The following is a 72,089-nucleotide window of genomic DNA, read 5'->3' as shown; positions in this document are numbered from 1 at the left end:
TTGAGGTTGACTCAACAACCAAATCCATCAAAAGAGAGCCATCTTTCCTTCCAGATGTATACATGGCCTATTTTTTTGCCAGGGATAAATCGTATTATTTGTAATTAGGCTAATAATATATTGTCGGTTTGATAACGATTTTGTAAATGATTTTTGTAATTATTAGTACAAATACTTCATTGTTTGAAGTACTAAGGGTTGATTTTTGAATGTAATTTCTTCTGCATATTGTAATTTTCAAAGCATTGGAGCATCAATAATAGAAGGACCTTTCACAGGATTCATGTGGTGTACCAAATGGTGATGCGCTTTCCCTGTTTATTTGTTTAAACATTGTTTTTCTTTCTCTGTTATTCTAAAATCTCAATTATTTAACATAAACTGTGATGAACAGGATTCATGTGGTGTACCAAATGGTGATGCGCTTTCCCTGTTTATTTGTTTAAACATTGTTTTTCTTTCTCTGTTATTCTAAAATCTCAATTATTTAACATAAACTGTGATGAACAGGATTTGTTATTTAGAGCACCCTATTATTGCTGTTAATAATTTTCATGTTGTTTTCCACTGAAGTCAAATTAAGGAATTCTTAGTTGCTCCTTAATTTCTACTGAGCCTTACATCTCTGCTACTTCATAATCCATTTAATTTCTGAAAAGATTCAAATAGTGCAACCTAGCTTGCCCTATGAAATTCCTCTAAAATTTTGATGCCAAATCCAGTTTAATCTATACTCCATAGCCCAATGGAATTATAACACTAAAATCAACCAAACCATTCAAACAAAACAAACAATACAGTCATAACTAACCTAAAATTTACACTAAAACAAAGCTAAATTTTATAGAGAGATCCCTCTTGAAGCTGGCAGGGCTAGATCCCAGCTTCCAAAGTGGTTTTGATGTCGTCCTATGTGTTTACTCCCTCAACCCCAAAAATACAGAACGACAATAGGTGCTCCAACAGAAGATTAATAAGAAGAAGTTGATGGGTAGATGGAGAACATACCACAACAGATACTAAGTTGCTCAAGCATATTGATTTTCTAGATGGTTGAAGTTCGATAAGAGAAAATTGAATCAGAGAGTGAGTTGTTGTTAAAATTGGAAACTAGGGCCAAAGTCCATGTGGGTAATCTCACTTATGGCAGCTAATATTTTTCCTAGATTCCTCTCGTCGAGAGGTGTAGGATTGATCTAACGATCATCCCATTCCGACAAGTATTTATGGAGATATGAATTTATTTGTAATTACTTGACAAATTGTCAAGGTCGGCCAACAGCTAAATGTGTGGCACACATATTCAACATCTCATATAAATACAAGATAGGTGGAGGCATTATTTCACCATCTCATCTCACTCATTCTTCTCTCTCTCTCCTTAGCATTGGGTTAACAAGGAGCAACCAACGTGGGAGAAGAAGGACGCAGCAAGGAGGCAAGGAAGACGCAATTTTGGAGGACGCAGAAGCAGCAGGTCATCTCTTTGACCAACGTTGACCAGTGTGGGCAATTCAGGGCTGCGGTTTTGGTGTGGTTGCCTCTCCTAGGAAAGCCACAAATTATGGCACAAAATCCGAGGCATTTTGACCTAGGTTTGACCAAGGTTGACTGCCCTAGTTTGGGGCAGCAGGCTTATTAGAGTTGACTGATGTTTGACTGTGTTTTTGGGGTTGTTTGAGGGCTGCTTCTTGTTGTTGTTGGAAGACTAGATGACCTGGAAATTGACCAAATATATTGAAGGTCAATTTCGCCTTGTTTGACCAGATTTGACTTTGTTGGTTAGGGTTTACTACTGCTGTCATAAAATTACAGATTTCTGAATTTGTACTATTTCTCTCTGCTAAACTATTGAAGATTAAAGAAGAATTGATCAAAGGGTTTCCCCGTATTGGGGTTTGTCCCTAGCTAGCCACCACATCTTGTGTCTCTTGTCTTGGCTTGTTTTCTGTCAATCTATTAATGTTCTATCCGCATTTTACTTTATGTTTATGTGATTGCTAAACAATGGCTAATAAGAAGAAATCAAAGTAAACTGCACTAAACATAGAACATACCATAAATTAACAGTTGCAGGTGGGAGAGAGAGGGCATCAACATAGTCAAAGAGTGCATGATGAATTTGGAGGAGGCAGCACAGAGGAGGGACGTAGGTCAGCGCAACAAAAGGGTTGACGCAGGGCCCACGCAGTCACTGCACAGAGAGTGATGCAGAAGGGCCAACGAAAGAGGCAGGAGGTCCTCTTCGGGGTCAGAAAATTGTTGTGAAGTGTGAGAAAGTCACCAGTAAATTTCTCTCAGTGACTCTTCCTCTATTTTGTCTTGTACATAAATTATTGTTGAAGATTAATAAAAGAAACCCTCATTTGTTGCACCGGTTTTCCCACATTGGGATTTCCCGGGCACAATTGTCCAAAAATAATTGTCATTGTGGTTATATGTGTTAGTAGTTTCTTTGTATTTATTTTCCGCAAAAAATTATTTGTGAAGGCTACAGTTTATGTATTTCGATATTTGTCATAGAAAACTGCAAATAATTTGTTTAAGTAATTTAACAAATAGAATAAATATTATTAGTTATTGCAATAGGATTCAGGATCACCGAATTTTCACATGGTATCAAAGCACTAGTAAAAGCATGAAGAACTTAGTTGCAGGCAGAAGAAGGATTTCAAAAGTACTGCATAGGAAGCAGTTCGAATATATTGATAGCGGAGCTTCATCTCACATGACTAGAGTAAGGGAATATTTCTCGAGCTATCAAGAGGAACAAATGGACTTCCATATCACTATGGGCAATAGAATGAAGTGTACTCCAGTAGGGAGAGGCACCATAGATTTTCAGACAGAAGCAGGAACCAGTACTAGGGCCACGAATGTACTGCATGTGCCAGGATTGGGCATGAACCTAATTTCAGTGTCCCAGTTGCAGGACAAGGGATACGATGTATACTTTGTGGGAAAGAAAGTATATGTCAAGCATCTCACATGGAAGAAGGTGAGACAGATTGGAGTTCGAAGCAATAGGCTATATAGATTGCAGATTGATTCTCCAATGGCACTAATAGGCAGTAATACCAACAGTGGAAAGGAGTTTAATGAACTATGGCACATGAGGATGGGACACCTGCGCCATGGAGCACTCAGGATGCTTAGAGAGACTGTAACAGGAGTTCCAGCTCTCAGCACCGAGCATGATGATCTATGCTGAGGATGTGTACATGGAAAGTATGCAAAAGCAGTGTTTCCCAGAAGTGATAACAGATCCAATGGCGTGTTGGGATTGATACACTCATATATTTGTGGTCCTATGTCAACCAGAGCTCTTAGTGGTGGTGAATATTTCGTCACCTTCATTGATGATAATTCTAGAAAAACCTGGATCTACTTCTTAAAGACCAAGGATGAGGTCTTTGATCAGTTTCGAGAGTTCAAGGCTCTAATAGAAAACATGACAGGGAAAAAGATCAAGGTACTACGCTCAGATAATGGTGGAGAATACATGGATAAAAACTTCACAGATTTTTGCGCCAAGGAAGGTAGCAAAAGAGAGTGGATTGCTCCCTAAAATCCGCAGCATAATGTAGTGGAGAGGAAGAACAAGACCATAATCAGGGCAACAAAGGCCATGTTGTATGATCAAGATTTGCCTAGATTCCTATGGGCATAAGCATGCAACACAATAGTGTACATTCAGAACATGACACCTCACAGGACTTTGGGGAAGAAAACGCCAGAGGGAGTCTTCTCTAGGAAGAAACCCGAGGTAAGTCATCTGAAGATATTTGGGAGTGTGACCTATTGTCACATTTCAAATGAGAAGTGTAGTAAGTTGGATCAGACTGCAGAAAAGGGGTATATCGTAGGATATAGCGAGACCTCAAAGGCATATAGAATCTATGTTCCTGGCAGCAGAAAAATTGTAGTGAGGCGAGATGTAAAGTTCATGGAAGACAGAGCTTTCAGAAGATCTCAAGAGATGCCTACAAGAGATCAATCATCAGATTTTCCTTTAGTCTAGCAACAACAAGGACCGCAGGTAGAACAAGCAGGGGGACAATCACAGGATTCGAGTACAATGACTAGCACCATCATTTCCACAGGAGCAGGAGATCCAGTGAGTTCTCAACAGACATAGTTGTAGGTACAGGTAGAGGATTAGATTGAACCACCCACCACCAGTGGTAGGACCAGTAGGGAAGTGTGTTAGACCTTGAAGGACGCAGAAGAGTTTGTCGAAGCTCCTAGAACCGACAAGAGGTGGCATAGGCAACCTAACGGATACCAGGCCTTGGTGGCTTAGGTTGCAGAATCCTCCAGTTTTCAGGAAGTCACACAACATCAGGTGTGGGTGGATGCCATGGTAGAAGAGCACAGTTCTATCATGAAAAATGATGTGTGGGAGTTGGTGCCTAGACCAAAGGATAGATCAGTTGTGGTTTCCAAGTGGATCTACAAGATCAAATACATTGCAAATGGAAGTGTAGAGAAATATAAGGCTAGATCCATGGTAAAGGGGTATGCACAAAAAGAAGGAATAGACTATGACAAGACCTTCGCCCCAATTTCCAGATATACCTCTATCAGATCCGTCATATCTCTAGCAGCGTAGATGGGATCAGAAATTCACTAGATGGACGTCAAGACAACATTCTTGAATGGGGTGATAGAAGAAGAGGTGTACATCAAGCAGCCTAAAGGTTTCGAGACTCATGAGAAGAGCACTCATGTATGCAGATTGAAGAAATCCCTGTATGGGCTCAAGCAGCCACCTTGGGTGTGGTACAGTCGGATTGACAGTTACTTGCAGCGATTGGGATTCATCAAGAGTGATGCAGATCCAACCTCTACTATCTGATGGTTGAGGATGATTCTCTCATTCTGGATTTATATGTAGATGGTATGTTTTTTACGGGATCATTGAGGTTAATAGAGGACTGCAAAAGGAACCTTGCAGCAAAATTCGACATGAAGGATATGGGGTTGATGCACTATTTTTTGGGGTTGGAAGTATGGCAGAAGAATGGGGAAATCCTCCTTAGGCAAGGAAGATATGCTACAGAAATTCTGAAGAGATTCAGAATGTAGGATTGCAGACCCATGGCAACACCCATGATTACCAATTGGAAAAAAATAGATGCCTCAGGGGACAGGGAAGTCGACCCCACCTTGTACAGACAGCTAATTAGGTCACTCATGTATTTGGTTAACACTAGGCCAGACATTTGTTTCGCTATCAATACCCGTAGTCAGTCCATGGTGGAACCGAAAAGGGTACATTGGGCAGTAGCTAGGCACTCAGATATGTGCACGGAACAGTCTGACTAGGGTTGAAATATACTCGAGGAGATTACGTCAGGTTGAGCGATTCACAGACGCAAATTGGGCAAGTAGTTTAGTGGACAGGAAAAGTACTTCCAGGTACTACTTCAACGTTGGATTAGGGATGATCTCTTAGTGCAACAGGAAGCAGAGGTCAGCAACACTGCGCTCAGCAGAAGTAGAATATATGGCAACTAGCACAGCTATGTGAGAAGCCATATGGCTTAGGAAATTGTTGGTGAGTTTATTCAGGAAGAAATGGGAGCGACCAATGTTTACTGTGATAATCAGAGTTGCATAAAACTCTTTGAGAATCCAGTATTTCATGATAGGTCAAAGCACATTGATATCATATGTCATTTCATCAGGGATTGTGTTCAACCTGGGGCAGTCCAGTTGTAGTATGTTCCCACAGGAGATCAGGTAGCAGATATACTCACGAAAGCTCTAGGGAGAGCTAAGTTCATCCAATTCAGGGAACAGATGGGTATGGTGGAGAACCCATTTCAGTAGCAGATGGATGGATTCTCAGTTGCAGCAGCAGCAAATGAGAGGGAGTTGCAGTGCAAAGGCAATAGTTGATAGCAATTCAGCACGGTCAGCAGCAGCAGAGATGCAGCTCATATCAATGTTGCGTAGTAGTGATGGCCAGAGCAACCAAACATCAGCATCGTAACAGGAGGTAAAGCAGAGACAGGGTGTTTCTTCAATACGTTGCAACACTAGAACTCTTCCTCGCCACAACTCCACTGAGGACATATTCCATTACTTCATGTTATGTAAGTGCCAGATCAATCCTTTTCTTCCATACTAGGAAATTTGTTGGGCCAATGAGCTTATTGTTTTCCTTGCAAAAAGAACCCATATGACCTATAGATTCAGACATAGAGTAACAATATGATACTTACTTGTCAACTAAGAGTCTTCTCTTCCTTTGATGATGTCTCCCACTATCTTGATGCTTTCAATATATTCAAAGAGACTACAATGATGTCCTTGAAAAATGTTTTCTAAGATTCCTTCAGCAACAAATTTAAGAGCGATGAATGATACCAAGATCCTTTGATGCTTACTCCAAAAATGTCTTTCAATGAGCCTTTGAATAGATCTCCTTTCAAGAGAGATCAACAACCTTCTTGTAATCTTCCTTGATGAGAGTTTGATGTAGTCTTGATCCTTCTGCAAGTGATTCCCTTAGCAAACCCTTCTTTGTGTCCACAAGATGATCTTCTCAGTTGCCTTCTCTTGTTCACCTTAGCTCTGATACCATGTTGGAAAATGCAATATGGCAACAATTAATTTAGATTTTCCTTAACCTTAATAATTGATTGTGATCTTTATTTATCTTCCTGTGTTTTCTTTATAAGTTCTTCTTCATCAAACAATTATCAAGGGCAACATAGTAAAGACATTGGACACAGAAATTAGGCTCCAAGCCAAGGCAAAACCCCTCCAAGGGGAAAAACCAAAAAAAATATCTTCTCTTCTTATAGAATCTGCTTCAAATGAGACAACAAAGACCCAAACCCTAGACTAAGCCCTCCTCTAAGTACCAAGTCAGCCCTTCAAGAAAAACTTTGTATTACCCAACTTCCAGTTACCCCTTCGATCCCCATCTTTGACACTATAACTTCAACCTGTTGCTTTGATCTGCAACTTCGACTCTGTAGTTGCTGCAGAAACCCTAAGGTAGTTCTTCAAGAGGACTCTATTGAGAAAGATGATGTTTCCCAAGAGCAACGAATTCAAATCAGAATATTCGCTCTTCTAGCGACTTGATCTCCTGCAAATCGGACCTGCAATTTCGGCCTTCCTGGAGACTATAGAAACCCTAGATTTCGCACGTGTGAGAGTGAGATAGAGCCCAAAAACAATCTTTCATTCTCCTTGGATTCTCCTTGCCTTCTAGACCTTCACTCTACCTTTCTTGCTTCTTCCAGCTTCAGATCGAACTTCTTCTTGAGAGATCGAACTCATGTGTGTGAATGTGTTAGATGAGGTCGAATTTGCTGCTATTTATAGCCTTTCCAAGGGTTTGAACTCCCTCCTTTAGGCCGACTTGTACTTTGGAGGTTTCCAGGACCTTCTAGACTCAAAATAAACTCTTTTACAAGATACATCTTGGCCAGAAGGGTCTTATAATCATGATGTCAACTTTCTTGACTCATAACAATACATCCTATGACATAAAAAACCCTAGAAGCATGAAGAACATGACTTTACCTAGAAGGCCATCAATAAGGAGCATGAAACCCATGCTTTAAAATAATATTTTTTTCTTTCTTCTTTTGTTTGTTACATAAGATACATATTGAAATGAGTACAATAACAATTATGAAGACAGAAACTACTTACATTTCCAACATCATCCTAGGTGTATAGATGTGAGGGAACAATCATGGATGCCTGAGTTACCTCGGCCTTCGCTTTTCCACCCCTCTAAATGCCTTTTACTTTTTCTTGATTCTTCTTTGTATTACTGCTCATAGCTCAAGGAATGAGAGCTTTCTTTGTATGTTGTATAATAGTTATTACCCCATTAAGGATGGGGCAGTTCATTGCCGATTAGGGGTTGGGACATGTTAAAGTTGTAACTAGTGTCAGTCTTCATAATGTAATCATTAATGTATTTATTATTATTATTATTTCATTTTTTGTCAAAGCATGTTCTTCATGCTTATATAGTCAAAAGAAGTTATCATGAGTAAAAAAAATGCATTTGAGTCTAGTCCCATTTGGACTTTTGTAAGAAAAGAAATTTGATTTTTATGTTGAGTCAAAGAGTCTACAAAATGTCAAGTCGGCCTTTCTTAGGACAAGTCAGCTTGGATCTCAAAGAGTCAACTATTCGACCTCTTGGACAGCTATATATAAGAGGACAATTCGACCAACTTGGGCATCAATTCAATCACACTACAAGATCAACATCTGCACCATGCAAAGAAGAAAATGGAGCAGAAGTCAAAAGAGAGAGAAAGTCAAGAAGAATATTTGAATTTCTGATGTGGACAGCTCACACATGTGAGGACAACTTTATTTTTCTATGCTACTATAGACTCGAAATTTCAGGGAGTTGAATAATTTGACAATCGTTGACTTTGACTTTGGAGGTGAATTGGAGGGTTAGACTTGACATTTTGGTATCAGTTTTGGTTCTTGGTCTTGGTTGTGGAAATTTCATTTTGATCTGATTCTATAAGACAAGGATTGTTGTGTTTTCCCCCTTGTAGGTTTTTCCCTTGCTTGGAGCCTAATTTTTGTGTTTCTTGTCTCTTTATTTTTTCGGAAGATTGAACGTTTTGTATAATTGCTTGATGAAAAAGACATAACAAATAATAAAGAAAAAATCCTAACATTCAAAAGCAATTATCAAATAGAGAAATCAAGCCTAATTCCACTACACTTGGTTTCTCAATAGGACATGCAAGGGTCCCTTATCTTTTATGAGATAAGGCAACATTGGCCCAAGAACCGGGTGATGGCCATATGAGTGAGGTAGAGCACATGCTTGGCTTTTGCCTACGTGCTAATTTGTAAATCTCGACCATCTTTTGCATTTTGATTTTTCTTTTGTTTTACTTGTGGCCATCATATGCTCTTTTTGTTTCTTTTAGCTGCATCAACCTCCCAATGTACATTTCCAGGCCCTACCCAAGTATGAGGATGTGTGGCTGCCAAATCCTAATGAACCAATGGCCAGTTGAACCAGGAGAAAAGAGGTCGAATAAGGGCTTGTAATGTAAGATGGAAAGTAGTAAGTATGGAATAGGGAGAGGTGGGGCTAGGCTATCTCAATTATGACTTCCGAAGTACTGCCACTCCTATACTCGTTGGGCCATTAGGGGAGATCCCATTAGACTAGGATTGAAAATTAACCCCCCAATTAAGGTGAGGGAACAAGAACACAGTTGAGACCCTTCTTTCTTCCAAGTTACCTCATAATCCATGTCAAAATGCCCAAATACAAACAAGCATAAGCACTTGATTTCAAAATGAATAAAGTACCTTTTGATCAAAAGCCCACCTTCCAACATGTGCTCTTGGCAAATGGGCAAGGAAACATGCAACTAATGCGAGTGGCAGAGATGTGAATGGCATGTCATCATTGGCTACTAGTGGCTCTCAATGGCTAGCGGCTACCCACTGGAAGAGATGAAAGGAGAAAGTCTCACATAGGGGTCACCCACTTTTGGTGGGTAATGGTAACTTTCCATTGCTTTCATTGATTGGAAAAATTCTACGAGGCATATCATCCTCTCATCAAGATGGGAAATATGGGACCAAGTTGACTTTTTGACTTTTGAGACCACTTGCATTGGAAAGCATGAACTACCTCAAGAAACATGAAAATATGACTTTGTGAGACTAACATGTATGAGAATTGTCTAAGGGATACTGCACCAAATCCAAGACCACATACAAACTCAATAGACACATAACTATGCAATAAGGCATAGGTGCACCTTGACGTGAGCTAGATTGGCCCATACACAGGTGATCACCCCTACAAAAGCAAGTTCCCTAAGAACCATGAGTTGTCAAGTAAGCCCATACAAGGCCCTCCAATTCTATCCAGGACGTATGAAGTCGGAGATGAACCCAAAGGGATTGGCCATAGTTCGACCTGTTGTCGCCTAAGATGCACACATAGATTAATGTGGGAAAAGTCCTCAATCCCACCAGGTGTGTTCTTTAAGGCACAATGCTTAGAGAAGGAGTTGTCACCTGTTCCCAACACTCTCCGTTTAGACTCTCTCCTAGCTATGTCAAGGGGGTGGTCCCTAAAGATAATACTAAAGGAAAACTTGTTAAGGATAACAAGGCCTAGCAGACTAAATGCAAGGAAATTACCATTAAATATAACTTGAATATAAAGATTAATTTGCAAGTATGAATATTAATGAGCATGTAAGTAGATCCAATGAAATCAACAAGATATCTAACAAGATGAATATGGGAGACCAGTGCCTTTAGAAATAAGTTGCAAGAAACAATATGCCCAATAACAAATTATGATACTTGCAATAAAAAAATGATCCTTCAGGTTACAAGAATAGCAATACTGCAAGACAAGCGTTAGTGATCTAAAACCACAATTGATTATAAACAATTTGGATATATGAGCAACCAAATTTAAAATAGAGTTTGCAAGAGAAAAAAGCTTGTACTTAAAGATAAATGCTCCAATATGTTATAATCAATAAGAGACAATGAGCATGAAACTAAAATACGCAAGTACAAGGATATTGAATGAAAAATTGCAAGTAAATGATTAACTCTTAATCCAAATTATACAATAATCAATTGAAACAAAGATGCAAATAAGTGTATGTGAAGTGTGTGTGGCAAAGTGTTCTTGGTATGTTTTATTATATGCCTAGGCTACGGTTTGACTTCCCCTCAATTCCTCCAACTTGATAAGGACTAGCGGGTAGTTGCATGAAGCGCTGGTGATAAGGCTAAGGCGTCATTAACGATATCCCCTAGGACTTTAGTACAACTCATGTGCCTTCGTTCCTACAAGGGACTCGGCCACAAGAGAACTGTGAGGTCACACATTTTAACCTTTGATCCAAACTCAAATATGTGTGAACTGAATGATAGTTAGGTAAGGTTGTCGATGTCTATCAACCAAGCTTATGCTTGGAGGTAAATTTTAGAAAATGCAATGCTAGATCTAAAATGCAAGCTAGTTAAATGTTTCAAATGAGATTTAAGAGAAATGCTTCAAGTGAGATGCAACAATTAGCTTCGAATGTGAAGTATCTTAGGATTATCAATTAACAAATATCATTTTACTTTAAATTGATCAACTTAATGACTTAAGAAGTGCGTTTAGAGTGCTTAAAGTGACCAATGAGGCAAATGACAGTTACTCAAATGAAACACTTAACAATGATATAAAGAAAATAACTCATCACAATAAAATGCTAATGAACAAGTTAGACCAAGAATGCAAATTAGATCAAATAGCTCATGAAACCACAAGAATAATTAGATCAAGCAGATGACAAGTGATTTTAAAGTTATTTGCAAGAAATTAAATCAAGATCTAACAATTGGGTTCAATGATGTTAAAATTGGCAACTAGGGCCAAATTCCACCTTGGGACAACTCATTTGATGGAGATGATGATTGCATTAGATTCCTCTTTTCGAGAGGACCAAGATTGATATAAAGATCATCTCATTCGGACAAGCAGAAGTATGATTTTGAATTTATGCCCACTCATGTACAAATTGTTCAGGTCGGCCTCATCATCATGTAGGCTCATGGAGCCCAATAGACATGACCCTTCACCCTCATCGACTTGTATAAATACAAGTGTCCCTCCTCCTCATTTGGCACATTCATCACTCACTCATTCTCTCTCCTTCTCTCATTGGTTCGTACAACATTGGGCAGCTTCTCTCTCTCACACGTGTGGCAAGAAGGACGAGTTTTTTTGGGCTGAATTGCAGAACCGAAATTTCAGAATTTCAGACAGTTTGACCAGCGTTGACCAAGGGCTTGTTGACCAGTTTTGACTGCGATTTTTGGAGGAACATTTCTGTTTGACCAGGCCGCATTGACTGGCATAAAAATCGATATTTTTTGGGTTGTTTGATCTACATTGACCATAGTTTGACCACAACATTTGTGACTATTTTGGGTTGACTTTGACCATTGTTGGAGGCCGAGTTTGACTACCTTTGATCGAGCTTCAAAGGAGGAGATTGACTATTGTTTTGACCAACGTTGACTTTCTGGTTAGGGCTAAACTTTGACTGCAGTTGACTACAAAAATTTACAGGGTTGTTTTGACTTTGAATTAGGCAAGTCAATTTGACTTTTGCACTCTCTCTCTCTCCTAAACTTTTGATATAATAATAAGAAGAATTGATCAAATGGTTTTCTGCAAATTGGGGTTTTTCCCCGGCATCCGCCAAATCTAGTGTCCTCTTGTCTTGGTTTGTCTTCTGCATTTTGTTTCATGTTCTATCTGCTTTTACTATCAATGTGATTGTTGTTATTGCTATTGAAATTGGAAATTGTTATTGGGCTACTAAGGAACATAGAAGTAAATTGTGCTAAGCATAGAACATACCATTGTTAACTAAAATTAACAAATGAACTATCAATAACAAAATGAGTAATTTAAGAGATTAGATCTAAAATGCAATAAGTAGGAAAATGAAACTAATCTAATGAATGCAAAATGAACAAGTTAGATCTAAAGACTAATACAACAAGAAAAATGAAAACGAAGTTAAATAGTTAGTCACCACCACAAGAAGTCCTCCTTCCAAATGAGGAGGTGGGATACCAAGGGGAAAACCCCAAGCTCCCTCAAGAAAAAGTTCTTTTATTAATATTACAAAGAGAGACCCTCTTAGACAAGAGTGAGGGCTCTAAAACTTTAAGGAGGGTTTACAAAAAATATAGATCTTTAAAAGAGAAAAACCCCTCCTCAAGTTGCAGGAATTGAAAGAGGAATTTTACAAGGCTTATAGAAATGATTTACAATGAATTTTCCTCGAACAATTAACCAATCCCTCCAAGGCTTTCACTCAAACCCTAGTTATCTTCAAGATGAAAAGGAGTTGTACAAATAGAGAGAGGAAAAGACCCTCTTTGCTCACAGCCAAGAAAGAAAGGCCTCCAAAAAATTTTGATTTCAAGTTTACAAGCTTTTCAATGTATGATTTCTTAAAAAATATGCTTGAAACCCTAGTCATCTAGCCTCTTAGAGGCAGATATGCGCAAGGGAAAAGAAGGCAAAAATATGGCTTAAATCACGAACAAGTGTATAGCCTTCAACTTTAGAAAATTCAACGTGTATATCCTTGATATTCCAAGCATGTTCTTACAAGAAAATTATGATAAATTTCCATGCTAAAATCTTCCCTTCCAAATATATCTGCGCAAGCCAAGAAGGATAGAGACAAGTATATGCAAGGAGATAAAATTATATGTATTGAGGGTTAAAAAATATATATACAATATATTTACAAAATTTACAAGTGCTAATCCAAAGGGTATGAGGACACCTCCGCCCTTTAGTAAGAAAGAAAAGCTCTTAAAATGCCAAATTTATTCAGTTAAAGCGCATTAAAATGAGAGAGAGAGATTTAGAGACAAATAATTTGCTCAAGCAAATGGCAAGGAAACTCCCATTGATATAATTCGATTGATAAAGCCTTCTGTCCTTGAGAGTTGATTAGTTCAACCAAAAACATCCGCAGACATTCAAGATTTGATTCAGAAAAATATCTCTACACACTTGAAATAATTTTGTAAGATTACAAGGAGATAGATAGTACCATGAAAAAGAGGACTAGGGGTTCAACTGAAAACCCACTAGCGCCTCAAATTCCAAAGTGTTTCTCTAAACTCAAATACTAATGTAAGATACCTTACAAATAATATATCCACAACTAGCAAGTGAAATAACAAAATTTTTTATTAGCACTAATAGAGTATTAAGAGCAAGAAAATCAAAAATATTTTACCATAGAAGCCGAAAGAAAAACATCACAATGCATTAGCCCCCAAAGTCTTAGATCAATTAGAAAATGGCTTGATCCATGTCAAACGAATTTGAACCCTAGATGAGCCTGTGCAGATCCTAGAAGGTAGCTATTTTGCTTGAAGAATTGGACGGATGGTATTGAAATCAATTGTTGGAGTAGTACCACCAAAAGATATTTTCCAATTTTTCTCCTCAAAAAATTCTTATTTAAATTAACAAACTTGGACCATCTTCCTCAAGAAAATCATTCTTCTGGACCACTAGCCGTTATGAAGGACCAACGAATTTTCCTTGGGACTTTCCATGCTTGATTTGTGAAGATTCCTCAACTTTTTGACTTAACTTCTATCTTGAAAAGTCCACTCCACTTTTTTGATATGTTTCCACTTTGAGAGAATTTTATTTTTTGTCTCATTTTATTTTATGGGTAATTTCTGGCTAATTAATTGCAATTTTTTGCCCAAAAATGGAAAAAAATTAAAAATAGAAAATAAGGGGTTAAGACACATTTTTTTACCCTCAAAGTGTGCCTAGATAGAAAGTTGAGGTGTTGAGGTCTAATATTGAGTACTCATACCTCCTACAACTTCTATAGACAACACTTATTACATTTTACATCAAGTAATTATTAAAATTCCTAACCAGTGGGAAATTTTTAATAAATAAAATCTGACCCTTAGACAACCAATTTCTACGAAAATTTAGAGATGATCTAGTATGGCAATTTACATTGACTCTAGACACTAGGACTCACCTAAGACTCTACCAGCAGGCCTCACTCTAGCTTTGGGGGATATTTGAGAGAAACACTTAACTAATTATTTAGTGTTAAGAAACACAAATAATTAGCTAAGGAAAAAAAACTCCCTAGAGTGAAAACTCTCTAGTAAAATCCTAAGCTACCTAGGTGTGTTACATGGCTCATTTTCATCATACTAGAATTATTTTAGAATATCCCTGCAGGGCTGCAGAATTTGGATTACAAAATGTTGGCCAGAAGCTGCATTATGATGATGATGATGTCTGAAATTCTAGAGTTTCTGATTGTTGGATTGCTTTGAATTGTACTTTGATCATGAAGTAGTTGACCAATCCTCAAATGTACATTTGAGTGGTCAACACGACCAAACACAAAATCTAGAACACCTAATACAGAGCCTCAAATGGTTGTTACAAGGCTTTTGACATATGACCTTAGGCTTACAATGGTGGTAAAATGCTACCAAAATGTACACATACCCCTACTGACATGAGGGGTAACAAGGCCCACAAACTGAAACTGGTTTGCAGAAGTTTATGGGCACTTGGCATGCCTACAATCATAATGAACTATAGGCTTGATTTAGATGAAATAATGTTTAGTTTGTTGAGCCATTTTAGGAACAGCTGTAGAATTCATGTTTTTTTCTGGCTTTTCGAAATATAGTCAGTTGTGGTGAAAAATCTTTTCTGGAGACATATGAAGATAACTGGAGGAGAGAATTTTAGAAGCAGAGTTCAGTGAACTATACTCTGTTTTGCTTAAGCCTTTTTCTTATAAATGACTACTCAGATTTCTCTCAACAACAGATGCTTTGACCGTATATTTTAGGATTTCAGTGCAATAAGTTTCTACTTGAATAATAGAGTGTATTTTCAGGTTTTGGGTAGGCTCCGGCACCTGTCAATTCAATTCCCCTCCTATGTCAATTCTTACATGGTATTGATTATCTTGTTGGAAGATTTAAATAGCTGAGTTTATAAGATAACATTGCCTAACCGTGGCTGTGGCAAAGCAGCCCTGGAACTAATCATTTTTGCAGATATACAGAACCACTAAAGGAGGGAAAGCCGTCAAACAGAAAATAAAAGCAGACCAACTATGCATTGAATGTCAACAAGTCCAGTCTCTTGAGTCATGTAAATTTAGAGATAATACAATATTCTAAAACAAGGGAATGAATTCTTTTGAGAAAGGATATATTTGTCAAAAAACTTGAGGGAAGGCAGGATAGTTCTGCGTATGTGAAGTGTGGTGGGCTAGCTTGAGTAGTTGTGTGCTTTGAGCTCAATGCAGGTCTCAAGGCTAACTTTACAGGCTTGACTGCCTTTGTTGTGTGCCTCATTCAATGTTCGTACCGAGTCGGACACTGTAATAAGTGTTGTCAGGTTTATACTGAGTACCATATGTGAAATACAAGGAAGTGCCCTGGAGTTTTTGCATGAGGTTTTCCTTGGAAAAGAAAAAGTTCTGAGTACATGAAATTGCCAACTGTTAACCAAACTTACAGGTACAACCCAAAGCAATCAAATTGATTCATGCAACACAAAGCATTCGAAGAAGAGAACCAAAAATGGTGTACAATGAAAATTCTCATCACTGTGTAAGAAATAGAACATACAGGACTTCCTCTGAAGCTGCAGGGGTGCTGGCCAAGAGACTGGCTCATGCTGAAGCCATCAAGAACACAAGGATTTCATATAAAGAGTTTAAAACTTCTTTCAAAATAGTGTGCCAACATTTTTGTTTGAAGCCCTAAATAGGGGAAATGTAAAGGAAAGAAAGAGTTATCTGATGCTGTATGAGAGACCACAAATGGTCCAAAGGTATTTTTAATTAGACATTTCCGATCTGTAGGTTGGAAGATACAGGTCAAAGGTCCCAACAAAATATCTCATGCCATCAAGCATAATAAAAGATTGACTGTTAATTTATTGCAAATGTCAGGCCAGGGTAACTCCACATTGAACAGAAGAAAACTGAGATGATATTTCATTGAGAGAACTATTGTTTATATACAAGAAGGAGACGGAACAGTTCATCTTCTTGATGACTGTTCACGTTCCAGTTCACCCATCCGTTGAGGATTAGGTGTCAACATTCCCCCCCTTAATCTGAAGGGATGTTGGTGAGTCCAAGCATCGTTCTGAATCTTTCAAGCTTTTCTCTTCCAAGCGCTTTGGTGAAGATGTCTGCAATTTGCTCGTTTGTGGAACAATGACGGAGATGGATTGTTTTGGCCTCAACATGATGTCGGATCAGATGATATTTAGTATTGATGTGCTTAGTACAATCATGGAACTTTGGGTTCTTGGCCAACTTTATTGCAGAGGTGTTATCAATCATGAGTGGAGTTGATTGTGTTTGTTTTACCTGCAAGTCTTCAAGAATTTTCCTGAGCCACACAATTTCTTTCGTTGCTTCAGCTGCTGCCACATATTCTGCTTCTGTTGTGGAATCTGCTGGAACTGATTGTTTGCGTGATCTCCAGGAGACAGCTCCTGATCCAAGACTCATAGCATATCCTGAAGTAGATACCCCAGTTTCTTTGTCTCCATCGAAGTCTGAATCAGAGTATCCAATCAGGCTGAAGTCGTCCACCTGTGTATACTTAATTCCAAGGTCTTGAGTTCCCTTCAAGTACCTTAGAACTCTTTTTGCAGCAGACCAATGTCCCTCACAAGGTTTTTGCATAAACCTGGAGAGGATTCCAACAGCAAATGAAATGTCTGGTCTGGTAGTAGTGAGGTAGATGAGACTTCCTACAAGCTGTCTATACTTTGTTGCATCCTCAAATTCCTTTCCTTCAATAGATGTGAGCTTTAAGTTTTGTTCCATTGGAGTAGAAAGAGGATTGCACTCTGTCATGCCAAATCTGTTTAACAAATCTCCAATGTATTTCTTTTGAGAAAGAAATATGGATTTTGGATGTTGGGTTACTTCAATGCCAAGATAGTAATGAACATAGCCCAAATCAGTCATTTCAAAAAAATTTCCTAATTCTTTCTTTATGGATGCAATATAGCTTTCATTGTTCCCTGTCATTAAAAGATCATCTACATATACCACAAGATATACAACTGTTTTGCCAACTTTCTTGACAAATAAAGTTGAATCATCAAGATCAAAATGATTGAAGTTGAGTTTCAGAAGATGCTCTGTTAGTTTTTCATACCAGGCTCGTGGTGCTTGTTTGAGGCCATACAAGGACTTCACAAGTTTGCATACTTTATGTTCATGTCCTTTCACAGCAAATCCTTCAGGCTGGGACATAAAAACATTCTCTTTTAGATCTCCATTCAAGAATGCAGTTTTTACATCCATTTGATGGACTTTCCAACTGTTCTGAGCAGCTAGTGCAAAGAGTGTCCGGATGGTGGCCCATTTTGTTGTAGGGGCAAAAGTTTCCTCATAATTGACCCCTTCCTTCTGTGCAAAACCTTTTGCCACAAGCCTAGCTTTGTGCTTGTCAAGTGAGCCATCAGCTTTGTACTTGTTCTTGTAGATCCACTTGCAGCCAATGGGTTTGGTTCCAAATGGAGGATCAACCAGCTTCCAAGTGCCATTCTTTATGAGGGCATCATACTCCTTCTGCATCGCTTCTTTCCATTCATCATGAGAAGCAGCTTCTTTGAAGGAAGTTGGTTCAAAATCTGTAGACAAGTTCAATTCACAATCATAAGTAACATCCATATCAACGGGTGAATTAGAGTTATCTACATCACATCCATCTTGTCGGTTTGTATTTCTGGTTCCTGTTTTTCCAATTTCATCAGGATGAACACTTTCAAGTGTCTTTGTCAACCACTTTGGGGGACCTTTCTGAGATGGTCCAGGCTGCTCTGTTGATTGAGTTGGGACTGAATCAAGATTGAGTCTCCCAATCAATGTTGCACGAAGCGGGAGCGAAGCGGAAGCGCAGAGCGCGGAAGCATCATTTTCCAAAAATCTAGGAAGCGAAGCGTCCGCGGAAGCGTCTGCTATATATATATATTTTTTTATATTTTTTTGCATTTATACTCAAAACAAACATCCCAAATACCAAATTAATTGTAGAAGACATGAAAACATGCATATTTTTGCATAAATCAAGATAGATATGGCATCCATGATTCCATTGTAGTTACTAGTATGTACAACAATCATCTATATTCTAGCTATTACAAACATACATCATGAAAACTGACCAACGTAAATGCAGTAAGCATCAGAATCCCCTGGCCCTGCCTTTTGCTCTTTGGCACTTCTTGATTTCCTTGCACGCCCTTTGCGCAACATGATTATTCACTCACCATAATATCTTACAACAGTGACATGTTTTTTTGGACGCATTTTCTCAAGATCCGATAGTAATAATCAGCATATTGAGGACAGTTAAGTTCTATCTGTTTAAATGCCACCAGACAGATTGGTGATGAGCAACATTACATCATATTTAATATCATGTGGATCGCAATAGACGGTACTTACTGAACATCTTCCTCGCAAGTTGCAAGTATATATTCAATTGATTTAATAAACTGATATCTTATTCTATACGTAGGTAACGACGAAATTAGCACACTGCTGTATTTTTCAATTTAAAACAACCGGTAACCTGTTATGCCGCTCTTTCTTATGGCCTCCTCTCCTATCATCACTCGTCATTGTTACGAATGAAAGCAGAGTGACTTTCGACACAAGTGTTGGGATTTTAATTATTTTTTTCTGTGAATGATCTCATCGCTGAGACGGGGCTCAACCTCTCTCGTTCGTTTCTGGATAACGTGTTAGGTAAGCATTTTAAATAATCATAGTGTAACTTGCCTCGAGGGACTCTACGCGGCGTTCAACCGTTTATTTCTGACAATGAAATGCCTAGCAAATATTAGATGAAGCTGTAGGTAATGATTTTGCTTCTCAAAAACCAGGAATCGCTCAAAAAATGCGGAATCGCGCTTCGGGAAAAACGGAATCGCGCTTCCTTTGGCGCTTCCGGAACGCTTCCGTACGGGACGCGATTCCGGCCTAGGATCCCCGGGGGGGGGGGGGGCGCTTCCTGCAACACTGCTCCCAATTCTATCAATTACATCACTTAAAGGATCATCCGGTGTTGGAGTTTCATGCAAGGGAGATTGTTCTTCAGAAGAAGATTCCACATGTTGATCTAGTATAGGGATCCCCCCTTCAAGATGTGGAATCTGATTATCAAACTCTTGAAATGATTTCGGTTTTGTGAATCTATCCAAGCGATCAAGTTGCCGCTCAACAACACTGTCAGATTTGGATGATTCAAGAAAAATGACATCTCTAGATAAAACAAACTTTTTATTTATTTCATCATAGAGGCGGTATGCTTTAGATGTGTTTGAATACCCCAGGAAGATACACTTACGACTTCTAGCACCAAGTTTGTTTCTATGTACCTTTGGTATTAAAGCATAACAGGTGGAACCAAAGATCCTGAGATGTTTTACCGAAGGAACATGTCCATACCACAATTCATAAGGAGTCTTGTTTCTTATAGCACTAGATGGACATCTATTCTTTATATATGCAGCACATAGAACAGCATCAGCCCAAAACATTGTCTTTACATTTTTGAAGAAAAGCATGGATCGTACCATATTCAAGATTGTTCTATTCATTCTTTCTGCTACACCATTCTGTTGGGGATTATAAGGTACAGTTGTTTGATGTTTAATCCCATGTTGGCGAAGATAGTGTTCAAATTCATTTGATGTATATTCTTTTCCATTATTAGTGCGAATAGACCCAATATGAGATTGTGCATCATTTTCAATCCACTTATGAAAATTCTTGAATGTTTGAAAAGCATCAGATTTGTTCTTCAATAAATAAACCCAACAAATTCTGGTGTAATCATCAATAAATGTCATGATATATTTATTTCCATTTGCAGAAGGAACAAGCATTGGACCACATAAATCTGAATGAATGAGTTCAAGCTTCCTATGTGCTCTTGAATGTGAATCATGAAAAGACTGTTTGCTATGCTTTCCTAGAATGCAAGCATCACATTGCTTATGTTTTCTAGGAATTGTAGGCAAACCAGCAACACCATTTTTCTTCAACAAGCGGAGACTATCATAGTTTAAATGTCCAAATCTAGCATGCCATAATAAACTTGACGGAAGTGTACCTTCTTCATGATGAGAAATATATGAGAAATGTTGTGCATGAGCAGAAGTTCCTTGCAATTTAAGAAGTCTTTCTTCTTCTATACCCCTCATAACAAGTGAGTGGTCAGATGCCTTTCTTACCTCAAGCTTGCCATCAAACATGTGAATGGAGTGACCTTGCTGGCGGATGTGGACCAGGGACAGCAAGTTTCTCTTGAGCTGTGGGAGATATAGAACATGATCCAGAAGAAAGTCTGGAAGACCAGGCAGTTTAAGCCTGATTGTGCCAAGCCCTGATGGCTTGATTTTTGACTGATCTGCAAAGTATACTGCTCCATCAACATTATCAGTGAAATCTTCAAAAAAATCTTTCCCATGAGTCATATGACAGGTCGCTCCTGAATCAAGCAACCAGTCATTTTTCGAAGAAGCAAGTGAAGCATTAAACAAATCTTCATTTACTCCAATGTTACATTGTGCCTCAATATAGTGAGCGGATTCAGGTGCTTTACCTTTGTCTGTGTCATCAGTTTTACCTTTCTGCTGATTTCTTCTCTGCTCAATTTTGTCCCATGGTAGCTTGCATGTAGAAGCATCATGTGATCCATTTCGTTTGCAGCGAATGCAATGCAGATCTGCCTTTTCTGCTTGAGAATGTCTGCCCCCCCTGCCTCTGAAGTATCTTCCTCTTCCTCTTCGTCCACCTCTTCCTCTTGTAGAATCTTGAGCAGGATGCTTTTCTTTATGAGCAAGGCAAACAGTCTCTTCAGAAGATTCAGGGACTGTTTTCTTTCCAAAGGCTTTCTCTCTTTCAGCAAACTTTTTCACAAGAGACTCAAAGGTTATGTCTTTAAGATTTCCATTTGCTTGTAAAGACTCAAGATAATTGGAGTAGGTAGGATAGAGTGCTTTGAGAAAGGCAATAAGAGAGATATCCAACTCAACCTTAGTAGATTTAATATCATGCATTATAGACTTTATTTCAGATGCAAGAGCAAGGGGATCATTATTTTTTAGTTCAAGAGTGAAGAGTTTAATCATGAGCTGAACAACTTCAAGTGCAGAATGTGAATCATAGAGTTCTTTCAGCTTTTGTAAAGCTTCAAAGGCAGTGGAATAGGATGAAATATGACGACTTACTTCTTCATTTACAGATGCTGCGATCAATGCATAGGCTTTGCTGTTCTTGTTTTCCCAAATGACAAGTTCTTTATCTGATGTAGGCTGCACAGGGTCTTTGTCTTCTTCTCCGACACACACTCCTTTCCACAACTCATTGTAGATGAGGGTGTGTTTTACCATCCGGGACCATTCGGGATAGTTCTCCTTGCCAGTGAGAACTATTCCTACCATAGAGACGATTGAATGCATTCTGTAAAAAATTACTTCTGCTGATAAAAAATCCTTACGTTACAGCCTTCAAATCCCTCTAATATTTGCTAAAAACATCAGCATTTCATTGTACATATCACTGCAATACTACTGTTTTGAAAAAAAAAAATGTGCAAGGCATCACTTCAATGTATTAATATATCACTTCAATATATCAATATATCATGCAATACTACAGATGCTTTGATATATAAAACACTCTGAAAACACCGCAATACTTGAATGAGCTTTGATACCATGAATTCAACAAACGTTTATACTTTGACTCAACTGCTCAACCAAAACTGCTATCATACCATCACATAAAACTGCGTAATACCATAACGAGGCTGTGGAAAATTTAAAGGCCCGTGCTGCCAAATCAACAACTCATAATAAAACAAAGCTTACATACACTGATGACAATACGGTTTACAGCAACGACATATCTCGGGACAAAAAACGGGATCATTAATATACATTGTTTCAAACGCTTCCAGCATTGAAGAAATCTATCACTGAGCCAGAAGATAATGTCATCAGGAGAAATGCAAACTGACTGACAGTTATTGTAAGCAAAGAAGCGAGTATGAAAATGCGAAAACGGTGACTGGTAACCAAAAGCTGGTGCCTGATTCTCAAAGAAGGTTGCGTGTTGATTCACGTCGGGTTCACCAGAACCGCTATGAGTTAAACCCCATTTATCTTGTAACAGAAACAATGTATATACGCAGACCTTATCTCAAAATTGGTCACTGTTGGTGATTACGGACAGTCGGAAAATTTTGAAACCCAAAGCAACAGAAACAATGTATATACGCAGACCTTATCTCAAAATTGGTCACTGTTGGTGATTACGGACAGTCGGAAAATTTTGAAACCCAAAGCAACAGAAACAATGTATATACGCAGACCTTATCTCAAAATTGCTCACGGTTGGTGATTCCAGATAGCTCGTTTGACTGCAGAATGGCAAAAGTCGGAAAATTTTGAAACCCAAAATAAAATGGCAGGAAATACATGAATGTCGATAATGGAAGATTGTTGATGAGATTTGGAAGAGAGAGACTCGGCGAACGGCCAAAAGACGAGAGTCAATGTCAGGTATAACCGATACATTCATGGAGGGGCAGCGTTGGCAGTGTCAGGTATTCATGCGCAGAGAGGGGCAGCGTTGGCAGTGTCAGGTATTCATGCGCAGAGAGGGGCAGCGTTGGCAGTGTCAGGTATTCATGCGCAGAGAGGCAGCGAAAAAAAGGGTATAACCGATACATTCATGTGCAGAGAATCAACGTGGTTGAGATGCAGGACAGAGGCAGCGCTCAGGTATTCATGGGCAGAGAATAAATGAGAGGAGTTACAAGGAATCTGGGACCTGTGCTCTGATACCATGTCAGGCCAGGGTAACTCCACATTGAACAGAAGAAAACTGAGATGATATTTCATTAAGAGAACTATTGTTTATATACAAGAAGGAGACGGAACAGTTCATCTTCTTGATGACTGTTCACGTTCCAGTTCACCCATCCGTTGAGGATTAGGTGTCAACAGCAAAAGAGGGGGAATGTTGAAAATTCTAGAACAATGTGCTGATTTCTGATCACTGATAATTACTTGTGATGATTATATATACAATCTTTCTAATAATTACAACTTCTTCATTGCACAACTATACTTCAAAAGATCAATCATACAAGAATAAAAAAGCAGAGATTACAGTGCACAATATCAACGCAATGATAACCCTGGGAAAACCCACTTGGGGTAAAAACCCAACAAATCTTTCCTTAGAGAACCAACTCAACAAGAGATATCAAAGTCAAAGCTATGGACAAACTAACCAGAAAATGCACCCACCAAGTGTCCAAGTCAGCTCTTCCTAATCTGATGACAACCTTAAGAAACCAAAGAATTTCGGCTCCCTCTCCCACAAGAGCTGCAACACTTTTCACAGAGATTCAACCTCAGAAGCTCAGCTCTTTTTCAGAGTTTTGGCCCCTTCCCACAGAGATACTTCGACTTCCTTGCACAGAATTGTTTCGGCCACTTTGCACATAAATTTACTTCAGACTTTCAGTCCTATGCCACAGATACAAATCACAGAGGTTTCAGCCCCTTTAGCACAGAGATGGATTATAGATAAGCTCGGTCCTTCAAGGGATGTGCCATAGAAGAATTTGGTTCCTTATGATCTTCGTTCTGCTCCTTTTATACCTTCGTATGATCAGAAGAGTCTATGTTTTTATGCTTAGATCGAATGTACTTCGAGAGGAGGATGAGTGATTTCTATATATAGGGATTACTCGGATCAAATGGATGTTAACATTAGCTAAGCCGACTTGTAAGAGAGAGAGAGCCGACTTGAACACTTGTGGTGCCAAAACAAATATTCATTTTTTTCTTTCTGATAATACAAAAATTTGATTTTCTCATGAGCATGAAGAACATGCTTTATAAGAAAAAGTATATCAATATGAAGACCGACCATAACTACAAATTCAACGCTCCATCTTAGCTAGGGAGGTATTCATAATGACTATCAAGATGATCTCAAGTTTAGAAATTCTCTAAGGAAAGATCAAGATTAAGATACACATCATCATCAGTAACATAATCATTAGCATCAACATAACCATGTTTTACCATCAAACAACTCTAGACATAGTCTAGGTGAAACACCATAGGCCTCATCAAAGATAAGCAAGCTCTCTTTAGATAGAGATCAGAGCATAATGCTGGACGGCTACTACTTGTAGGACTATTCTCCCTAATCCAAGTCAAAATGACATAGCGACAACATCCCTAATCATGTCACTATACAATGACACAAAGAGAATGATTGTCCTTTGCCATACCATTTTCCTATACAAGTCAAAGTGACACAGGGACTACAACCCTAATAAAGTCACTATACAATGACATAGGAAGAATGCCAGTCCATTGGACCATTTTTCCTAATCAGGACTCTGTACTTGACACAGGGATAACCTCCCTAATCAGGTCAAAGTACAAGACACTGGAAGAATGTCTGTCCATGATGCTATCTAATCTTTCAAACCATTCTCCCTAATTCCGGTCAATGTACTTGACACAGGGATAACATCCCTAATTCCAGTCAAAGTATATGACAAACGAAGGAACCATATCCATGAGGCAATCATCACTCCCTCTCAATCAAAGAAGCATTTTTCACAAGCCCAAGCTTGTCCAAGAAGTACACAAACTTCTCTCTAGAAAGAGGCTTCCTCAGTATAACGGTTATTTGCTCATCAATGGAGATGTACCAGAGCTTCACAACTCCCTTCAGCACCATCTCTTGAATGAAGTGATATGTTCTTCGACCTATCATCATGGTCACCACCAGCACTTAATAAAAAATGATCTAGCAAGTAGCCTCAGAAATCATACAACTTCTCAACTTGCCAATCAAGCTGCAATATACTTGGCTTCTGCCATATGGAGTGCAATAGATGAATGCTTCATGCTTATCCCAAAAAATTATAACGGAGCCCAAACTAAAGCAACAAATTATTTGTCTTCAGCACTCTCTGCCCAAAATAAGTCTACAGTTGTACAACTTATTCAACTATATCATGCTAAACACATGTTGAGCAACACATCTTGGCTCAACCATAAACTGTTTTGTTCCCTTCACTAGATCACAAATGCTTTCCAGATACCCATACTGGGTGCTCCCTCTCATACTGAGATATGTCCTTCAATGGTAGTTCAGGTTGCTCCCTCTGTCATTGTGTCTTTTAGCATACCAGTTATCAATGAGCTATTCTACTCACAAGTTTGAGATAGCTCTTATGTACACTTCTTCCTCTTTAATTATTGAGGAAAGTAGTCTCTACATCAACCTGGTGCAATCTTCAAAATAACGATAATAGAAGTGTACTTCACAGAAGGGACAAATGCCTTATCACGATCCTCTCCCTCTTACTGGAACAACCTTCCATTACTAGACCTTGTAGACACCATGATCAAAGCATACTTCAAGCTCGTTGATCTAATTGCTCCCTCTGAGTTCAGATCTCATCTAGTACTATATCTCCCAACATAAGTCAAGATTCTGGGAAATTCCTCTTATTTTGCTTCGTTATTCCACTTCTTCCAACCGTTGTCAAAGCCTTCGCAACTTCTACTATGTACCTGCAATCCTCACAGGGGGCCATGGAAGAGAAATTACAATCAAGCAAAGAACAAAAAACTAACTAATAGTAAAAATGACAATAATATTAATAATCAAACAAGAAAGATATAAAATACTTATCTTTTGAGAGGAGAGTTAGCTCCCTCTTGATCTTTAGACTTCTTACATCCATCTGCAACTTTGTCCATGCCATCATTCAGATGCCATTCCTTCCTTTCAAGAGTTGGGGTTTCATCTTTCAGCGAAAATATTGAACTCGATCAAAATTCTAGAGTTTTATCTGCAAATCCTAGAACTTTCTTATCAAGAATTCTAAACTTCTAGGCATTATTAAATAGTTTTAAGAAGGGTTCTAAATAAATTCTAATTTAATGTGAGAGACCCCTTCAACTCCCTTTTGCTCCTAGACTACTTGCAGTAATCCTAGTAATATAAGTCTTTAACATTAGATGCTAAAGCTTTTGAAGAATCATTTTTGGATTTCTTCTCACAAGGATGCTCATTATCATCATTGCCCTTCTTCTTCTTATCGTTCGATGCTTCAGGACAATTATTTATATAATGTCCAAATTTGTGACATCCATAACATTGCATTTTATACGAGTCTTTCTTTCCTTGGAGATTGGATCTTTACCTGCATTCTTATTTTGAAAAACAAACTTCTTCCTTCCATTATTCCTTCTAGATTTTGCAACAAAGGCTTGAGATTCTTCTTCATCATGTTTTTGGATCTTCCCTTTAACAATAAGCCTAGATTCCTCTTGGGTGCAAGAGGTCCATAATTCTTCAAAGCTTGGAGTATCCTTTCTGCTATAATTCCAGTGAAAAAGGGAATTCAATAACATGATAATTACTTGTGAGCATCATTACAGATCTTCTTCTTTAGTTAGTTAATCTTCTTCATCAAGCAATTATCATTACATACAATACATCAAGGATCATAGTGCACAAGAGACAAGAGGTGCAAGAAGTTAGGCTCCAAGCCACGGAAAAACCTCGCCAAGTGGAAAACCTATAAACCCTTTCCTTATAGAGCCATAGAAAATCCAAGTCAATACAACCAATATTCCAAGTGCCAAGTCAGCCCTTTATTAGATAACATTTGCCTTCATAAGTTTGTCCATAGATCTGTCCATAGGAGGCCCAAAAATCATCATAGAGTAGTGCCACAGAGGGTCTGAAAATCATCACAGAGCTGCATAATAGAAGATCTGAAAATCACAGAGCTCTTGCCACAGGAAACATGAATCATCAACAGAAGAATGTCTCTTTAATAGCTCATTCTACTCCATAAATATAATATATATGCCTCTAAAATGCTTCGCAAAGATCTGAATTCTCTTCCTCAGACCTTGACCGAATTTTGTCTGTCACAGAGATCACAGAGATGGTCTAAATTTCATTTTCCACAGAGATGATAGAGATGGTTTGAATTTTGTTTTCCATAGAGATGGTATGAATTTCATCTGCCACAGAGATGATAGAGATGATCTGAATTTCGTCTACCACAAAGATAATAGTTCAACTCAGACGATTCAGGAGCTACTTGCCAAAGATGGAGGAGCACGGACATCAATTTATAGTTGTTCTTATATGCGAAAAAGGTACCTCTTCAAGGGTGAGCCAACTTGGCAACTTGGAGAAAAAAAATATCATTTATAAAAATCAAATTTTCTTTTTCTCTCAATGTCCAAATGGGACAAATTAAAAAATCATTTTCTTTTATCAAAAAAATGTCATTTTGAAGACCAGACCTAGTTACATTTTCTAACATTAACTAGGGAGGTATTCACAATGACTTATCTAGATATTCTCATCTATAAGAAAGGACCTAGATTGATAATTGTTACTTTTCCACAGCCACGGTGTCAACCCAACAGACATGTTTCTACAGGAATTTAGGTGCCATCTAGGTTACTGCCAAGACATCAATCTAAAAAACATGTTGATGTAAGGATCTAGGTACCATCTAGGCTATTTCCAAGGCATGAAACCAACACATACTATTTCAGGGATCTAGATACCATCTAGGCTACTGCTAACATATCAACCCAACATCTTTCAGGGATCTAGGTACCATATAAGCTACTGCCAAGGTACCAACCGAACATCTTTCAGGGATTCAGGTACCATCTAGGCTACTACCAAGGTACCAACCCTATGTACAATCATACAGGTTATTTGGCCTAAGGTACAACTACTAGTCACCATGATCCAATCGACGCCTCAACCCCATGGTACACAGAGTAGTACAGGTTTGCCATCACCAAGGTCAAACCTCCAGAAACATCCATGTTCCAACTACACAAGGTTGGCCAAACCCTAGAGGACATTCAACTCCTTACACCACAAGGTCAAAACCCTCAAGGATCCTTACATCACAAGATTTCCATTATCTTGGACAAACCCTAACATCGCATGCCTTACTCTAGGCCAAAAGGTTCACTCAACAAGTATTCGAGCCTAACAAATACACCCACTCTTATAGAGTGACTGGGCCTAAAGGACCATTCTTCCTTGATACGAAAAGAATGATTGTCCTTTACCGGACCAATTTCCTAGGGTAGAATAAGTGTCCCATACTGGACCACTCTCCCTAAGGTAGAATGTTTGTCCATGATGTTATTGAACCATATTCCCTAATCTGGTCAAACATGACACATAGGGAAGATGTCTATCCTCTTACTAAGAAAGCCTATCTTAACAAGTCCAAGCTTGTCCCTAAAGTGCAAGTACTTCATCTAGGACAAAGGCTTATCAAAGGCCTATCACAGCTTTGGCTATCAAATTTAAAAATAATACTTAAATACATACCTCAAAACTTGAGAATCAAATTGCTCCCTCTGAGTTCAAAGCTTCTTTTAAATTCAAGGTTCTTTCTGGACCCAGAGCTCCCTCTGAATCCACAAACCTTTCTAGATCCAACTCTCCCTCTGAATCCAAGACTTGACACAAACTTTTGTTTTAATATTATATCTTTTCCTAATCCAGACAGTCTTTAACATGTACCTGCAATCCTCTCCGAGGAGATCACAAAAGAATAGTTACAACCAAGCAATGAGAATAAAGCAAGAGACTAGATTTACTAAATAAATAAATAATAGTAAAAAAAAAGAGAGATAGAGTACTTATCTTTTATAAACAACTCCCTCTTGCTCTTATACTTCTCAATGCCATTGACCTAGACCTCATTAAGATTTTTCTTTGTTTCAACAACTCATCCTAGGGTTTTTTCCATAACCCTATGCATTCTCTTATCAAGTCTTTCTAGGTTTGAGAACCCTAGAAATCAAAACCCTCATTGCAAATGGAAGATTTCAATCTAGGGTTTTTGTCCCAAAAAAACAACTCAAGTCATAAGTCATGATCCATATTAGGATTTTGCTCACAAACCCTAAAGACTCTCGAACCCTAAATCTTTTCTAAATGTAGTTGATGGATTAGAGATCTCTGACATTGGAATCTTCTATTTTATCTTTCTTGAGTGATTTGTATACAGAACTTGTACTTTAGTTGTTGCTCGAATAGGCTCACATTTCACTTTATCTCAAAGACTGTGGGCTTTTATCTTTACAGAACTTGAAATCCTTTCATAGACTTGAATCTAATCTTGTCATTCTTTCATATGGATGACAATCTTTGTTCTAGATTTGCAGAGATAACATACTTTGGATTTGATCTTTAGATGACAATCGAGGACATGAGTAACTTGAATGCCAATCATAGGTAATCACAATTTGAACCACAAATAGAGATCTTGGATTACAACGGGATCAATATTCTTCTCACATGCAAGTGTCTGTGAAACTTTTTAATCTATTGCAGCAACTGAAATTATTCTTCTACCTGATTAAAATTAAGTGCAGTTTATTTACTACGACAAATAACAAATGAAATCACAACTGCAAATTTCACAATAAAAACGTTGCGGAAAATAAAATGTTGGAAACTAAGAAAATGATAGCACACACAATAAAATTGATACAGCTATCTTTAGACAATTGTCCTCGGAAAAACCCAATGTGGGAAAACTGGTGCAACAAATCAGGATTCTATTATTATGCAGCAGTGAAATAATTTGAGTACAATCTATGGATGCCCAGCTGGCAATCCAATCAACAAATATCTGGCAAAAATATTAGAGAGAAAAAATTTCTCTCTCCACAAGCAATCCCGACATTGGCTCCTCCAGAAAAATGGGTTGTCCAAACCCTTAAGCAGGCCTTTTGCGTTGCCTCTGCACAAACCTATTGAAGGATCTAAAGCAGTTAAAGTTAATGTGATTCTTCTTAGCATGATAACTATTTGTGAGGTATTTTAACTTTTGCTTATTAGCACAATCTTCTTCTTAATATCATTAGTATGTGTATTTCTTACTTCATCAAACAGTTACCAAAAATACAAGAGACAAGAACACGAGATGTTGGCTTTTTGCCAGGGCCAAAACCTCTCCCTCTTGGAGAGGAAAACCTGCACAAAATTCTTCTTATAGAGATTCCAATTGATGAACACCAAGACCATGACCCTTGACCTATTATGCCACTTCAAGACCAAGACATAATCCTCTTCTTTGTCACTACTGAGATCATCAACATTACTGCATCATTGAGGCCATCACTACTACACTATCGAGATCTTCATTGCTGCAACATCATTGTTGCACCTTTATGGAGGACTTTACCATAATAACGAGATCATCGTTGTTGCACCATAGTTGCTCCTTCACTTATATCTTTGTTGCACTCTTATTGAGATCATCTTTATGTCAACGAGGTCTCTATACTGTATGAGAGCTACACCGAGATATTGATCATGACCTTGTCTTCATTGAGACCATGAGTATCACCTTATTGAAATCATGACTGTGTCTAGTGTGCCGAGAATGCATCACTGTCGGATCACCGAGCTTCTTATTATCATTATGCCGAGATTGTTGAGACATGACCCTTCTCCATTGAAACACTGAAACTTTATCTCCATCCGAGATTCATGTATTGTATTTTGTCCGAGATTTCAGAGATGAAGATGTTATTGCTCCTCATCCGAAGTTCCTCTGCTCCTTATCCGAAGTTGCAGGATGTCCGAGGTCTGTACTCATCCGGGATTACAGAGATATCCGAGATCCTGAACTATTCTTCTGTGTTGACCCTAGCTGGGTATATATAGTGGTTCTGTCTCCATAAATAAGCCAACTTGTATTGCTGAATAGATGTGTCTCCATAGGTGAGCCGACATGACATTTATATATACTTTGAGGCTGACATGATTGTCTTTTACATCATTTTTCTTGCTGCCTTCTTCAAGAGGATTGTGCTTGTCTTGGAGGGCAGATCTAGACACTAGGTTGACTCATTTACATTACATATATGCTCAAGGAGAGCTCCTTAACATTTTCTTTGACTCTTTGACTTTCCTATAGCGCTTCAACATGTGTTGGACCTATGTAATGAGCAAGAAACTCATTTTGTAATTTACAAAAATAATATTTCTTTTCGTTTACAAGTACAAAGATCAAAATTATGTTTATGAAGACCGGACCTAGTTACACTTTCTTCAACAAAACCCTCACACATCCTCTGATCAATTTGTCTTGCCTGTCTCTACTGTTGGAAGTGACTCTCCGACCCTCTGGAAAATTTTCCCGACCTCTCGAAGAATTGACCTCCCTCTCAACTAAATTGAATTGCTCACTAAAGCTACTACAAAGTCCTTGTGCAGCTTCACTGTGGAATACTTCAGTCTCTTGTTGTTGCCTCTTCGGAACTAGAATCTCCTCTGGAATCACTATCTTTGCCCCTTACTAACTCTGCTTCCCCTCTAGCTCGAACTCCTCTTCACTGCTCAGCAGTTGCTGCTAAATAGCTCAATCTGCCAAGGAAATCGATCTCTTCAGTGTGTCTATCTCCAACCCCATCAACCTCCTCTTATAATCTCTCATTGGCTCACCAATCGCCATGATTAAATCCTCATCAATAGTTAAGATCATCTTTGAGTCAATCCATGTGAGTTTCTAGAGAAATCTCACCTTTCTCAACTAATTCCTATTATTTAATCACTTTTCCTAAGTTAAGAAATATTTAATTACTGATTAATTAACTTAATTGAGCCATCTCTAGGTGTTTTGTCCTTAAAAAAAATCGGGTTCTAGAGTTCTAGAGTTTTTGTGTTTCTTAGCCTTGCTGACCAAAGCCGAGACTAGAACGCCTATCTGATGCTACAAAACTAACACTCCCTCTTAGTGAGGAAGGTTTTCTACTATCTCATAACATCCTCCCATGCACAATGCTGGTGTCTGACTACTGTGACAACCTACCACTTTCCACCAACTACTGCGCAACTCGGACTCATATGCTAATCTGAGTTGAACCAACCTGCATTTGCGTTGTTGCTAACACTGCATTGCACCACCTGTACAGCAGTCAACTCTGCATTGTGTTGCAATTGATCTCGTGTTGCTGCCGCTGCAACTCTTGCAACTGAGAACCCTAAATCAACTATGTCCCTGTACTGGCTCTACATCTGTCTCCCGAGTCTCTGACTACTACTAACCTCTGCACTGTCCATTGAGTCACTATCTGCACTGGAGTTGCTTTGTGCCCCTCATCATTTGACTGTAACTAGTATTGCATTTGTCCCTCAAGATTTGTCTGTGTCGTCTGACACTGATCCACCCACAACTGAAATGTTGTGGGCCCCTGTAGTAAGGGTAATGATCCGTGAGGAAACACCTATCTGATGCTATCCTTCTTAGACCCTGCCCAAAACTCGCAACTCTGGTGACTAAAGATCAATGTCACCCCACTTCTCTCCTAGAGGTATAGCTGCATATAGAGTGAATTCATCCTTCAACCTAGAAGACAAATTGTCAATCTCTGTTGAAGTTGTTGCCTGCTCCTACTTCTCCTTGTCCTTCTTCCTCTTTGGACATTGGGTACTGTAGTGATCAAACTCACCACACCTGAAGCATTTGATCTTCGACAGATCCTTCTTTTTCTTCTCTGCTCCCTATTAGTCTTGTCCTTGACTGGGACCTTTCTTTGCCTTCCCCTTTGATGCAAGGGCTACATTCTCCTCCTTCACACTCTTCGATCCTCTGCTGTTGCCACTGAGATTACTCTTGACTAGAGCAAGTCTCATCTCCTCCTATGTGAAATCTGCCCACAATCGATCCCAACTTGGTAGTTGATCTCGTCCAGTGATACCTTGGACGAAAGTAGCCCATTCCTCAATGAAACCGTTGATAGCTACACGCACCAGCTCACTCTCTTGAGGTGTCTCTCTGACTACAGCAAGCTCATTCCGGACATCCTGAATCCTTGTGAGGTAGGGAGTAACTCCTCCTCCCTTCTGCATCCTAGTGGTTCTTAGTTTCTCCTTCAGGAACATCTTTTGATTCTCGAAAGGATTCTAGTAGAGTGATGCAAGAGCATCCCACATTTATTTGGTCGTATTCTTGGCCGCAATGTGTGAGACTACATGATCTTGAACTCCATCAAGGATAAACCGCTTCGCCTTTTCCATATCCTTATTGTAATTCTCTAGTTGTTGCAGGTTTGTAGGTACGTCTACAACTCTCTCTGCATACGTCTTCAAACCATGCTTATCTAGCAGGAAACACATTTTGGCTTTCCATATACAATAATTCGAGGCTCCATCTAGACTATCCTAATCTCAAAGTCCTGTTGAGGCCATTTCCTGCAAAACTCACAACTAGGAAAATAAACAGGACTCTCCTTTTCCTACTTGGCTACTTGCTCTGCTACTCGCACTCCCTCCTAGAATACGCAGTTTGGCTAGTTGCTACTACCACCTACAACTGGAAATCATAGATTTCCCCCAAAAAACTGAATCTAGAAACCCTCTGAGAAAAATCCCTTTGTGAGTGCCTTCTCTTCCACCCAGCGCTAATCCTGCTACTACAAAACTGCTGCTAATCAACTGTGCCCAAATCTGCTCAACAAACCCTCTGATCTGCTCACCAGAATTGCTTACTGGCAACACCACTACCTAATGGAACTGCGACTGAAAAAATCGATCTTTCCTGCACTCTGCAACTAGGAAAATCAAACCCTTGTCCAACAATTCGAACTGCCTGGCTGGCCCTTTCCGCAAACCCATAAATTTTGCTCAAGGACTCCCTCTGAAGCTGCAAAATTTCTCCTCATCACTGAGCCACTGATTTGTCTTCAACAGCGCTCTGATACCATGTGAAATTTTTAATCTATTGCAGCAACTGGAAATTATTCTTCTAACTGATTAAAATTAAGTGCATTTTATTTGCTACCGCAAATAACGAATAAAATCACAATTGCAATTTTCACCATAAAAATTGAGCGGAGAATAAAATGTTGGAAACTAAAAAAATGCTAGCACACACACAATAAAATTGACAGTTATTTTTTGACAATTGTCCTCGGAAAAACCCAATGCGGGAAAACTAGTGCAACAGATGAGGGTTTTATTATTATGCAGTAATGATATTCTGAGTACAATCTATGGATGCCCAGCTGGCAATCCAATCAGCAAAAATATTAGAGAGAAAAATTCTCTCTCTACCCAAGCAATCCCGACACTGGCTCCTCTAGAAAAATTGGTCATCCAAACCCTTCCGCAAGCCTTCTGCACTGTCTCTGCGCAGACCCTCAGACATGTGGCTCGATTCAGCCTTTGATCAAATCATCTTTTCTGTCTCTACTGCTAGAAGTGACTCTTTGGCCCTCTAGAAAATTTTCCAAACCTCTGGAAGCAGAATCGACCTCCCTCTCACTTAAATCGATCTGCTCACTGAAGCTACTGAGCTTCACTGTGGAATACTTTTGTCACTTGTTGCTGCCTCTCTAGAATTGGAATCTCCTCTAGAATCACTGCCTTTGCTTCCCCTCTGGCTCGAACTCCTCTTCACTGCTCAACTATTGTTGTTGGATAGCTCAATTTGCCAAGGAAATCGATCTCTTCTGTGTGTCTATCTCAAACCCCATCAACCTCTTATAATCTCTCATTGGCTCACCAACAACCATGATTAAATCCTCAGCAACGGTTGAGATCATCTGCGAGTCGATCCATGTGGGTTTTAAGAGAAATCTCATCTTTCTCAGTTAATTTATGTTAAGTAATCACTTTTCCTAAGTTAGACTTAGGAAATATTTAATTATTGATTAATTAACTTAATTGAGCCATCTCTAGGTGTTTTCTCCTGAAACTTTTTCTGGGCTCTGAAGTTCTTGTGTTTCTTAGCCTCTTTGACCAAAGTTGAGACTAGAACACTTGTCCGATGCTACAAAAATAATAGTGTCGTTGCTTGGGATGAGTTTTGTAGCTTGCCTTGGATAGTTCCGAATTAGTAGTCCATTTCAGAACTTGTGATGTTGCCCTTAATGATGACTTTATTTGTGCTTTCGTACTTTCATACAGATGTCATATATCATCAAGGTTACTATCGTGCATTGTCATGGAAATGAGTCATACATATCAATTGTTGTCAATGAGGCAAGCCATATATCATGGTCTGCCATATAACTCACATTACTTAGACTTGTGTTGCCTCAGCATATCAACGTCAAATCTTGTCATACCCTAGGATTGTTAACTTATAGTTTCTTGCATTGCTTTGTAACATACTTCAGAAGGAACTTGAATCACTATCAGACTGTGGAGGAGATACCACACATCATTGGTGTAACTTGTATTATGCATATCACTTGTTATGTCAAAAAAAAAAAAGAGGAACCCATACCACCATAGAGAATTAGCATTGTAGTCATAGAGTAAGTGACTCGGATCACTATTCCAGAAGGAGAGGCATCTCGCACCATGCAACAAAGCTCACACTTCAGATTTTACTGTTATACTAGGAGAAGATTACTTGTTAAGTCTTGTCATGATTTGGATCACAGTAAACATAGAGGAGTGACTCGGATCACCGTTCCAGAAGGAGAGGCATCTCGCACCATGCAACAAATCTCACACCTAGGGTTTTACAGAACTTCGCAATACTGTTATGCTAGGAGAAGATTAATTGTCAAGTCTTGTCATGATTCGGATCACAGTAAACATAGAGGGTTAAATTCGGATTGACTCAGAACTTCCTAAGGAGAGCTCGGAAACTTGCATTATCATCCTTGCATTAGCCTCAGATCCCTTTGCATTACCTCAGGAACTTCGCATAACAGAGATCTTACAGTGGACTTCTCATCTCATAGTTTGAACAGAACTTGTTTTTCAGGAATAAGATCTATTGTTATCCTTCTTCTCTTTGATAAATGAACTGATATAGGAGTATCTTCAGATAACCTAACAAGGGTGATCTTCAAGCTGCTTTTTCCACTACCTTAGCTCTGATACCATGTTGTAATTCCAGTGAAAAAGGGAATTCAATAACATGATAATTACTTGTGAGCATCATTACAGATTTTTTTCTTTAGTTAGTTAATCTTCTTTATCAAGCAATTATCATTAGATACAATACATCAAGGATCATAGTGCACAAGAGACAAGAGACACAAGAAGTTAGGTTCCAGGCCAAGGCAAAACCCCACCAAGGGGAAAACCCATAAATCCCTTTCTTATAGAGACAGAGAAAATCCAAGTCAATACAACCAGTATTCCAAGTGCCAAGTCAGCCCTCTATTAGACAATATTTGCCTTCATAAGTCTATCCATAGATCTGTCCACAGGAGGCCCGAAAATCATGACAGAGTAGTGCCATAGAGGGTCCGAAAATCATCACAGAGCTGCATCACAGAAGATCTGAAAATCACAGAGCTCTTGCCACAGGAAGCACAAATCATCAACAGAAGAATGTCTTTTTAATATCTTGTTCTGCTCCATAAATATATGCCTCTAAAATGCTTCACACAGATCTGAATTCTCCTCCTCAGACCTTGACCGAATTTTGTATGTCACAGAGATCACACAGATGGTCTGAATTTTGTTTTCCACAGAGATGATAGATATGGTCTGAATTTCGTTTTCCATAGAAATGATAGAGATGGTCTGAATTTCATCTGCCACAGAGATGATAGAGATGGTCTGAACTTCGTCTGCCAGAAATGATAGCGATGGTCTGAATTTCGTCTCTTTAATATCTCGTTCTGCTCCATAAATATATGCCTCTAAAATGCTTCACACAGATCTGAATTCTCCTCCTCAGACCTTGACCAAATTTTGTCTGTCACAGAGATCACACAGCTGGTCTGAATTTTGTTTTCCACAGAGGTGATAGAGATGGTCTGAATTTCGTTTTCCATAGAAATGATAGAGATGGTCTGAATTTCATCTGCCACAGAGATGATAGAGATGGTCTGAATTTCATCTGCCACAGAGATGATAGAGATGGTCTGAATTTCGTCTGCCACAGAGATGATAGTTCTGTTGAAATTCTAGTGATGTAATAAATAGAATAGTTTTTCACAACTGATAACTACTTTTATTGATACAAATTATTTCTTCTTTATACTTTAGTCAACAAGTAGCTATACATCAAAAACTTCAACCAAAAATTCTTCAACAAGAACAGTAAATAGAGATCATAGTATACAATGAGCAATAGACAATAAGCAAGAAACAAGAGACACCAAGATTAGGCTCACAGCCAGGGCAAAACCCACTAGGGGAAAACCCAAAAATTCTTTCCTTATGAGAGAAAGATTTTTTCCATCAAAGTACATCAAAATGTTCCAACAAATCCAAGATAATCATCAATGCAATACCCAATCAAGGTCTGCTCATAAATTCCACTTTTGTTCAACACATAAGGCCTGCACAAGGAGGTCGAAATATAGATCTGAAGTCACTGTAATGGGAGGCCGAAGTTTCCATTGTAATCTTCAAGGAACTGCCCACAATATAGCCCCAAAAACTCTAGGTCAATTTCAGAAATTTGTCACAAAGGAAGAGTGAGCTTCTCTACAATATCTCAGCCACAAAAGCATTAACAAGACAGATGTAGAGGTCTTAAATCACTGTATCAACAAGCCCTTGAAGGAGATCAAACCGCAGTCAAAAAGAACCCTTGTAGACTTCCTCACAAGTGTGAATATACTCTGAAATGGAAGGCCAAATTGTGTTATTGCAGACCGAATTTCTTGAGCTTGATTGTAGACCAAATGAATGCCAACGACCTCTTATTAATAGGCATCATGTGAGGGGTTAATTAGCCCTAATGGGCCGACTTGATGACCTTTCCAAGAGCCGATTTGTAGGGCTTGATTGAGCCGACTTGAGGTGACCAATAATTAAATTCCCTTTTGTGTAATCAATGAAAAATGTTGACCGAAGCTATAATATAGTTCAACAAGTTCACCTCAGAAGATTCACAAGCTACTTGCCAAAGATGGAGGAGCATGGACGCCAATTTATAGTTGTTCTTATATGTGAAAAAGGTGCCTCTTCAAGGGTGAGCTGACCTGACTTCCAAAAGGGCCGACTTGGCAACTTGGAGGAAAAAAAATATCATTTATAAAAATCAAATTTTCTTTTTCTCTCGAGTGTCCAAATAGGACAAATTAAAAAATCATTTTCTTTTATCAAATAAATGTCATTTTGAAGACCGAACCTAGTTACATTTTCTAACACTTTCTAGCACAGATGCCAGCTGCAAATGATCCCATAAATATGGTAGGCCATTGATTGCTGTAGTGATTAATTCAAATTCAGAAATGACTTCACCAATGCTTTGTAGCTGAACTCTTATGTGAGCAATTCTCATGAAGTAGGAGGCCACAGGTTCATCTATCGACATTTTTGCACCACAAAGTTGATTTCTCAAAGACATCGTTTGAACTTTGACCAATGTTGTTAATTGAGAACAAATTAACAAGAGTATCATAAACTTCCTTTGATGTAGCTAATTCTGAAACAAATGGAATCAAATGATCCTTCAGAGATTCAAATTAAATTCTTTGAGCCTTGACTTCACCCTTCCTAAACCTCACTTTCCCTGCAGCATCATTGTCATCTGGGAACCATTTTCTCAAAAATCTTGGACATAGAGATAAGAGTTTTCTTCCTTGAGAGAGAGAGGGGGATTCAATAAGATGTGATCTTCAACTTTCCTCCTTCACCAAAGCTCCAATACCATGTTAAAAATTCTAGAACAATGTATTGATTTCTGAACATTGATAATTACTTGCAATGAATATATATACAATCTTTTTAACAATTACAACTTCTTCATCAAGCAATTATACTTCAAAAGATCAATCATACAAGAATAAAAAAGCAGAGATAGCAGTGCACAATATAAACACAATGATTACCCTGGGAAAACCCACTTGGGGTAAAAACCCAACAAATCCTTCCTTAGAGAACCAAGCCAACAAAAGATATCAAAGTCAAAGCTATGGACAAACTAACCAGAAAATGCATCCACCAAGTGTCCAAGTCAGCTCCTCCCAATCTGATGACAACCTTAAGAAACCAGAGAATTTCGGTTCCCTCTTCCACAAGAGATGCAACACTTTTCACAGAGATTCAACCTCAGAAACTTGGCTCTTTTTCACAGAGTTTTGACCTCCTTTCACTGAGATAATCCACAGGGTCTTGGCCCCTTCCCATAGAGATACTTTGACTTCCTTGCATAGAATTGTTTCGGCCACTTTGCGCAGAAATTTACTTAAGACTTTCGGTGCTATGCCACAGATACGAATCACAGAGGTGTCGGCCCTTTTAACACGAAGATGGATTACAAATAAGCTCGGTCCTTCAAGAGATGTGCCACAGAAGAATTTGGTTCCTTATGATCTTCGTTCTGCTCCTTTTCTACCCCCGTATGATCAGAAGAGTCTATGTTTTTATGCTCAGATCGAATGTACTTTGAGAGGAGGATGAGTGACTTCTATATATAGGGATTACATGGGTCAAATGGGTACCAACATTAGCTGAGCAACTTGTAGGAGAGAGAGCTGACTTGAACACTTGTGCCAAAACAAATATTAAAAAAATCTTTTGATAAATACAAAAATTTGATTTTCTCGTGAGCATGAAGAACAAGTATATCAATATGAAGACCAACCATAGCTACAAATTCAACAGGGAATATATATATATACATTTCTTAAATGCTCTCGTATGTCCGACCGTAGCTACAAATTCAACAGGGAATATATATATACATTTCTTAAATGCTCTCGTATGTCCTCTGCACAGGATGGTTCACAGAGCCACACTATAGCGGCTCTTTATGGAAAACACAATGTGTCAAAACACCATAAGTTCATGCACGATGGCTTTGAAATTGGGAACTCTCTTATTTTCTTTGTTAACGCAGCATTCAACATATAGGCATGGCAGAACATATTGCATACTTACTTGGATTCCATAGGCAGTCTTGGAGCTTTGAAGGCAAACTAATGAGCCATAGACATAGTGGACACCAAGACAAGAGCTTTATGGACAAATACTATAGTACCATGGTTGACAATAGTGTGCTCTTGCTGGTAATATGAAAAGGCCTTCAGCAGGGCACTTGCATGGGATCACGTACGGGTTTGGCTAATGCCATAGCATATCCCCCAAGTTTTCACACTCGCATAAGCTTCAACCTTCTGCCTTGTGATTTATGTTTCTCCTACCAGAGAATGTGAAGACGAATCCAGGTACAAGCACCGCACACAAAAAAAGCACAAAGAATATGATACCTTCTGTATATAGAATGGCATAAAACACCGCTTGCATTTGGAATAACTTTAATAAGAGTGGCAGGTGGGGATTTATGGAACCTGACAAAATCCTGCAACCGATGAAACAACAGCAATCTTTTAATTTTTATTCTAAGAAACTAGGAAGTTATAATGAAATAAAAACACTAAAGGAAAAAAGTATGTTACCGCACTGCAGCAAGTCAAGGTCCAGTTCAAGATTGAGAAGCAGATAACGCTGTTTCTTCATGATTCCAGAAGTTAAAAGATGATTTCCTAGGCTACATTAGTTCATCACTCTACAGTTTGCACAGTATGCCATCGATCAGTTCATGAGGCATGTATGTATTCAGTTTCTTGGAAATACTTGCCATTAATATATTCCAAATACTAGTATTTGGAGTAAGACCTTCATTCACCAATCTTTCAAGAATCCCTGTGGCTTCTGCGATGTTTGCTTGCTGACAAAGACCATATATTAATGTAGTATAAATAATTATGTCTGGGATGCAATTTTTGCTCACCATTTCATCAATGAACTCAACTGCCTTGTCTACAGAGCCTTGTTTACAATATGCATCAATAAGAGTGTTATAAGTTACAACATCTGGTTTGACACCTTTTGCTGCCATCTTGTCCAATTGCATGACAGCCTCGTGCACCTGACCAATACTGCAAAGCCCATGAATAATTGTGTTGTAAGTAATTACATTTGAACTGCAACCCTTCTTCGACATTTCATCCGCAATCTTGCAGGCTTCATCTGTTCTGCCTTTCCTGTAGAGACCATCCAAGAGGGTGTTGTAGGTGACAGTACTCGGCACACAATCCTTCTCCAACATGTCATTCAGCAGCTCCAGAGCATTATCTATTTGACCCTCGTCACAGAATCCTTTTATTAATGCATTGTATGTAATTGTATTTGGTGAGCAGCCTTTCCCCTGCATCTGATGCACCAACTCACGAGCCCTGTTTAGCTTACCTCTCCTGCAGAGACCATTAATCATACAAGTATAGGCCACAACATTTGGAGAGCAACCACTGTCGAGCATCTCATTCCATATCATGGTTGCTTCTTGCAAATTCCCTTGTTTGCAGAAACCATCGAGTAGAATGACGTAAGTTTTCTCATTTGGACGGCACTTATGTTCTGCCATCTTATTCCAGAGCTCGCGAGCTCTATTTAATCTCCCATTGTTGCAGAGACCCAATATGAGAGTATTGAAAGCAACCACATTGGGAGGGCAGTTGTGTTGAATCATATGGTTCCAGACCTCAATGGCCTTATCTGCATTGCCTTCGTTGCAGAGACCTTTCATTAGGGCAGTGTATGTCACAACATTTGGTTTGCAGTGGGATATACAGTGTTTGAAGAGGGTGAAGGCCAAGTCAATCATAGCTTGATTGCAAAGCCCATTTATGAGAGTTGTATAAGTAACCACATTAGGCAATAATCCAGAGGCCAAGATGCGAGTAAGAAGCTTAAGAGCAATTTCTGACATACCTTGTTTGCAGAGAGCATTGAAGATAACATTATACGAGATTAGATCAGGGTCCATCTCGTTCAAATACTTCAATGCATGAATTGAATTGGTTTGGTGGGAAATCAGCGTTGTGTACGAGACTGCATCTGGTGGGCATCCTCGCTTCGACATTTGTTGAAGAAGCTTGAGGGCAGCATCCATCCTGTTGTTCTTGCAGAGAGCTTTGAGAAGAATGTTGTAGGTATAGACATTGGGCTGAATGCCCTCCTTCGTCATGTTATTGTAGACCGATGAGATCATCTGAAAGCGATTATGGGCAAGAAGAGCATCCAATACATGGTTGTAAACTCTCACAGAGACCTTGCAGTCGAAATCCGGCATTATGTACATGGTTTTCAGGGCTTGCTCAGATATTCCTGCTCTCCCGTATGCCTTTATTATGTCGATGAATAAATCTTCGCTGCAACTCTGGCCTTCTGTTTTCATCCTGTGCAGGAGATGTTCTACTTTATCTACTTGTTTTTCACGAGCGAATTTATGAATAATCAACCCAACACTCTCGCGTTTTAACTTGCTCGGCAAATTGAAATTGCAATTGCCTCGTGTAACAACACCCTTCAGCACACCCATTCTGCTCATTGTTTCTTCTGTCCCTGCTTCTTCCGTCCCTGGAATTTAACTCTAATCCTGCAGTAAACGAAAACACACTACAATACAACAAAAGTTGGCAAGGGGGTCCTGGGTTCTGAAGCTTGTGGAGGCATTAAGCTTGAAATGGAAGTTGGGGGTGGGCGTCCTCTTCGAGCAGGGGGCTCGTGGGTTCTGAAAATGTGATGCATGAGTCTTTGAAGGTTTTTTCAGTCTCGATACTATCATTTTAACGACTTTGAATCCAGTCTTTTAATTATTTTTATGGGTTTATTCCCCTTTTATGAAAACCAAACGAGATTTCAGATGTTTACAATTTAAGTTGATTATGATTATATACTTCATGAGAGAAATTTTACAATTTAAGTAGATTATGTGTTTCATGGTTATATTTTGGTATGTGAAAAAGTATGTACGATATTATAAACATAAGTAGTCATATCTTTATGTAGAAGTGGTTCAGGAACTATTTCATAGAATTTAGTAGTCATATCTTTATGCAGAAGTGGCTCTTTATTTTACAAACAAAGCAATTTTTTCATTCTGACATTAAAATTAGATTTTTTTTCTTCAAAAAAAAATGTTGATAACTAGTACATATGTTATAAAGAAGATCTAATAACTAGACAGACATCTAATGTTAGGTCCCTATAATATTAGTGATTTCCCATTATTATTGTTATTGTAACTCTTATTGTTATTGTTGTGCCACTATTGTCCTCATATTGTTATTATTGTACCCCATAGAAGCCCATTATTATTATTGTTGTATCCTTATATTATTATTGTTATGTCGGCTTTGATTATATTGTGACCCCTTAGACTCCTATATATAGAAATGAGGTTTTGTCATTTGTATCATCCAAGAATTGTTCATTTGTGTAATGTAAAGGAGGTTTCCCCCTCGAAGAGGTTGATTTTGAAGTCGTTGATCTATCTTTTCTTCTATTTTGTGAGCTAGTTACATAACATTTGATATCAAAGCTTTGAATTATAGGGTTTCCCTGCTCCAAACAGGTCATCGTGGCATTTTCGCTATAAATTTTTTTTTACGACATTTCAAAAGCTAAAATTAAAACCCGTTTGAGTCGAAATCGCAATGCACCTCGAATCCGAATTTCAGATCTTTTCTCGCTATAATTTCGGAGATATAATCTAAGGAAGTTAGGGTTTTTTTAGGCTCTCGAATTATATCTCAAACAGATGACCTGGGGAAAATCGTCATAACTTTCTCTCCGAGCATCAAATTGAAATTTCGTAGAAAGTTACAGAAAGAGGAAAACCTGTAATTTTTTGTGTATCGGTTTCAGGTCCTAAGGTCGAAATAGTGACACGTGGCACTTCGTACAATTTCTCTATACTAAACCAATCTATAATCAGGTCATTGTGGGAAATTTAGCGTAACTCTTCCTTGGAGAATCCAATCTTGATCAGACTTGCACGGTTGGAAAAAGGACTTAAAGGGATACAGTAGGACGCAATTTCAGACCTTGGAGATTCGAAATTACAGAGATACAACATATTCAATATCGAGCTCCTAGAAAGTGAAAAAATGTGTGTAGTTTTTTTTTTTAATTTTGCATAAATTTGGTTGAAAAAATAGTTTGAAGGAATTCAAAGGGCATAGTGAAGCATTATTATCATTAATTGATGCCTCGAAGAAAGAAAATGGAAACACCTAGTAAGAAACCTTAAAGCTCTAGCATGACTCATGAAGAAGAGGAAGAAATGCAACATGATATATCAAAATTACGAGATCAAGTGCAACAAAATTCACTCTCACAAAAAGTAACAAAAGCTAAGATGGATAGTTTAAAAAAAGGCATGGAAGCTAAGATGAATGACGTGGAAGCTAAGATGGATGGCATAGAAGAAAAACTTAAAAGAAACATGGAAGATTTGAAAACAGATTTGACAAAGTTGCTACAAGAAATGCTTACTAATGGCGAAAGGGTAGTAAAGGAAACTCATGATGAGAACAAAAGAAATGTTAATCATGATTTCATAGACTCTATCGTTGGATTGAAGACCCACCATGTTCCAAAGATCGATATGAGGAATTTTGATGGCAAGGATTCTGTAACATGGATACTACAGAAGGAGCAATATTTCGATCTCCATAATGTGCAAAACACACAAAAAGTACGCATTGCAACTTTATATTTGGAACCAAATCAATTTGTATGGTATTGATGGCTTTTCTCTCGTAAACAAATTGTCACTTGGGCAATTTTTACAGAAGAAATGATAGCACATTATGAGGATACAGAAAGCAACATCTTTTTTAAGCCAATTAATAAATCTCAAACAAAAGGGTTTAATGATGGAGCACATTGAGGACTTCCAAAAATTGAATATAGTGGTAAAAGATATTCCAGAGGAGCATAGGATTGATGTGTGCATAGGGACTTTAAAGAATAACATCCAACATGAGGTTCACCTTTGGGAACCTGATTTATTAGAGAATGCATTCAGTTTGGCAAGAAAAATAGAAAGCAAAATTATGGCAACAAGGAAGTCTACCACTCACAACTATAAAGATGGACGTGTTGTTGCCCCTAACCTTCCATAACCTACAAAGTTGACACCACAACAATTGGAAGAAAAAAGAGCAAAAGGGCTTTGTTACAGTTGTGATAGAAAATAAACTGAAGGTCATAAGTGTGTTGAGAAGAAATTATTTTACATAGATTGTGAAGAGGAGGAAGAAAATGAAAAAGAAACGTCAAAAGAAGAGGATATACACCAGGAACAAACCCTGGAGAAAGAAGAAATGAATCTGACCATATCTTGTAATGCATTGGCCGGAATTACCACTCCTCAAACTATCAAGATAGAAGGACATATCAAGAAGAAAAATGTAATAGTGTTGATTGATTTGGGAAGTACCCATAATTTTATTCATTGTAAGATAGCCAAGGAATTGAATTGCTTCATATATCTAGCACGAGAGTGCCAAATGATGGTTGCAAGTGGAGGAACCCTAAATTGCTCTGGAAAGTGCCATAATATCAAGCTATCCATGGGAGAATATGTATTAAATAGCCCAATGTTTTCCATTCCAATGGGTGGTGTTGATGTTGTACAAGAAGTCCAATGGCTACAATCCTTGGGTACAATAGCTTTTAATTTCCAAGAACTTTTTACGAAGATATTTTTTTCGGAAGGAAAGGAAATTGAATTAAGGGGTATCGCAAGGAAACTGGGAAAGATAATAAGATCTAACGGAATGACAAAGCTTCTAAAGAAAGAACAACGAGGCGTAATTGCACAATTATGTTCGCTAGAGATTCTCACATCGAAATCGTCTATTTTTCCAGATGCACTATCAAGAAAGAATGAGGATGTGGAAGCATTAATTTGCACCATTTCTACTATCCAACTAGATTGGATAAACGAAGCAAGGGATGAATGGAAGAATAACGAAGAAGTGTGGGCACTCATTCAAAAGTTAAAACAAGATCCCAATACATCTGATACATTTAGTTGGAAAAATGATTCATTATGGTACAAAGATTGCTTATACCTATGTAAGAACTCCCAACTCAAACAAAAGATTCTTATGGAATTGCACACCTCTCCCTTAGGAGGGCACTCAGATTTTTAAAAACTTACCACAGGGTTAACAAGGAATTTTTTTTGGGATGGCCTTAAATTGGACATTCAAAAGTTTGTGGCGGAATGTTTGGTTTGCCAACAAAATAAAATTGAAACAATTAAGACCCCAAGTCTATTACAACCTTTAGCCATTCCAAGCCAGCATTGGGAGGAGGTTTCAATGGATTTTATCATAGGTTTACCCAGGTCCAAAGGCAAGAGTGTCATCATCGTGGTAGTTGACAGCCTTACCAAGTATGCACACTTTTGTGCATTCTCTCATCCATTTAAAGCCGATACAGTTTCTAATGCATTTATGGAAACAATTCAAAAGCTACATGGAAACCCAAAGATTATTGTAAGTGACAGAGATCCCATTTTCACTGGAAATTTTTGGATAGAATTATTTTCTTGTCTTGGGACAGAATTATTTTCATCCTCAATCTGATGGGAAAACTGAGATAGTAAACAAATGTTTGGAAGGATATCTTCGTTGCTTTGTATCTGATAAATAGACACAAAGGGTCAAATGGTTACCTCTGGCTAAATGGTGGTATAACACTTCCTTCCATATTGCAGCGAAAATGACCCCATTTATGGCACTTTATGGATATCATCCACTGTCCATCACATCATATTTAAGAGAAAAAATTTAAGGTTTAAGCAGTGGAAGATCACATCGAGCATCAACAAGAAGTTCTCCAGCTCTTAAAGGATAACCTCACTTTGGCGCAGAATAGAATGAAACAACAGGCAGATCAACATCGCAACGAAAGAAGTTTTGATGTAGGTGACTGGGTATTTCTACGACTACAACCATATAAACAAATGTCCCTCAAGCAAGCTAAGAAGGATAATAAATTATCACCAAAGTGTTATGGTCCGTACAAGGTGTTGCAAAAGATTGGTACTATGGCATACAAATTGGAGCTTCCTCCAGCTTCCCGAGTGCACCCAATTTTCCATGTTTCATGCTTAAAGAAGGTTATAGGTGACAAGCTCCCAGTTCAAACAATATTGCCAGAACTTGACGAGGAAGGAAAAATTATATTGGAACCTGAAGCAGTCACAGAAACAAGAACTCGACAGCTACGAAATCGATTGATTTCAGAGTATCTCATCAAGTGGAAGAACTTACCGCTGAAGATTCCACATGGGAGGATGAGAATTTTATACAAAAACATCCAGAACTACTCAAGCGTTGAGGACAACACTTTTTTGAAGGAGAGGGGCATGTTAGGTCCCTATAATACCATTGATTCCCCTATTACTATTGTCGTTGTAGCCCTTATTGTTATTGTTGTGCCCCTATTGTCCCCATAAAAGCCCACTATTGTTATTGTTGTGCCCTCATATTATTATCGTTATGTCGGTTTTGATTATATTATGACCCCTTAGACTCCTATATATATAAAGGTGGTTTTGTCATTTGTATCATCCAAGAATTGTTCATTTGTGTAATGTAAATAAAGGAGGTTGCCCCCTCGAAGAGGCTGATTTTGAAGTTGTTGATCTATCTTTTTTTCTATTTTGTGAGATGGTTACATAACATCTAATGCTAGACAAAAATTAATATATAGAGTTTGATCACGTGTTTATTCATGTGAACACAAAAAACAATATAATATGCATCGACTAATTTACATCGCCTTGCTTGAAGTCTTTGTTTGGAGAGAGTATATGCAACCTTATTTTATTTCGTGAATTAAAATTAGATTATCATTAATATTATTATCAAAAAAAAATTGTCATTCAATATTATATTGAGAAATGCTAAATTCATTTATATATTTTAAAATGTGATTTTAGTCGTATAAAATTATAATTTCACCAACAATTTTATGGCTAGATTTCAATAACTAGTCACCCAAAAAAATTTCCATAAAAAAGAAAAAGACTTCATCATTTTTTTATCCTCATTCAAAGTATTGGTATTCATAAAAGTGTATTTAATGTTTCTTGACAAAAATATATACCCTTCTCTTAGAATTGGTTTCTCTTTTTATTTTTCTTAAAACTTGTTTCTCTTTATATATTTTTTTGAATTGTTGTATTTAAAACTCCATTGTGATACTTTATCTTATCCATCACATACATGGAAGTATTTATCATTAATGGCTTTTATTTCATTCATATAATTGTATAGTTTGAGTGGATTTAATGGTTAAGAATTTATGCTTCTTTTATGAGGTCAAAAGTTCAAATCTAGGGTTAGATTATGTACTCCTCTATAGTTAGACTTTAACAATAAAATAATTGTATAAATGAAAGTATTTTATCCCACAAACGAGGGGGTCTCATACACCTATTTGGTATGTGGCTTTGTTGTGACCTTAAAATTAGATAATTATTATTATGTTTAGTTGTCCATCATAGCATAATGTCTTCTTTTGTAACTTGTTTTTCCATACATTTGTCTTTTTTCAAAAGTTTTTTTATGTACTCTTGTGTCATAATAGCTTATTTCATCCATAACACCAAAAAAGTAGGTTTCGAAGATGTGATGCATCAAGCTTTGAAGGCTTTTTTAAGTCTATGATGCTATCATTTTAAAGACTTGAATTCAATTTTTTATTATTATCACGGGTTTATTTCCCTTTATAAAAATCAAAAGAGATTTGAAATGTTTCATTTTCATTAATTTTTTACAATTTAAGTAGATTATGTGCTTCCTCATAAGTGTTCACAATTTCAACTCTAAAGAGGATAAAGTATGTACAAGTCTGTAAAATTTAATAGTCCAATCGTTATATAGAAGTAGGTCCCTTGTCTCACAAACAGGGCAAATTGATACACTTGTCATCATGAATTTAAAATTAGATTATCATTGGTATTATTATCAAAAAAATGTTGCCATTCAACACACAATAGGCTAAATTCAGTTATATATTTAAAAATGTGATTTTAGTGATCCCAAATTATAATTTCACCGACAATTTCATGGCTAGATTCCAAAAAAAGGTCCATAAAGTAGAAAAAGACTTCATAACTTTTAATCCTCGATTAAAACATACACCATGTTTCACATATTAATAAAAGTGTGTGTTAATTGTTTCTTAACAAAAAAATATACCCTTCTCTTAGAACTCATTCCTCTTTGTATTTTTCTTAGAACTTCTTTCTCTTTATATTTTCTTTTTCCTTGGAGTGCTATAATTTTAACTCCATTATGATACTTGATTTCATTCATCATATACATAGAAGTGTTTAAGATTAATGGTTTTTATTTCATTAATGTAAATGTATAGCTTGAGTGGGCCTAAGGGTCAAGAACATGTGTTTCCTCCAATAAAATCACAAGTTCAAGTCTAGAGACAATGGTTTTTAACTTACCCACATAAAATTATTTGTATCTACTTGTTTTTGACAAAAAAAATGCCCCTTTTTATTTTAGGTTTCTTCATGTACTCTCTTCCTTGAGGGTCATTTCACATGTTCTTATGTCACATGTCTTACTCACATAAAATTGTTTATCTTTAATGGCTCTTATTTCACCTACTATTCACATAAAAGTGTCTATGTTTAGTGGCTCTTATGTCACCCACTACTAAAAGTGTTTATGTTTAATGGCTTTTATTTCACCTACAAAAATAAGTGTTTGTGTTTAATGATTATTGATAAAGGAATGCCCCTTGTCACCATGTGTTTCTTCACATACTCCCTTCATCGAGGGTCCTTTCACATGCTCACTTCTCATGATAATATATTTTTCTCACCATCCATGTAGTGGTCATCATGTTACTGATTCTTGACAAAAGAAAATACCTTTAATTGCAACTTGTATTATCTTGTGTTTTCCCTCTTTGAGAGTCATTTTATGTATTCGCTTATCAAGGAAGATACTTTTGTCCACAGAAAAGTGCTTGTGTAATGGAACTTAATGGAGTAATATATCTTATGATAGTTTGTTTCTATGCATATCTACATCCCCTTCCTTGAGGGTCATTTGACATATTTTCAAATTGCAATGGATTATTTTACCCACACAAAAGTGTTTGTGTTAATGATTTGTCATTTGGTGTATAGAGGAGAGGTCATTTCCACCCTTCTCTTTAATGATTACTTGCTTCTCATGGTAGGACCAAATTAATTGTCCATGTAAAAGTAATATATTTTTCTATGAATTATTAAGAAAGGTTGCTTCATGAACAAAAATGCCAATGGCAATCAACTTGACTAATCAATACTAGGGAGAACTTTAACATGTAAAAGTTATGATGATATCGTTTTGAAACAACTTAATGGTGTATATTCATCCCTTGGATTGTTTGAGATAGATTAGCACCTGAAAGATAGGTCTTGATGGATTTTCATAGTTGAGATAGCTTTCTCATTGGATACTTGACCTTAGATGGTAGTCAACTTAGTGTCCTTCCTTTAGGTATTGTAGTTATGTTCACAGTTTGGCAAAAACCCTTCATTGGGGCCCCATGAAGGATCCTTTGGCTTGGAGAATTTTCTAAAAAGGATGAGGAGAATTGTGTAACTTAGAGAAGTGTGTCATGACCTACTTGGCATCTGGTAACTTGGATTCATGTTCAAAAGATTAGAGATGGCTTAGAGATAGTTGGAGCTTCAATAGTTTTCTTACAAAAGTAGCTAATCCAATTGAGTACAATGCTTTGGAGGATATGGATTCCATGGAGGTTTGTGATGAAAACATGTGGACTTGCCTTGCATAGTTAAACCACCTTGGAGTCATTATTATGCACAACATCACCTTGGAGCATGACACATGTACTTTAGAGTGTAGTGTCTCATTTGTGCTGGCCTACAAGGGCTTGTTGTAGGTTGTCTGTAAGAGCTAAGGCCCACATTATATTGTTGGCCCCACTTACCACTCATATAAATAGAGGAAGGAAAGAGTCTTTCCATTCATATATATGTTCACTCATTCACTTTTACTAACTCTTGCAATGAGATGTGACCTATAGAAGAGTGTGCATTAGCCTCTCTCTTTCTAGAGTCTTTACATGTGCTTGATCTTTCTCCTTCTTTAGTTGTTAAGGTTTCTTTTCTTCTAGGAATATCTTGGATCATCTTAGAGGTGTAGGGTTAAGGTTTATTCCTTAGGTATTGGAGATTAGAGTTTATGATAAAACCCTTGGGTGGAATTATGAAAAAGAAGAGGATGAGAGGGTGTCTTACCTTGGAGGATGTGTTGGAGTAATTCATGCTTATTAGACCTTCTTAGTTGCTAGGCTTATGTTGATTTTCCTTGGCTAATGTAGGAGAGTTGGGACAATTTGTATTAGCATTGAGAGAAGGGTATGGTATGTACATGTAATTCATCTTAAGCATATTAATGAAGATTCTAGCTATCCAAAACTTGTGCAATTTCCATATTTGATTTTGTTATGCAACTAGATCACAAAACAATAGAAAAAATAGATCAATGCCTTGAAAATTAGCCTCTTTGAGGGGGGAACATCCTTTACATCACATAAATGAACAATTCTTGGATGATACAAATGAAAAAACCTCCTTGGTATGTATAAGAGGCTAAAGGGTCACAATATAATCAGGGCCTACATAACAATAATAATGTAAGGGCTCAAAAATAATAATAGTGGGCTTCTATGGAGCACAACAATAACAATATGGGGGCTACATGGGGCACAACAATAACAATGTGGGGGCTACACTAATATTATAGAGACCTAACATGCCCTTCTCCTTCAAAAAAGTGGTGTTCTCAATGTTGGAGTAGTTTTGGATGTTTCTGTATAAAATTCTCATCCTCCCATGTGGAATCTTCAGCTGGTAAGTTCTTTCACTTAATGAGATACTCTGAAATTGATTAATTCCATAACTATCGGGTTCTTGATTTCGTGACTGCTTCAGGCTCCAATATGTTTTTTCCTTCCTTGTCAAGTTCTAGCAATATTGTTTGAACTGGGAGCTTGTCACCTATAACCTTCTTTAAGCATGAAACATGGAAAAATGGGAGTACTCGGGAAGATGCGGGCAACTCCAATTTGTATGCCATATTACCAATCTTTTGCAACACCTTGTAAGGACCATAGTACTTGAGTGAAAATTTATTATCCTTCTTATCTTGCTTGAGGGGCATTTGTTTGTATGGTTGTAGCCATAAAAATACCCAATCGCCTACATCAAAACTTATTTCACTGTGGTGTTGATATACCTGTTGTTTCATTCGATTTTGTGCCAGAGTCAGGTTATCCTTTAAGAGTTGGAGAACTTGTTTTTTATGCTCGATGTGATATTCCACTGCTTGAACCTTAAAATTTTCTCTTAAAGACGACGTGATGGATGGTGGATGATATCCATAAAATGCCATAAATGGGGTCATTTTTGTTGCGGTATGGAAGGAAGTGTTATACCACCATTCTGCTGAAGGTAATAACTTGACCCCTAGTGTTTGTTTATCAGATACAAAGCAACGAGGATATACTTCCAAACATTTGTTCACTATCTCAGTTTTCCCATCAGATTGAGGATGATAAGACTTGTTATGAGCTAATTGAGTACCAAGACAAGAAAATAATTGTGTCCAGATGTTTCCAATGAAAATGGTATCTTTGTGACTTACAATAATCTTTGGGTTTCCATGTAGCTTTTGAATTGTTTCCATAAATCCAGTAGCAACCGTACTAGGTTTAAAAGGATGAGATAATGCACAAAAGTGTGCATACTTGGCAAGTCTATCAACTGCCACCACGATGACATTCTTTCCTTCAGACTTGGGTAAAACTGTGATAAAATCCATTGAGACTTCCTCCCAATGCTGACTTGGAATGGATAAAGGTTGTAACAGACAAGGGATCTTAATTGTCTCAACTTTATTTTGTTGGCAAACCAAACATTCTCCCACAAAATTCTAACCATGGTTTGTTATCTTCCTTTGGTTTGTTATCTTTTACCCTTAACTTCTAACCATGGTTTGTTGGCAAACCAAACATTTTCCCACAAACTTCTCACTTTCCTTTGGTTTGTTATATTTTACCCTTAATTTGTTAGAACTTTGGGTTGTTTGGAAGTGAAACATTATGTTATTTCTATTGTTGTTTTATACCTTGTTTTACAACAACCTAAAGGCTCAAAATTTATGGGGCTAATATCTAAGAAACCTTCTAGGTTGAAGATGATTTTCTTTCACATTGAAATTTTAAATTCCAAGAAACTCCCACATGGTATCAAAGCTTATTATGGTTGAGATCATTCTTAAGTAAGAGGAATTTTGTATTTTGATTGGATTTTACTAGGGACATGTGCTTGACCTAGTTATTGTCATTGGGTGAGAAACAAAATGTTCCATGGTGGAAGCATTTGTATCCTAGAAAGGGTTTTTTTTCTACTTCAAATGCCACTTATTTTGTGCACTTGGGACTTGTTCAGGATATGTAAGGTGACTCTTGGTCTTGGAGAGTGTGATAGGTTTGATGGAGCTTCTAGGTTTATCCCCATGGAAGGTCAACCTTCAAATACTTATGGAGGATGTTGATCTTTGGGAGAATGTTGAGAAGGATATTCCAAAGCCTATTGACCAACATCTTTGGCAACTCATCAAAAATGAAGAAAATCATTCTCGATTTCATGAAGGATCGGTTCATCTCATGCATTTAAGATAAGATAACAAATAATAAGATGTTTGATTCTTTGGTTGAGTTATTTCAAAATTGTTGTGCTTATTGACAGATGCTTTTGCAAAACCAACTCTTAGATGCTCGCATAAGCAAGACAAAAAACTATGATGAGTCACTTGACCAATATCAATGAACTAAAAGATAAAAATATGATGAGCTACTTGATCGATATCAATGAACTGACTGGGGAAAAAATATCAATGCAATGAAGGAAAAAATTATGATGAGCTACTTGACCAATATCAATGAGATTAAGGACCAATTTGCAACCATTGGAACTAAGGTGGGGGATCAGTAGTTAGTGTTCACTACCCTAAAAGTACCTAGTCCTTCATACATCTTTTCTTTAGAGTGTTTTTGCTTGAGAAAATATACCAAATTTTCTCAATCTTGGGATTGATCTTATGCAAGAAGAAATCAAATTATATGCCTGTTCAAAACAACAAGGGCAAGTAGATGTGATCGGTCTCATGAGGAAAATGAAGAAGAATAACGAGTAAGGATTTAAGAAGGAGGGACCATATTCATGGAATAAAGACTTGAGTAAGGTGGCATGCTTCAAACATCATGAGATGGAACATTGTGCAAGCCAATGCCCACTAAAGAAGAAGGGAAATGGTGTAAAACAAGTTGTGACTAGGACCATTACAAGGGTATAGGAGTTGATCTCTCAATTTGAGATTGCCTTTTCCATGAATTCATGTTGATGTCCTTAGATTGTCTCTATTGTATGTTTGTATGTGGATAATGGAGCTTTGAGACACATGACATATGATAGGTCTATATTTAACAAGATTCATGAGCAAGAGGGAGGCATGACTGTGGAACTTAGTGACGATGCCACTTATCCTATGAGAGGGGTTAGTCCCACTTCATTTCAGGTGCCTTTAGGTGATTGTTGTTGAGTTGGATCAAGTTATAATGGTTCTTAGTTTGAGGAAAAACTTCCCTTCAATTTCTTATGATTGTAGTCTAGCCACTATGGGGACTTTGCTTAGATGGGTGAGAGAAGGTAGCCTTTATAAGTTACTTATTGATCTAGTGGGATGTGTACATTCTAGTGGGAGGCTAAAAAGCCTTCTAGCTTTGAGGAGGCACGCGCATGACAAAATGTCATAGAGTTAAGTTCAACACTGATTATAAATTCTTGAACAACATATTGTGTTGATGAGGACATGAGATATTTTAGTTCTTGGGAATCTCCAATTATTGAGAAGAATGTGGAGGTTATTTCTTTATATTTAGAGGTTCAAGAGAATGTAAGAGCACCCAAATCTTAAATAAAGGCAAGTGGACCTCCTCAGAGATATGCTAGTCATGTTGCACCATTTTCTTCAAATTGTGAGACTTCTAATTGTATAGAGGAGGAGAGTTGTGATGATGAGATTGACTTCATCCATGAGCCTTATAGTTATTTAGTGGAGGAGAGGTGTGATGCCTTGAAGGAGGATGATGTTGAGGAAGATTTTGGAGTTGCAACTAATGGGAGCATTATAGTGTACAAAGCTAGGGATCATGGATTCTCTTGGAATAAGTGAGTTGCCCATGATGGTACTCTTGCTAAGGATGATGGATTCTCTCGGAATAAGTGAGTTTCCCATGATGGTACTCTTGATAGGGTTAATCATAATGTTACTCTTACTTTAGGATTCTCTTAAGATGAGGGAGTTGACCTAGTTCAAATTGGTCTAGTTGCTAGAGGATTTGAGGTACATGAGAGTGACTCTCAAGTTTGTGGCATGATGATGACATTGTATGGATTGTTGCCTATACCACAAGCTTTGTATAACAAAACTGAAGTGTTGACTTGTATGGATCTCCATCTTTGTAACTTTGATAGATATGAGACAATTGTCTTGATCTTGTAGGGTGATGTGATCTTGTTTATATGGCGCCTTAGATAGTTTGTGATGTGGTGTCCATTGATTTTGGCCTATGATGTTGGCTTAGAGGATGATGGAGTTTGACATGCTACTTTTGTTTAGGAGAGTTGTTTCTTCATATTCACAAGTGGTCATTATTAATTGGAGGACCAAGATGTTATGATAACATTAATGATAGGTCCTTTGGAGATGATAATGATTTATTGTGAGATAATTGTAATGGGTACATATTTCCAGGTAGTAGATTTAGTGGAGTTGCAGAGGGAGTTGATAGGTGTTCATGTAAACACTTTCCTCATAAAGAAACAATGTTAATTTCCAGAGTTATTTAGAAGTGTTTACACCATGCTTAGGATGCTTTATGACATTTGGGGTACATGATGTATGTACAACCTTGGGATGGTCCAAGATGGATTAAAACATGAAAGATAACCCTTGACAGATTTCTACAATTGAGATAGCTTGCTAAGTGGATGTTTGACCTTAGATAATTACTAGCTCCATATGGTATTGGAGTTCTCTTCATAGTTTGATGGACACCCTTCATCAGGGCCCCATGAAGGATCCACTTACTTGGAGAATGCTCTACATGGGATGAAGAACATTGTGTAGCTTGGAGGAAGGCATGAAGGCCTAGTTGGCATATGGAAACTTCAATCCTTGTTTAAAGGATTATATATGGTCCGACGATGCATGGGGTTTCAATAATATTCTTACAGAGGTAGTTGATTCAATGGATTACATTGCTTAGGAGGATAAATAGAGTCCATAGAGGCTTGTGATGGATAGATGTGAACTTGCTTTGCATAGCCACATCACCTTGGAGCCATTATTGTGCATGACATCACCTTAGACCATGATACATCTACTTTATAGTGTAGCATCTCACTTGTGTTGACCTTAGTGCTAATAGTAGGTTGCTTGTAAGGGCTATGGCCCTCATTGTATTCTTGGCCTCTCTCACCTCTCATGTAAAAAGAGGAAGGTAAGAATCTTTGTATTCATATATATGTTCATTCACCCACTTGTATTCATTCTTATGATGTGATATGACCTAGAGAAGGGTGCATACTAGTCTCTCTCTCTAGAGTCTTCACATGCTCTCTCTCTCTCTCTCTCTCTCTCTCTCTCTCTCATTGTTAGGTTTTCTTGGTCTTTTTGGAGTATCTTGGATCATAATGGAGGTCTAGGATTATGAATTATCCCTTGGAAATTAGATATCAATGTTTCATTATAAAACCTTAGGATGGAATTGTGAAGAAGAAGAGGAGGAGAGGATGTGTTGGAGTGATTCTTGTTTCTTGTATCTTCTTGGCTGCGAGAGTTTCTTTTAAATTCCATTACCAAGGTTTCAAGAATTAAGAAGATTTGTACTAGCCTTTAGAGAAGGCTACAATATGTACATGTAGTTTATCTTGGACATGTTAACAAAGTTTTCACTTGTCTAAAATTTCTGCAAATTCCATATTTTACTTTTAACTATATATGTGCTCTATGCATTGTTATTTACAACTAAATATGGCTTGTTGAGTTGAAATAAGTAAAAGGATAATTGCTAATTAATTTGACATCTCATTGAATAACATAAAGAGTTGATTTTACTTGTATCATACTACTATTATATTATTATCATTAATATTGTAAAAGAGTATTCTAATATCTATTCATTGGTTTATAAGTTTCCCTAAAAGAGTTAAAATTTATCCCTTTGGTTTGGTATCTTTTCTCCTTAAATTACTAGATGTTTAATGTATTTGAAAGTTGGGCATTATACTATTTTCATTGTTGTTTTGTACCTTGTTTTATAACAAAACTAAGCCTAAAAATTCATATGACTAAGATCCAAGAAACATTTTAAGTCAAAGATAAAATTTCTATTTTATATTGAATTTTAAATTTTGAAAAAAAATCTAAATAAGTGAGAAAATAATTTAATTTTATAAAGATATGATAACAAAGATTATTAAATCGCATAGTCTAACTTATAGGCTAAATGACATTTTCACTAGAATCCGGTGATACAATCTCAAGAAAGATTGTGATTTTTTGTTGTTAAAAATACATTTTTTAATGCATTTGTGGATTCAACACCCTAGAAAATCTTTGGGGCACTCGAATTCTATAGATTAGACAACTTAAGATGAAGTTTTTAAAAATATATCATATTTTGATTAAAATTAACCAAAAAAATGTTTCGGTTAAAAAAAAAAAAAAAAAAAAAAAAAAAGAAAGAAAGAAGAAGAAGAAGAAAAGAAAGGAAAAAAGAAAAATCGTTTTGTCTACGCCTTATTAAATCACGAGAAATCATTTCCTCAACTCACATCATATTCAATTTTTTTTCCAATTTTTATTCAAAACAAAAAATAAAAATTATATATAAAACACTTAAAAATAATCCTTCTTGATTTTTCATTTAATCTAATGATCATAAAAGAAAAAATTAAAACACATAATTTGAAAGAGGGGAAGGTCCGTTTCTACATGACTATGTCCATAAAATGTTTTTTCATATAAGATAATAAACCGAAAAACATCATCCAAAACATATGATCATAATTTTCAAGAGGATAACTCCAAAATGAAACCACATTTCATGTTATTGTGGAAATCAATGGATAATAACTTTAAAATGGATCACACTTAATTTAACACTCACCCTAATAAAAATTTTAAATATATAAATTATATTAATTTTAATGTTCCAAAAACTATATTACAATGAAAAGGAGGCTCATGTCACAACTAATGAGGTTATTGCTGCAAAGAAAAGAGTGAACCTAATGGCTTTGTTAAGTTCACTAAGTTGGAAATGTAAATTCGTGAGTGATAGTGCACTTGTTTCTAAAAGAAAGTTTATAATAGTCCATGTCATGGAGTGAAATTGATTCTTTTTCTTAATAATTTGCCCCATTGTAACCCCCCACCCCACACTTACCCACTTTTACAAGCTCTTAAGGGTAAACATGAGTTGAGTTTTACTATGACATGCCCCGATCTCCAAGTTTTAGTTATGGAAGTGAGGCCCACAAACTGAAAGCTTACTGCCATCCCTTAGGGACTATAAATGACTTAGGGGCTTGAGAACCACCCCAGGTTGTGAATCCCTGAGCTAGAACTCTTTTTCATTGACTTAACTCCTTAACTACACCCATAACACCTCATGCATGCGGTTATGAGGCTATAACCACACCCATAAGCCTGGATGATAGCGGTTATGACCCAAATTCCTCAGTTCTGTGCCAACAGTTCCGATATTTGTGCCACCTTTTCAGACTAGCCTCCACACCACTGCCTAGAACTACCTATAACTTTCCAAAATCATGATTAAGATGATAACAATGCCAACCATTCAAAACTTGAACAAGATCTTGACCTAGACATTCCTAGTACACGATAGACATTTCGTCAAACATATGGTAAACATGAAAGCTACAAGTCATGAATGCATATCTAATCATAAACTTCTAAACTTCATCTAAGAATCACCAAGAAGGCTCAATTCCCTCTCAAGCTATTTGCAACAACACTTGTTAGCCCATGCATTCATCAACCATTTAATAACTTATAGAATCATGAACAAGGGCCATAGCTAGAGGACATCATAGAACTATGCATATAACCAAAATAGAGACCATGACAAATCTATCATAAACTCGTCATAATAACAAGTACATGCATCATTAATCACATTAGGAAAATGGCTCATAATAACATATATAGAAGCCAACCAAGTCAGGGACTTCCACGTACCACCCAACCATATATTGGGCTGAAAGAAGTCTCTCTTTCAACTAATCACCCCCGTGCTATATTCTAAGCATGAATGTGGGATCTCATGGGATAAACCAAGACACAACAAAACAGGGAATCCAAAATTTAAAACACCTCCATCCTCAAGCTATTGTGATCTCACCTAAACCAGTCCTGAGATCACAAAAAAAACCAAGCTTGGATGCCTTACCTTGAGGAATTTTCCTATCTCCACCCACCTGTCGAGGGCTTCCTCAAGAAAACCGTCTCCACCCCCAACCCTTGCGAATTTTCCTGAGACCACCTCACCCAGATCTGAAATCTTCTAGCAATCCAAAGCTCAACCAATAATGAATCCCATCACACCATGGCTATCCAAGAAATGGCAAGGCAAGGCTGAAACCACCTTCAAACTAGGCAAAACCCATGCCAAAGACAACAAATGAACCAAATAAACAAATGCATGTATCATGCATTCGAATCCAGACATGCTAAATTACATATGCACATTGTTAACTGCAATCCACGACTATTTTATGTCCTTACTGCTGATGTCCAAACTTCCTCTTGCACTCCTTTGCTTACTTGCTCCTTTGTTTGTCCTATCTTCTTTGATGACACTGATCCAAAGTTGAGCCAAAAGTTGTCAATTGATTCTTAGGTGTCTTGTTATCATTGATGTCTAGTCTCTTCCTTTCCTTTTTCCTTTCATTTTCCTTCATTTTCCTCTAATTTCCTTTGCATGCATATTTGTGTCTCTTCATCTCCCTTTTCTCCTATTTTCCTTCTTTCTCATAATTAAATGTCAATTATTGCCTCTTTATCTTTTCCAATTTCCATAGCCATTAATAAAACAAAAGTGATGCCCATTGCAATGTTTACCCACCATTCAGATTGGAATATGTGTCCCATGACCTTGGTCTTATTTTATTTACATGGAAAATCAAGCAAGGGCTATTACAAACCCTCACCCTTGGGGGAACACCATTCTCGGTGTTCTATGACACTTATGACCAGCAAAAAATACTGCTTATGGAGCTTTATAAACACAACTCGATGCAGTATTTACAATAATATATACACATATACATATGCACATTTTCTTTAACCAACAAAGAAAAGGGTATGATGCTCACATCAACGACAAGGGAATCTAGAGGCCCACACCTCCACCCTCAAAGTAGTACTGTAATTCACCTCCTTCCTAGGAAGTCCAGAATCCACTGCCAAAATCAAAGTTTGCATCCAATGTCCAACATTAGAATCTTTGCGCTGCTTGCTCTAGTTACCGGCTCATTGTTCTAGGGCACACTCCCAATGTGCTTTTGATTCCATCTGGAAATGTTAATGACTAAAACAAATTTTTTCCCTGACCTTCCCTTCTCTACTTCCCAATCCCTTGGGCAATCCGGCGACCCCCTTCTATGTAGTCACTCACCTTCTAAGTTCCTTGACATCCCCTTCTCGGGTGATCCATCCCTTGGCAAGGTTTCCTCGCATCAGAAGGTCTAAAAGCAAGGCATATCCCTACCTCAAAACCATCATACCAATCATAGCATGCTCATGTAAATCAACGTACACTACTAAGTACCAATGTCCCACAATGGCCCTGCTCCTGAATTCTTTACCAACACACTGTTGCATGTTCCAATTCTTTTTGTTGTTGTTGTTAATTCTCTTGTAGTCAGTTCTAACCACCCAACCGGGCATTTTCCATGCTTTCTTATACCAAGCACATAATTTCCATTAGACTCAAAAAGAATTGTAATAAATTCAAATCATACCTCATTAGTAGCTCATCAATAAGGTACACTTGCAATTTTGTTTACTTCCTGCCATAGCAAGTCAAATTATCTCTTTGATCAAATCATCATGTATAAACATATCACATATGGTTAGCTCAAAACTCAACCATCATAAATCATAATCATAGATTATGTGCATAATTAAAAATTGAAATAAAATATTGATACTTATCTTTAAACTGTTTTTTGCTTTTGCCTTTGTTCTTTGTCATCTTCATACACTGAAGCAATTTCCCAAACCCGACAAACAACCAATACCTTCCCTTCCCTTTGACCACATGCACACACTAGATTGGTTGCCAACCCGACAAGCACCCAATGCCTTCTCCTCTCTTTAAACATGTACATACAATGGATCAGTTGCCAATCCAACAAGCACCCAGTGCCTTCTCTTCTCTTTTCATCTAAAGCAACAAGGGAATCTAGAGACTATACCACCTCCTCCCTCAATACCAACAACAAGGGCATCCAGAGACTATACTGCCTCTACCCTCAATATCAACAACTCAAGATTGGTCTCTTCCCAAGTTATCTAAGGATCCAAGGACTACTATCTCAACCCACAACCTCCAAGGAACCCAAGTCATTACAAGGATCTAACCCACAACCTCACAAAATCCAAGTTGTTATAAGGCTACAGGGACCACTATCTCAAACCACATCCTCCAGGGAACCCAAGTTGTTACAATGCTCCAACCCACAACCTCGAGGGAACCCAAGTTGTTACAGAGCTCTAAAGGTCCTGTCCCAATCCATAGCCTATGGGGATCTCGAGAACCAACCCCTTTCACAACACATACACATACATAGTGTACAACACAACACATACACCTTCACATGGTTTACAACACAACACATACACCTACACACGCTGTACAACACAAAATATACATATGTCATATTACAACAACTACATAATACACATGACACTAGAACCAAGAACCTTTTCATGCCATTCACCTGCATAAATCAATAATTCTTTCACAAGAATGATCCATGAAGACCTTGTCATATGATGGCACACACACATACATATAAACATCAACATAATCATGATGACAACATAATTACCAGTGTTCATAGGGTCAAGGTTAAGAGAACTTATGTTATCCATGCAACACATGCACAACATTGAGAACAATAGTTCCCAACTTAGCCAAGGCATCTGATGCCTCAAATCCATTTATTTTATCTTTCCTGGTTACCTTTTTCATGATTGTCATGGCACTGACCATTTATCCCAATGGACCAAACCAACCCAACCGACTATCACATTCTTGCCTTCAGCTTCCCTTTATTCATGCATTGAGCTTCATCCAAGTCTTACATTACATGTTTGGTTTCACTTAGCTATCTCTAAGCTCCATTAACTTTCCTCTTTCCCCCAACCAATTCCCAAGGCCCTCAAAACATAAAAGACAAAAACAAGAGAAAAAAAGAAGAAAATCAGAAGTTCAAACCACAAAACAACGCCATAGACAAAGTGGCATGGTCATGCACCAGATATAATCAAAACCACAATTCAAGCACAAACAAATCACAAACCCGAAAGCACAAAACTTTCAACAAACACCATGACTCAACCCCCATGGTTCCCAATGCTTCCAAAGGAAAGATAAACCCGAGACTTCTTCAAGATTTCATGGCAGTTTCTTTTGCCATGTAATTCCCTACATCATACTGCCATAAACACACAATTGTTCATGCATAAATAAATATAACAATATACCAATTACCTTGCCTTGTTGTAGCCAACACGTTGCCCTACAACTAAACACTTGCACATATCATCTCTCAAGGGATTCCAATTCCCTTGACAAATCCATCTATACTTGGAAACTATCCGTTATGCCTACATCTTATCAACCATCTTCCACGTAGCTTCCTCGACTCCAAAGTGCTTCCACGCAATTTAACTTGCTTAATTTCTCGGTCCGAGAGCATGAGCTCCTTCTACTACAATATACATTGAGGGTTTGCCTGGAACTCTCTCCCTGGTTCCACTTCCATGTCAATGATGTATACCTGGTGACCTGCTTACATGTTATCCATTGTTGCATAGATATGGGAAATGCTTTGACCTACATCCCCAACTATCTACGCCTCCTACGCACTGTAGATCTGAGGCCTGTCATGATCTCGCTGAGCCACTCTGATATGAAGGGAAATCCTTCCTGTGATGATCTCCATCACGGATTCAACACCACATTGGTTCCCTGCCATTTCCTTTAGTCTGTTGTTCCATGGGCTGAGACCCATATCCTCTCCCAGTGTTGGCTTATGTGGGCTTGACCCAGGTTCAGAAGAATTATTTAGCTAAACAAATCCCGCAGCTACCAGCCCTTTTGGTAACAGCCCGCGAAGCATGGACTGAGGTCTCACCCGAGGTAGCAGGAGAGGGCGTTGGAACCAGGTTTCTGCACCCTGGGGATGTCTTGGATGTGGTTTGGGGCTCGCGCGTTGTTCTGCAGCCTCGCGCTGCGCCAGATCCACGCAGATCGGAATACCCTTAGCGCGCTTATTACAGATTGAATCACTTATTACTAGTTTGATCTAGTTAAAATGATCTTTAAGAAAACATTTATTACTTTTGGTTACTTCGTGCATCAAGATTAACCCAATTCACATGTATTCAATAGTAGCAAATGCTGAGATCATAACAGTTCGTTTATCATAAAAGAGTAAAATCGCAATTAACACAGAATTCAGAAGACACTTATCTTTATTATCAATCTTCAACAATACATCCAGATCCACCCTGCGCACTTAGTTGTAGGGGTCCGCGCACACAGCTACGGACTTTCCAGGCCTCTGCGCACACAGCTGCAGAGCCTCTACCTTCTACCCTACTCCCTCGACTCGGACTTACAACTGCTCTCAGACTATTCACCCATTACATGTTAGGACTAAAAACCAAAACTGAACTGCCTTTCCCTCATAGAGCCTCGCTCTATTTATACTTTCCCTTGGCCCGCAATCCCACCGTGGGCCGACTCTATTACTATTTCTTTACATTATTTTCGGGCGGACTACCCTTTGACTCAACCTACTATAGCTTGCGCTCCGCGCTTTCCGCGGAGTCTTTTACCCTAATATTACCCAAAATTTTAGGCTTCACACCCCATACTCATTCCGCGGGGCTTTTGCTACCCAACAGTCCCCCAACACAATCATCGTGACTCGTCCCGAGTCACTGAGCTGGTGCGTCCATCTTTGCGCGGAGGTTGGTCAACAACTTCAGTGCGTCGCTGGTACTAGCAGCAAATTCTTCCATCATGCGTTGCATTCGTTCCACCTGTGGTGCCGATATTTCTGCCCCTGTCTCGGCTGTCTCCATCCTAGCACATTCGGCCTTCATGTGTGCTACCTTATGCTCTATGGTGGTTGAAACTACAAATGCCTCATCCAACCATGGCTGGATATGAGCTTTCACCACTGCTTCCTTCTGTCTCACGGCTTCGGCTTGGATTTTCATGTCTTGCACCTCCCTCATCTTAGCCAACCATTGCGAGATAGCAACGGTCTGCGTGGTTCCCCGGAGCTAATCGTAGGCGTGCTGAAGTTCCCGGGCCTCTGCTTCCAACCTGCGGAGTGTGGGATCTTCCTGAAGGACAGTGAGCATATCAATCGACTGAGTTAGCAACTCGGTACATTCTTCGAGTGACCGTGCAAGCATCGCGTGCCCCATATCAATAATGTTCTTGCGTTGTACTACGACCTCTAGGGGCATTGGTGGTGGGACCTGCAATTTCAACTCAGCAATCTACGCACTGAGTTCGAGCTGCAGTCGTGCGACCTCCTCTTTTGTCCTTCAGAACTCCGTAGCCAACGTACGAATCTGTGCTTCAACAGGCAAGTCCCCTGTAATATCTAATGCCTGAGCACTCAAACAGGCTTCCACTACTACCTTTTCCATCTGCTGTTTTTGTGTGACTGCTTCATCGCGTTGGAGCCGTAGCTGTTCAATATTAATTTTCTACTCTTGGAGTATCTGGTCGACGCAGCCGGCCCTTGCGCGAAGTTCGATTGTGGTGTTGTCATGGAGTTGTTGCAAACTATCGCGTGGGAGTGCAGCCACATTCAGTCCCAATTCGGTAAGTCGTTCTAGTATTGCTCGGTCTTCCGGTTGGTTGGTAACTAACGCGCCTGCTGGAATCGAAGTAGACTGAGCAACCTGGGCTCTGAGAAATGGTTCTGTAACTGTCATACCAGAGGCTTCTGTAGAAACTCTAGGGCCTACTTGCGCAATTATTAATCCCAGTTCACGTAACTGTGTTCGGAGCTCCCCCAACACAATGTGTTGCTCCGACATAGCCTCATCGACTGCCTCCCGAGTAGCTTCGCAAACGATGTTTTCGATGTCATTTAGATTGCCCTCCATTAGGGTGGTAACTTCATTGTCGGTCTTAGATGTTTTTTCTTTCTTTCATGCCTTCGGTCGCTCTGGTGTGGATAAGCGCTTTAGTGGGGTACCCGTAGTAGTGGACGGCATATCCGTTGTGGCCGGCTGAGTGGTTTCCTTCTAAGTGCCTTTTTCCTTTGTTGGTGTCTGTGCGCCTGGTACTGGTTTGTCCGTTGCTGCGAGTTTTGCCTCTTGCACTGCCTTAACCTCTACAGCATATTGTTCATTCCTCTTTTGTTGTGCGACACGCTTGGCTGCCTCTTTTTGTTTCTGAATAACAGCCTCGTCTCGTTGCATTGCCGCAGGCCTCGCCAAGCCACGGGCCAAGATTTAACAATCTTGTGAACAATGTCATTAGTGACAATGAACTGGAGAGGGGTCCATGTCTGGGCTGGGTCCTTCCGCACCAGATGTAGACATGATGCATATCTGCTTTGAATTCCACAATGTGCTTCATACTCTCATAAACTTCATTTGTTAAGCATGGTAACTCATTGATCCACTGATGCACATTCGCGTCCATCAATATCCAAAAGATCTTAATCCCCCAAATTCTGCTTGCGTCCTTGGTCGCCCAGAGGGACGCATACTGCGTGGCTTCCGGCCATTCCGGGGTTAAAACAGGAAACTGGCTGTCTTCAGGCAACTCAGTAGTGACCAGCATGAGAGACAGTAGCAGCCACGCATAATAGAACATCTTGCCTTCTTCCTGGACTTCACGACAATTGGCCAGAAATTCTTCACAAAGAAACTGTGACCAATTGAATCGTACACCAGTGGCACATTCTTCAGCCAGTGCGATAACTACGACAGAGACCTCAGAGCTCCGACATTTCCTCATTACTTTTCCTGCCAGCAACTGAGTGGCCACCCAGACTGCGTCGTCGAAGATACTGTCAATGACGTACCCTCGCAGTCCCTTGGTGAGCTTATACGTCTTCTTTAGTCGTTCTATCATTCCTACATCGTTACTTTTGGCCGTAATTTCTCGAGGGTTCCGTCCGGCGCAGGGTAGATGCGAGACCCAGTGAACAAGTTCTGTTGTGATACGGACGGGTTTACCGACCCATAGTGTATCTTCATGCACTAGACAGAGCAACTGCTTGATGACTAACATAGTAATAGGGGGTTGGAGAAAGTGCGGAATTGCCAGGAGACAAAGTAATCCAGCTTCGTCCACCTTTTGCAGCCACTTCTTTGGCTATAGAGTTGTCACCATGCCTTCTATCTTGTGGTCCATTAAGGCATCTGTCGCTAGATGGGGAAATTTTGTTCGATCTGCAAGGTCACAATCGTCGAATTTCATCGTCACGACACGGCCAACCACTGAGTTTTCCACTGGGACGTCTTTCGGGAGAGAGGGGGTAGTGATTGTATTGTTGAATTCGTCCAGGTTTGTGGGTACCTTGTTCGTCCCCTTGCTTGGAGGCATATACTTGGGTCGTCGCACTGGCTATACAGGGTCCTCCTCAGGGATGTCCTCTTCGACCCTCGTGGGAGACTCTTCTATTTCTTCCTCGCTATCGATGATAACAGTTTTACCTTTTTCCTTCATTGTGGACTTGCCAACCTGCAGGTGTCGCAGCAACCGTCGAACTGATTCTGGAAGTGGAGGTTTCTTCTTGGTCTTCGGCGTCTGGGGGGATTTAGAATGTTCTGCTTCCTGCGGTGACTCTGGCTATGGACTAACAGCGGTAGGCCTTTGAGCTTTCAAGATGACATCTTTGTAATGTTGTGGCACTGCCTGAAACCATGAACTGTTTTCAACTTCCTCGTTGCTCATGATGTAGGCAATATGGACCGATTCTCTTGCTGGACAGTACGACGTGGTGGTGTGACCTTTACTTTGTTTATATATTGATGGAACTTGGAAACTAGCGACATGTTTTCATGGTAGCTCATAAATGCGACTTGGGTGGTTATGCTTGTGCCTTACTGACCTGCCGCTCGCTTCAAGGTGCTTTAAATGCGCCATCATACCATGAGCAGTATCTTCAACGGTCACTTTCCATCTTTCCTTTGTAGCAGCGAATCCCCAAGGACGTAGATGCGGTTTCTGCAGGGAGCCGGTGGTCGAATCGCGCCACTGTACAACAACCTGTTTTATAGTCGCGCACCCTCTTCCAACTACTTGGGGTGCTGGGACTGATCCTTCGACGGATAGTCAGAAGGGCGAACCCTTCCCGCGGGTCCTCCGATTCCCCATTGACCCGGGTCACGAGCACCCGAGATGTCCTCCTGCTTCTATTACGGAATTATGGTGTGCGTGCCCCTGTGGCTTCTGGTGCAGCCTTATCAAGGTAGGAAAGCCAACCATGTTGGTTTCCTTGGGCAATTCCTTTTCGTCATCTAGGGCGGCCACTTCTAATTGAAGTTTCTGGATGGCGTTATCCAACTTCATACTATGGTCACGGATTCGGGCCTCAGTTTGTTCCAACTCATCAAGTCATCATTTTGCACGCTGAATGGCAGCCCACAACTATTGAACCTTGTCGCGGACGCCATCTCTGGTGGGAGAAGCTATGCTTATAGTGGCTGATTGGGCCGTAGGGAGGAGGTTCCCTCTAGCCTGATGATCCTGTGGTCCACTCTGGTCTGTTTGAGGTGTCGGTCATCCGCCATACACCCGTATTCTTCGTGCTATCGTTTTATGCCAACTTAACTGCCACGCATATCTTCCGATTCGGAGTCGAAACCTTCTCTTGTATTTGAGCTTCCCTGATCCTTCTATCGGTGTGCGCACCCTGTCTGCTGATGCACTGGGTTGTTCCTGTACTACACATGTGAGCTGGTCTTCAGTGGTCGCGTCCTGCTCTTCCGGGTGGCGTCTTTCTTCACATCGTACCGATTGAGTCACCCTATTACAGTTGAGTGTTGTAACTTCCTGCAATCGATTCTGCCAGCGCTCCGCCTCCTCCTCAGAATCGATAGTGCAGATACTCTCACGTTCCCATGAGGTTCTTTTATCGTCGTTGTAATGCATCTAACCAGGGTTCTGTGCCGTTATCTGATAAATGAAATCTAGTTCATCATTATTTTCCTCGTCGTGGACAGGTTTTGTGTAGCGCTCCCCTTCCGCTGGGTCTAACGGAACTACTACGCGAAGTGACTTCGTTTCGAAAGTCATCGTGCGCCTTTTCAAGTTGATGATTCCTTTCATGTCAATGGCCCAATCAATCCCGAGCAAAGCAGGGTAAGGATTGCTATCATCGATAAGCTCTATGACTTCGAAATCGGTCTGGGTTGTTACACCATCGATATCCACCGTCACCCCTTGCAATCAGCCCATTGGTAAGATTTTTTGCTGGTTGGCCATTCGTAGTTGAATCGGGGACCATTGTAGTACAGGCTTGCCTATACGCTCCCAAGTTTGCTTAGGCAGTATATTTGCATCCGAGCCTAAATCCAGGATGACTTGATCCATTTCATAATCTCCTATCTGCGCCGTCATTCTCATTTCTCATCCAGTGCGTAGAGCATGTCGTCCTATCCTCTGAACCACCTGGGGTTCGTTGAATTCGGTGCTCCTGGTAATCAATTCCTGTAACCCTTGGATAGCCTTCTGATTCCGCAGCAATTTCATGCATGCGTCAAGAAAGGAGGTGATCATGTAGGGGTCCACTTTGGCTTCCGTTTGGTCCTTCCCACTTGAGGTAGCGGCTTTCGCAAAGCTCAGCTAATCTTCATTTGGCCCTGCCCTTCCCTGCTTTGGTTCAACAGTATGGTTCCCCATAGGCGGGTTGCCTCGCTCCCCACCTTTGTTCCTTTCTATCATTGCGTCGCTTTATACTAGTGTCTTCTTCACGGGGTTCCGCACACATCATCTGGACATTCTGGGTTGGTGGAGGTTGAAGCACCCCTTTCTCATTCAATTGGGCAAGCAAGGTTGGACAATCTACCAATTCGTGATTGAACTGCTCGCAATAAGGACATGAGATCCTAGTTGGGTTAGTGCACTCGCGAGCGTAGTGTCCTTGTTCACCACAATTATAACAAGTTATCTGTCCGTGACCTCGGCCGGGTCCCCATCCTCTTCCCCAACCTCGTCCTTGAAATCCTCCCCGTGTTTCAGCCTGTACTCGATAGGCTGGGGTCCGTTCCATCATTAAGTCATAACTTCGACACGTTCGCTCATCATGTCCTACTGATCGACAAAAATTGCAATATAACTGCTGTGAGGTCTGGGTATACTTCTGTAATAGATGGCAGTTATCTATTGCATGTTTCCCTCCCACCTGGCAAATCGCGCACCAGAGCGCAGGCGTGGCATTTGGTCCTATCTGGACTTCCACTTTTAATGGCATCGGGCCTCCCCCCGCCAGATAGTTTGCGAAGACCAGGCAATGGTCTTTGTCGTGTGCGTGGCTTTTGCATTTAATACATCGTGCCTCCAGCTATACCCCTGATCGAGGCATTCTTCCTTGCTTCAAGCTTTGTACTTCCAAACTCAAGTTCTGAAGTTGTGCGTGGAGTTGTTGAACTCCCAACCCTGGGTCTGGTATCGGGGTCGCGTATAACCTCATTGTTGTCTCTAGTGCCTCAGCCTGGGTTGAGATCTTCTGTTGTGACAGAGCCGTCCTCAGATGGGGTGTTAACGATGCCACAAACCACGTGCAATGTTGTCTGTCGGTCAACGTCATATTAGCCTCGCGAATAGTACTCTTTAATCTTTGGTCCAGATCCCACGGTGTTTCACCAGGCAGCATTGCTATTTCTTTGAACCCAATGATCGATTGGTTCTCAGACTTTGGTCGGCCAAACTCCTTATTAAGCGCATCATGTATAGCTGCTAGTCCTTCATTCAGATGGTCGGTTGAGTGTTTTATGTACCATATCAACGCAAGGTCTTGGAGTGCACTGACTAGCCTAGCCTTTTTGATGTTTTCATCCGGTATACCTTGCGCGTCCCACATAGAGTTTATCACAAACTAGAACCGGCTTGGATCTTCATTCCCTATACCTTGAAAGGTCGGTAACTTGACTGCAGCCGCCATCCCTGTTCTAGGAGGTGGTGGAAGAGGTGGTGTGGACGAACGCGACGTGGGTGATGGGGGCGATGGCGTAGATGGAGGTGGTATTAGCAGAAGGCGCTCTGTAATCAACCGGACCTAACGAGATCTTCCTCACTTTCTCGTGAGATAGAAATCAGAGGATTGTTCCCTGCTCCTCCCATTCCTTGATACCCTCTTCCACTTTGTGTTACCCCAGACATTAATGTATGCACATAATCTATTTTTCGCACAACAACATCTTAATCCAAGTGTTTAATGACTTGATGTACCGACCTCGCGGTCCTTGGAGAAATTGCCTTTCCACTTCACTGTAGCTTACAGTGGTATCTATTGCGAATTTAGTGATAAATACCCCAATGATTTGATCTACCTAGTGATTGACCACGCGCATGAGTTTGTCTTCAGTGGCTTCTAGTCTACACACCAGTTCTGGGGTCCACACTATCGGTTGGTCTAATCTGCACCTTCCCACGCTATCAGCTAACTTTGCGATCCACTCATACAATTCTATCGGGAATGTTACGAAGAAGATCTCATGTATGTTTGTGAGGATATAGCGATCCAACCACTGTTCCTCTGATATCCGCGAGTTCCTGTTTTCCTGAACCGCGAACTCGTGGAGCTTCAGATCCCACCAATCTTCGAGCTCTTTCTTTGTAGGATTCTAGTGTTCCCACATTAGACACCCCTTAGGCAGATCTCGGTCCCGACAATGGAACCATTTGTTGGCTTATATGGGCTTGACCTAGGTTCGGAAGAATTATTTAGACAAACAAATGCCGCAGCTACTGGCCCTTTCGGCAATAGCCCACGAAGTGTGGACTGAGGTCTCACCCGTGGTAGCAGCGGAGGGTGTTGGAACCAAGTTTCCGCACCCTAGGGATGTCTTGGATGTGGTTTGGGGCTCGCGCACTGTTTTGCAACCTCGTGCTGCGCCAGATCCGCACAGATCGGAATACCCTTAGTGCGCTTATTACAGATTGAATCACTTATTACTAGTTTGATCTAGTTAAAATGAT

At 39.0% G+C, this 72,089-nt stretch overlaps 1 protein-coding gene across 2 annotated transcripts; it reads right to left on the bottom strand.

Moving 5' to 3' along the window:
* Positions 1-40,664: 40,664 nt before the first annotated feature.
* On the bottom strand, positions 40,665-43,242 carry LOC149169777 (uncharacterized). 2 transcript variants are annotated; one of them, XM_089427160.1, is made up of 3 exons: positions 42,384-43,242; positions 41,069-42,278; positions 40,665-40,971 (listed from the first exon to the last, which is right to left on the bottom strand). In XM_089427160.1, exons 1-2 carry the CDS (start codon positions 43,000-43,002, stop codon positions 41,179-41,181), a joined length of 1,719 nt encoding a protein of 572 aa, XP_089283286.1. In that variant the 5' UTR covers positions 43,003-43,242; the 3' UTR covers positions 40,665-40,971; positions 41,069-41,178. The 2 variants fall into 2 exon arrangements, with proteins under 2 accessions (XP_089283286.1, XP_089283285.1); XM_089427159.1 differs by having other exon boundaries at positions 41,069-43,242.
* Positions 43,243-72,089: the final 28,847 nt, after the last annotated feature.

Source organism: Pinus tabuliformis, chromosome 4_2 (assembly GCF_031772625.1).
Source record: "Pinus tabuliformis cultivar Carrire ecotype Pingquan chromosome 4_2, CPIR1, whole genome shotgun sequence".
NCBI classification, from domain to species: domain Eukaryota; kingdom Viridiplantae; phylum Streptophyta; class Pinopsida; order Pinales; family Pinaceae; genus Pinus; species Pinus tabuliformis.
The sequence above is the reverse complement of the archived record's forward strand: the minus strand, read 5'-3'. Positions and strand labels throughout refer to the sequence as shown.

Bases quoted from the DNA above. Each gene is read 5' to 3' on its own strand.
- LOC149169777 (XM_089427159.1), bottom strand. From the start codon at position 43,002: ATGAGCAGAATGGGTGTGCTGAAGGGTGTTGTTACACGAGGCAATTGC.